This window comes from Salmo trutta, chromosome 16, assembly GCF_901001165.1.
Source record: "Salmo trutta chromosome 16, fSalTru1.1, whole genome shotgun sequence".
Taxonomy (NCBI): Eukaryota; Metazoa; Chordata; class Actinopteri; order Salmoniformes; family Salmonidae; genus Salmo; species Salmo trutta.
Window position 1 is genome coordinate 9886299 of NC_042972.1, and position 72089 is coordinate 9958387.

The 72089-nt window shown below is 42.0% G+C and overlaps 3 protein-coding genes across 10 annotated transcripts; all 3 read right to left on the reverse strand.

The window, feature by feature from the left end:
* Window positions 1-447: 447 nt before the first annotated feature.
* On the reverse strand, window positions 448-29658 carry LOC115150053 (glutaminase liver isoform, mitochondrial). 5 transcript variants are annotated; one of them, XM_029692948.1, is made up of 18 exons: window positions 29119-29657; window positions 28791-28887; window positions 26247-26368; window positions 21119-21248; window positions 20811-20890; window positions 18754-18917; window positions 17083-17141; window positions 15523-15555; window positions 15340-15398; window positions 15173-15239; window positions 14911-14961; window positions 14407-14583; window positions 8258-8389; window positions 6541-6633; window positions 6173-6234; window positions 5565-5641; window positions 4255-4318; window positions 448-4024 (listed from the first exon to the last, which is right to left on the reverse strand). In XM_029692948.1, the coding sequence occupies exons 1-18, from the start codon at window positions 29334-29336 to the stop codon at window positions 3862-3864; spliced, it is 1848 nt and encodes a 615-aa protein (XP_029548808.1). In that variant the 5' UTR covers window positions 29337-29657; the 3' UTR covers window positions 448-3861. The 5 variants fall into 5 exon arrangements, 4 of the variants coding, with proteins under 4 accessions (XP_029548808.1, XP_029548809.1, XP_029548810.1 ...); XM_029692949.1 differs by having other exon boundaries at window positions 28787-28887; XR_003867041.1 differs by lacking the exon at window positions 448-4024 and having other exon boundaries at window positions 4257-4318; window positions 5565-5661; window positions 29119-29658.
* Window positions 29659-32439: 2781 nt separating this feature from the next.
* On the reverse strand, window positions 32440-39296 carry LOC115150055 (retinol dehydrogenase 7). 4 transcript variants are annotated; one of them, XM_029692953.1, is made up of 7 exons: window positions 39182-39296; window positions 35881-35959; window positions 35611-35646; window positions 35089-35414; window positions 34354-34612; window positions 33903-34066; window positions 32440-33110 (listed from the first exon to the last, which is right to left on the reverse strand). In XM_029692953.1, exons 2-7 carry the CDS (start codon window positions 35910-35912, stop codon window positions 32890-32892), a joined length of 1038 nt encoding a protein of 345 aa, XP_029548813.1. In that variant the 5' UTR covers window positions 35913-35959; window positions 39182-39296; the 3' UTR covers window positions 32440-32889. The 4 variants fall into 4 exon arrangements, with proteins under 4 accessions (XP_029548813.1, XP_029548814.1, XP_029548815.1 ...); XM_029692954.1 differs by lacking the exon at window positions 39182-39296 and having other exon boundaries at window positions 35089-35411; window positions 35881-36118; XM_029692955.1 differs by lacking the exons at window positions 35611-35646; window positions 39182-39296 and having other exon boundaries at window positions 35881-36117.
* Window positions 39297-43942: 4646 nt separating this feature from the next.
* On the reverse strand, window positions 43943-54064 carry LOC115150056 (biogenesis of lysosome-related organelles complex 1 subunit 1). Its single transcript, XM_029692957.1, has 4 exons — window positions 53870-54064; window positions 52564-52636; window positions 51500-51632; window positions 43943-45493 (listed from the first exon to the last, which is right to left on the reverse strand). Exons 1-4 carry the CDS (start codon window positions 53928-53930, stop codon window positions 45383-45385), a joined length of 378 nt encoding a protein of 125 aa, XP_029548817.1. The 5' UTR covers window positions 53931-54064; the 3' UTR covers window positions 43943-45382.
* Between the last annotated feature and the right edge of the window lie 18025 nt (window positions 54065-72089).

A 72089-nucleotide genomic window follows, 5' to 3' on the forward strand; every position in this document is an offset into this window, starting at 1 on the left:
ACAATTTCAAACTTTGCTACATAAAGACCGAATCGAGCCGGTCGGTCACATATATATATAATTCCTGTAAGAATGTAGCACATGCCCTGCCCTTTTAGTGTCTGTGTTCCAATAAGAATTTCCATGTTTAAAGTGCCACCATTAGGTAAAAGATCTGTGAAATTTGTTTTTTACATTTTGTAACAGTTATTGGTGACATATTCTATATCACACCTTTCAAATCTCTTATTCCCCAACATGGGGACAATTGGGGGGACCCCCAACCCAAGAATTTGTTTTGGTAAATTTCAGCATTTTTGGGGCCTGCTGCATCTTGGGCTCTGTAGTATTCACATTGTTTCTGACTCATTTCTTAACTTTCTAACAGTACTAAGTATGAGTTTGTAGGACTTATAGTTTTGAAAGCTAAATTTACTTTATGAGGGTAGTATGCAATATTATGCATTGTTGAGAAAATGCCACCAGAGGGGGTCAGAGTTTTAATCGATCATCTCTTTCCTAAGACATGTAAATAATCATGACATAAAAATCCCACCAGTGAATTCAAGTGATGAAGAACAAGTTAAAACATACCACACAGTGTTGCAAAAGAATCAGGCATTAGGAAATACACTTTCTTATTTACATGTAAGCAATACAGTATTTACACAAAGTCCAATTCAATGTTTGCACATGTGCTAGAGTTCACATCAGAGGAATGCTGTAAGTCACAGTTTTCCCTCATATCTCAACGTTCCTCATTGGTTAACTACATTTATTGGTACGTGTTACATCCATGGACGTAGATCTCCAATAATGTACATAAAGGATAAAGTTATATAAAGGAAGGCACAGACTTGTAGACATGTTCTCTTTAGAAATATGTAACTAAATATGAACAAACTCCAGCTACGTCCCAATGTCCATTCTAGCACACTGTAAATGAACCCCTAAAAACGAGTACCAGATCACAATGTCTGCTCAATATTTGGGCTCGTTTTTTTTGTTTTATGATCTTTCAAACCTCAATGTATATTTGACAGTTTAGTGTGACTTATTTTGACAGCAGTTTATTTTTTGTGCCTTCTCTGATACAAGGTCAAAGGGTATATGGGTATATGAGAAAGGAAAATAACTTTTTGTGAAGGTTGTTCAAGTATGCAAGGAAACAACGCCAAACTTAGCACCTAGCTGGAAAGAGAGCAAGGTATTTCATGTTTTTAAATATTGGATATGTGTTGTAACTGATGTTCTGAAGTCTGCTAGCAATATGACGTTATTAGCTGTAGCCTAGCTCCACTGTTTGTGCTGACTAATAGATTAGTTAATCTCGCGCCACATTAGTAAGCAATTAGCACGTAATCGACTATTTGGGGTAGACATTCTCATGCATATTGATGCATATTGATGTATGTATGTAATGTAAAGTTGTGTAAAAGTGTATTGTTTGTGGACTGTATTGTAAGAGCATTTTTGGTTTGTTTCTCCATCAGCTCTTACGGTGTGTTTATGGAAATGGCACAGCATTAAACTTTCATGAACCATCAGTTTGAGAGTTGACCATTCATTCTGCTGCGGATGCTACACACACACACACACACACACACACACACACACACACACACACAGACACCACTGAGAATGCATGCCCAATACATTGCTTCACTCCGAGTGATGGATATTGCAACAGAGCCTCAGGTACTCAAATGAGGCCAAACACATGACTGAAACAAGTCACCATGACATCTGGTTTGTTTCTCCATCAGCTCTTACGGTGTGTTTATGGAAATGGCACAGCATTAAACTTTCATGAACCATCAGTTTGAGAGTTGACCATTCATTCTGCTGCGGATGCTACACACACACACACACACACACACACACACACACACACACACACCACTGAGAATGCATGCCCAATACATTGCTTCACTCCGAGTGATGGATATTGCAACAGAGCCTCAGGTACTCAAATGAGGCCAAACACATGACTGAAACAAGTCACCATGACATCTGAACTCCTTCATTACTGGGTCTGTTGTGCCCTTGCAGCACAACCTCAGCTAATGTATCAACAACGTGCTAATGTTCACCAATACACAGCAAAGCCAAAGATACTGGCAAGCTGTATTAGGGCATTTCATGATGCCCTTAAAAAAGGTATAGTATAGATCAGTTGTGGGTTGTGAAAGAGACGTATATGAATTGGCAAAAGATCCCAGAACGGTCTGCTATCGTGTGAACTTCCGGTCATACCAAACTTGTTATTCCTTGATGCCACAAAAAGACTGGTACCCAGCAGTGTTAATTTTGGCATCTATTTTAGATTTAGTTTGTCTTTTGACTAAAATGGCTTTTAATCTTGGTCACATTTTAGTCATTTTATCCTTCTTAGTTTAAGATTATCAGTCTAAATTCTGGACAATTTGTCTGGTTTTAGTCACCGTCATTTTAGTCAAGGCATTTCCCATTAAATAATTAATATTTAAGCTACCCCTAACTTCCACCATGTGCATATTCTGTGAATCAATTGAAAAGGGGTGAATCTGAGCTTTCCAACAATGCCAGAATTATTGCTGTACTCCTGATATTCAGTAAATAGCAGTAGTATTTCCTATCGGGTAAAAATGAACTGTAACTCGCATTTCCGGAACGCGAGAGTGGAAACACAGATGAATATCAGCGCAAATGGCAAAATATAGCTTTGGAAGTGATCAAAGCAAAAATGGGCAGTTTGAACATTGGTTCTTAACAGAATAGAGGTTAGCTACAATTTAGAAGTTTCCTGCCTGCGCATCAGTTCAAAAGAGAGACGATTGAAGTGACCGCCGGGAGCCGTGTATGTTGGAAAGGCGGGCAGGGCTATAATAAGCTCAAGTAGCCTGCGCACATGAAAGACCTTCATTCTGTCAGAGAGTCGATTGCTTTAAAGGCATGCATGCTTCTGATTGGACAAAACAGACCAGAAGGAGCGTCATGTCAAATCGAATTACCATTAGTCTCAGGTGAACTTCTCATCTTGTCTTCTCATCTCTCCTGTTCCTGGCAGGCCACCTGGAAAGCGTCAACTAAAATGACAAACTATTTGTGAGGTGTTGGTTTTTCCCTGGGCATCTCGTTTTCTAGTCATAGTTTTAGTAAGGAAAAATAAGTTGTTGACTAATATTTTTCGTTATTGTTGACAAAATGAACTCTGCTAAGTTCATAATAGTTAGAATCAGTATATGTATCGGAATGAAGCCCAACAATTGTTACAAGTCTTATCTCTGACTGAATGAGAAGAGAAAATACTGCATACAAGATAGGGGACTCTGTCCCAATAATCTCTCCTTCCTCTCAAAGTGTGCACTTGTTCACTTCCCTTCACTGATATTAAAGGTAATGACTGGTATAAGAAACTAGCCCATGCCTCCATTAATTCAACTATTTTAGATTTGTGGGAAGTAGTGAACGAGTGTACACTTCAGGAGAAATGAGACATTATTGGGACGTACCCAGAGAAAGTCCTGATGGGAGGAATAACACTAAGTCTGCATCCCAAATAGCACCCTATTCCCTATACACACACTACTAACCAAAAGTAGTGCACTAAAGGTCTATAGGAAATAGAATGCCACTTGGGACACACATATTTGCAACAGAAATTAAAATGAATGTTTTTCTTTTTTTATTGGACAACTTGAGGAAGTCTCCATGTTTCAATCTGTTTTCTTCTGTTTGGGGACTAATAAATGGATCCTGATGGTCCTGGGCCCATTTATCAAGGTGGGGTGTTGATCTACAATCACTGTTCTCCCCTTCTATAATCATCTGTTTCATTACTCAAAATTGATCTTAGATCAGCTCTCCTAATGGGAGACGCTTGATACATATGGCCCATGATCACACCATGCCTTCTACAGTCTCTAGTTTGGGGGCTATGGGTATGGTATCAGCCACTGGTAGTCTCTCCTGTTCCTGGCAGGCCGCCTGGTAATCCTGTAGGACCTTCACCACGGCACCGTGGCCAAACTGCATGGCATCATCCAGGGGAATGTTGCCCCACCTGGAGTGAGGTGGTAGAGATGAGACAGAAGCTAGATGAAGCATGTCAGCAGTTATTCAGAAATAACTACCTCTCAATAAAGACAATGGCCACAGAGGACCGAATCAGATGGAGAAATAAGACATGAGAGGCTGGGAAAAGAGTAGCTAAGGGATGTTGTTAGGTTGGAGGAAATGTCAATAGAGATTGCTATAGATGGATGGAGGATGAATGAATGAATACTACCGTACCGGTCTTTCACAAAGGGGTTCACTTTGCAGGCGTCTGTTAGGAACCGTACCACATCCACATGGCCTGAGGACAAAGCACAAAAGAGGTATCTTAGCCCGGTAACACTTGCTAAGAGGCACACATACATAATTCCTTATGATACACAACACTTCTACTGCATTATAACACTTGCTAGAAGGTGTAATAACAACTCATAAGTATCTATAACATCACTATGAAGCATTATAAGACATTTTATTTTATTTAACCTTTATTTTATCAGGGAATCATACAGATGAGCCCTGAATTACATAAAAGACAGAAAACACAAACATCAATATAAATACAAAATGCAAACAGAAAGAAAGAAAGAAAAACACGGTCATAAAAAAAAAAAACATTCATCAGTAATAAGGTCCTCAATCAGCTGTCTGAATTACCCTAGAGGCACCAGAACATCACATTCATCAGTAATAAGGTCCTCAATCAGCTGTCTGAATGACCCTAGAGGCACCAGCACATCACATTCATCAGTAATAAGGTCCTCAATCAGCTGTCTGAATGACCCTAGAGGCACCAGCACATCACATTCATCAGTAATAAGGTCCTCAATCAGCTGTCTGAATGACCCTAGAGGCACCAGCACATCACATTCATCAGTAATAAGGTCCTCAATCAGCTGTCTGAATGACCCTAGAGGCACCAGCACATCACATTCATCAGTAATAAGGTCCTCAATCAGCTGTCTGAATGACCCTAGAGGCACCAGCACATCACATTCATCAGTAATAAGGTCCTCAATCAGCTGTCTGAATGACCCTAGAGGCACCAGCACATCACATTCATCAGTAATAAGGTCCTCAATCAGCTGTCTGAATTACCCTAGAGGCACCAGAACATCACATTCATCAGTAATAAGGTCCTCAATCAGCTGTCTGAATTACCCTAGAGGCACCAGAACATCACATTCATCAGTAATAAGGTCCTCAATCAGCTGTCTGAATTACCCTAGAGGCACCAGAACATCACATTAATCAGTAATAAGGTCCTCAATCAGCTGTCTGATTTACCCTAGAGGCACCAGAACATCACATTCATCAGTAATAAGGTCCTCAATCAGCTGTCTGAATGACCCTAGAGGCACCAGAACATCACATTAATCAGTAATAAGGTCCTCAATCAGCTGTCTGATTTACCCTAGAGGCACCAGAACATCACATTCATCAGTAATAAGGACCTCAATCAGCTGTCTGAATGACCCTAGAGGCACCAGCACATCACATTGAAGAACATTTTGAAGAGCCAATGCCACCAGTGGAGAGAAACTCACCCTCACCAGCAGCCACGTGTAGCGCGGTCCTAGAGTCATAGTCCTTCAGCTCCATGTCCATCAATGACAGAGCAAACCTCAGAGGATAGGAGACAAGCTATATTCTACATAGTATTCCTAATTTCAAAGAGTTACTGTGAAGGATTAGTAGCTAGGAGAGAGAGTGACATCAAGAGTTACTGTGAAGGATTAGTAGTTAGGAGAGAGAGTGACATCAAGAGTTACTGTGAAGGATTAGTAGTTAGGAGAGAGAGTGACGTCAATAGTTACTGTGAAGGATTAGTAGTTAGGAGAGAGAGTGACATCAAGAGTTACTGTGAAGGATTAGTAGTTAGGAGAGAGAGTGACATCAAGAGTTACTGTGAAGGATTAGTAGTTAGGAGAGAGAGTGACGTCAATAGTTACTGTGAAGGATTAGTAGTTAGGAGAGAGAGTGACATCAAGAGTTACTGTGAAGGATTAGTAGTTAGGAGAGAGAGTGACATCAAGAGTTACTGTGAAGGATTAGTAGCTAGGAGAGAGAGTGACATCTACAGCATGTGACTTCATGGTGAAACTAAGTAAAACATAAACCCTCCTTCTGACGACTCCTTGATTTGGTATTTTACCTTCTGAGGGCTGACACATCTCCACTGTAGGCTGCAAACATCAGGCTCACCACAGACTTGTTCTACAGATATAGCAGAGATAAATACACCTTAGACTGGACGGGACACCGGGAGACAACACCGCCCCCATGTCAGTCATAGTGTTCATCATAACAAGAGCAAACTTCAACCTCAATTCATGTTCTAGCAAATATGTTCAATTGTTGGTATGTTACCTGTTAGATTACTTGTTAGATATTACTGCACTGTCGGAACTAGAAGCACAAGCATTTCGCTACACTCGCAATAACATCTGCTTACCATGTGTATGTGACCAATAAAATTTGATTAGATTTCATAAAACGCTCATAACTCTCAAAATCCCTTACCCTATCATCCCCGTCCTGCCTTCGAGGGTCCTGCTTCTTGACCAAGTGTCTCAGGTTGTCATAGTTGTGGAAGTTAAACGAAGACACCAGCTCCTGCAAGACCAAGACAGAAAAAGCAGATAGTTATGGGGAAGTGAAAACATGATACATGTTGCATGTGGTTAACGCTATTTAACCTGTCTGGGCTAGGGGGCAGTATTTTCATGGCAGGATGAAAAACGTACCCAATTTAAACAGGTTACTACTCTGGCCCAGAAACTAGAATATGCATATTTGGATTTGGATAGAAAACACTTGAATGGTGTCTGTGAGTATAACAGAACTCATACGGCAGGCAAAAACCTGAGAAAAATCCAAGCAGGAAGTGAAAAGTCTGAGAATTGTAGTTCTTCTTTTGATTCTCTATCGAAGCTCCAGTGTCTGTGGGGTGACGTTGCACTTCCTAAGGCTTCCAATGGCTGTCTAAAGCCTTCAGAAAGTGGTTTGAGCATTTTCTTGTCACTGGGCAGAGTATAGGAGCTCAGTAACTGAGTGGTCTGCCTGGCAACAAAGGGATTGGATATGCTCGGACCCGCGAGTGCGCCCCTCCTTTTTCTTCTTGAGTGAATATGCTATTGTCCGGTTGGAATATTATCGCAATTTTACGTTAAAAAAATACCATAAAGATTGATTTTAAACAGCGTTTGACATGCTTCTAAGTACGGTAATGAAACATTTTGACTTTTCGTCTCTCATTCCGCGCTCGCGTGTTATGCCTTTGGATAAGTGATCTGTACGCACGAACAAAACGGAGGTATTTGTACATAAATATGGATTATTTCGAACAAAAACAACATTTCTTGTGGAAGTAGCAGTCCTGGGAGTGCATTCTGACGAAGATCAGCAAAGGTAAGAGCATATTTCTAATACTAATTCTGAGTTTAGGTTGCCCCGAACTTGGCGGGTGTCTGAATAGCTCACCGTGATGGCTGAGCTATGTACTCAGAATATTGAAAAATGTGCTTTCTCCGTAAAGCTATTTTAAAATCTGACACAGTGGTTGCATCCAGGGGCAGTCTATCTATAATTCTTTAAATAAATGTTATATATTTTGTCAACGTTTATGATGAGTATTTTTGTAAATTGATGTGCACATTCACCGGCCGTTTTGGTGGGAATACATTTTCTGAACATCACGCGCCAATGTAAAATTCTGTTTTTGGATATAAATATGAACTTTATCGAACAAAACATACATGTATTGTGTAACATAATGTCCTAGGAGTGTCATCTGATGAAGATCGTCAAAGGTTAGTGCTTCATTTAGCTGTGTTTTGGGTTTTATTGACACATGTCCTTGCTTGGAAAATGGCTGTGTGATTATTTTTGTCTATGTACTCTCCTAACATAATCTAATGTTTTGCTTTCGCTGTAAAGCCTATTTGAAATCGGACAATGTGGTTAGATTAACGAGAAGTTTATCTTTAAAATGGTGTAAAATAGTTGTATGTTTGAGAAAGTTGAATTATGACATTGTTGTTTTTGAATTTTCTTCCCTGATATTTCACTGGCTGTGTCCCGCAGGTGGGACCTAGCCCATAGAAGTTAAAGAATACCTATATGAGGACTTCATAACACATTCAAAAAACATTCATACGGAGTACACAAGCATTTCTCACTCTGTACATGCAAGTGCTCACTCTGTACAAGTAATTCAGTCATGTGTGAAATGGGTTACCTGGCAGAAGTGTATTCCCCGGACACTGTTTCCAACCCTGTCTAACGGAGGAGACCAACACATCACTCCCATGACGTTGGGAACCACCAAGAGAACTGCTCCTGACACCCCAGACTTAGCAGGCAAGCCCACCTGGGAGAGAAGCATACAGGGGCCATACAGGTTATGATAAAAGTGTCCGTTAAATCATCCAACTAAAGAAAAAGAAAGGTGGCCTTCATTTGGCAAACAGATGTTTAAAAGGTTTACTCGACTATTAATACATGGTATTTAAAACAGTTTACTAAATTACTAATACAGATACAGTGTATTCAGGAAGTATTCAGATCCCTTCACTTTTCCCACATTTTGTTATGTTACAGCCTAAAATGGATACAAAATAAAAAAATGTCCTCAATTTACACTCAATACCCCATAATGACATCGCAAAATAAGGTTTTTAGACATTTCTGCAAATGTATTAAAAATAAAAAACAGATACCTTATTTATATAGGTATTCAGAACGTTTGCTATGAGACTAGAATTTGAGATCAGGTGCGTCCTGTTTCCATTGATCATCCTTGAGATGTTTCTACAACTTAATTGGAGCCCAACTGTGGTAAATTCAATTGATTGGACATGATTTGGAAAGGTACACACCTGTCTATATAAGGTCCCACAGTTGACAGTGCATGTCAGAGCAAAAACCAAGCCATGAGGTCGAAGGAATTGTCCGTAGAGCTCTGAGTCAGGATTGTGTCGAGGCACAGATCAGCAGAATGGTACCAAAAAATGTCTGCAGTATTGAAGGTCCCCAAGAACACAGTGGACTCAATCATTCTTAAATGGAAGAAGTTTGGAACCACCAAGACTCTTCCTAGAGTTGGCCACCTGGCCAAACTGAGCAAGAAAGTGACCAAGAACGCGATGGTCACTCTGACAGAACTCCAGAGTTCCTCTGTGGAGATGGGAGAACCTTCCAGAAGGACAACCATCTCTGCAGCACTCCACCATTCAGGCTTTTATGTTAGTGGCCAGACGAATGCTTGTAGCGTCATACCAAAGAAAACTCAGGGCTGTAATCGCTGCCAAAGATGCTTCAACAAAGTACTGAGTAAAGGTGTCTGAATACTATGGTTGCCGAAAAGCCCTGGAATTTGGGGAATTTTGCTTAAATCCATTAAAAAAGTTAGTTTATAACAGTGAACCTTTTTGTATGGATACACAAGGCAATTCTAAGTCTTGTGGCATATTTTGGTTAAACTATCCCCAATTCAATGGAATTGCAAACCTCTGCATGCACAGTGCATTCTTCCATCACATGTACAGCTGATTTTCAAGATCTTGCACAGTAATGAGATGCTATTGAGTCCACACTACTACACTGTCTGAGCCAGGGACTACATGCTTTCTGGTAAGTTTTGATTACTATACTGGATGGGGTGAATATATTTTAAATGACACAAATTTTTTTAACTAGTAAATAGTAGCCTATAGCAAAGTGTGTTTAAATCATTTCTAACTTGTTAACAATTTCTGCTAGTTAGTTTTTGCTACCATGTGCATTTTAGCTTGCTTGAGCCTGCTAACTGAGGAGTGTTAATTCACCTGTTTCCATACATGTTTAATTTTAAAACATTTATCTTACAAAGGAGTTCTTTAATCTAACTGCTTAACTATTTATCTGTACATGGAATAGTATTTTTTATGTTTTTTTACTTATCTTTACATGAAAATGTCACGGGCACTATGTGATGTGTGGAGACATTTCACTGCAGCTAATGTAGAAGGAAAAGCTGTGTACATTTGCAAATACTGTGCCAAATCTTATGTGAAGAATATAAACAAAAATGCAGAATCATATGGTCAAGTGCATAAAGTTCCCTCAGCGCTCACAACAAGCAACCCCTGACAAAAGTCCCTCTACTTCTATTCGAGGTGAAAATGATGAATCAGACACCTTATCGATAGCAACAGCTCATGGTCTTCCTGGAATCAGAAGTTTTTTTTGACTCAATGGAGAAACGTAGTCAGAGAAATGCTGATGAATGTCTTGCTCGAGCTGTGTATGCAACTGGTTCACCTCTGATGCTCACAAGCAATGTGTATTGGAAGAGATTTCTGAATGTTCTTCACCCAGCATACACCCCTCCAACCAGTCATGCTTTATCTACTCATTTGCTGGATGCAGAGTTCAACAGAGTTTAAGTGGAGGTCTAGCAAATCATAGAGAAAGCAGACTGTATTGCAATCATCTCTGATGGGTGGTTGAATGTTCTTGGGCAAGAAATAATTAATTACATCATCTCCACCCCTCAACCAGTATTCTACAAGAGCACAGACACAAGGCACAACAGACACACCGGTCTCTACATTGCAGATGAGCTGAAGGCAGTCATTGAACTTGGACCACAGAAGTTATTTGCACTGGTGACAAACAATGCTGCGGACATGAACGCTGCTTGGTCTAAAGTGGAGGAGTCCTAACCTCACATCACACCCATTGGCTGTGCTGCTCATGCATTGAATCTGCTCCTCAAGGACATCATGGCATTGAAAACAATGGAGAGCCAAGGAAATGGTTAGGTATGTGAAGGGTCATCAAGTTATAGCAGCAATCTACCTCACCAAGCAAAGTGAGAAGAATAAGAGCACCACATTGAAGCTGCCCAGCAACACCTATTGGGGTGGTGTTGTCATCATGTTTAACAGTCTCCTGGAGGGGAAGGAGTCTCTCCAAGAAATGACCATATCACAGTCTGCCGATATGGACTGCCCGATCAAGAGGATCCTCTTGGATTATGTATTTTGAGAGAGAGTGGTAAGCAGCCTGAAACTGCCGTAGCCATTGCACGGATTGAGGGAGACAATGCCATCCTGTCTGATGTTCAGACTCTGCTTGCAGATGTAAGAGAAGAAATCCGTACTGCCCTGCTCACTTCACTGTTGCTCCAAGCCGTGGAAACTGCAGTTCTGAAATACATCAAGAAGGATGAAGACTTCTGCCTGAAGCCCATACACGCCGCAGCATACATGTTGGACCCCAAGTATGCTGGCAAGAGCATCCTGTCTGGTGCAGAGATCAACAAGGCCTATGGTGTCATCACTACCATGTCTCGCCACCTTGGCTTGGATGAGGGCAAGGTTCTTGGCGGTCTGGCGAAGTACACTTCCAAGCAAGGGCTTTGGGATGGAGATGCAATATGGCAGTCGTGCCAACATATCTCATCAGCCACCTGGTGGAAGGGACTTTGTGGATCTGAGGCTGTTTCCCCTGTTGCCTCCATCATCCTCCAAATCCCACCAACATCAGCTGCCTCAGAGCGCAACTGGTCCTTGTTTGGGCACACACACACCAAAGCACGCAACAGGCTGACCAATACAAGGGTTGAAAAATTGGTGGCCATCCTCAACAAGGTTGGAAAATGACAGTGAAGATGAGGCCTCAGAGTCTGATGTTCAAGATGTGGACATTGAGGAGGTCCAGGGAGAAGACATGGAAGCCTGAGAAGAAGACAACCAAGGCTTTAGTTTCTAGACTATCATTTTACAGATGTATGTTGAAAACGTTTTTGGGAGATGAGATGGATCATTGGGGATCATTCAATATTCCCTTTCTTTTGTTGTTCAGTGAAATCATCCCATGTGAAGAGTCAAGTCATTTAATTAAAGTTAAATTTGTAACTAAATCATTTATTTCTTTTTTTCTATTGGAAGGATTTAATAATTTGCAATTATGTCTACTTGTGATAAGGTAAAATTATTATGTTTCTGTCTCCATATGATATGGTAAACATATCCAATGCAAAAAACATCTACATTTAAATGGTATTAATATTTATTTCCGTTAATTCCCATATATTCCCGTTAATTCCCATATATTCCCGTTAATTCCCACGGAAAGTTTCCACCTCTGTATATACCCCAAAATGTGCAACCCTACTGAATACTTACGTATATGTGATCTTTTCGTTTTTTCTTTGTCATTATGGGATATTGTGCGAAGATTGATGAGGGAAAAAAAATCTAAAATGTTATAGTAATGCTGTAACGTAACAAAAAGTGAAGGGGTCTGAATACTTTCAAATGCACCATACATAGGTGGTTACATACCTTTCCCTACTATATCATATTACTACTGTATAACTACTATAAGACTACTGTTTAACTACTATATGACTACTGTATAACTACTATAAGACTACTGTTTAACTACTATATGACTACTGTATAACTACTATAAGACTACTGTTTAACTACTATATGACTACTGTATAACTACTATAAGACTACTGTTTAACTACTATATGACTACTGTATAACTACTATAAGACTACTGTTTAACTACTATATGACTACTGTATAACTACTATAAGACTACTGTTTAACTACTATATGACTACTGTATAACTACTCTGACTACTGTATTACTACTTCATCTATAAGTCTTTGCTAGGTAAAGCCCCGCCTTATCTCAGCTCACCATAGCAGCACCCACCCATAGCATGCTCTCCAGCAGGTATATTTCACTGGTCACCCCCAAAGCCAATTACTCTTTGGCTGCCTTTCCTTCCAGTTCTCTGCTGCCAATGACTGGAACGAACTGCAAAAATCACTGAAGCTGGAGACTCATATCTCCCTCACTAGCTTTAAGCAATCAGCTGTCAGAATAGCTTACAGATCATTGCACCTGTACATAGCCCATCCAACTACCTCATCCCCATGTAATTTTGTTGTTGTTGCTCCTTTGCACCCCAGTATCTCTACTTGCACATTCATCTTCTGCACATCTATCACTCTAGTGTTTAATTGCTAAATTGTAATTATTTCGAAACTCTGGCCTATTTATTGCCTTACCTCCCTAAACTTACCTCATTTGCACAGACTGTATATAGACTTTTCTATTGTCTTATTGACTGTACGTTTGTTTATTCCATGTGTAACCCTGTGTTGTTGTTTGTGTCGCACTGCTTTGCTTTATCTTGGCCAGGTCACAGTTGTAAATGAGAACTTGTCCTCAACTGGCCAACCTGGTTACTGTTTAACTACTATATGACTACTGTTTAACTACTATTTAACAATTATATGACTACTATTTGACTGTTGTATAACTACTGTGACTGTATAACTACTTTATGACTACTATATAACTACTTTATGACTACCATATAACTACTTTAAAACTACTTTGACTACTATATAACTACTTTAAAACTACTTCATGACAACTTTATAACTATTTTAAAACTACTTTGACTACTTTATGACTACTATATAACTACTTTGACTACTATATAACTACTTTATGACTACTATATAACTACTTTGACTACTATATAACTACTTTATGACTACTATATAACTACTTTATGACTACTATATAACTACTGTATAACTACTTCATGACTACTGTATAACTACTATATAAGTACTTTATGACTACTATATAACTACTTATGACTACTTTAAAACCACTGTATAACTACTACATAACTACTATATAAGTACTTTATGACTACTATATAAGTACTTTATGACTACTATATAACTACTGTATAACTACTGTATGACTACTATATTACTACTGTATAACTACTATATTACTACTGTATAACTACTATATAAGTACTTTATCACTACTATATAAGTACTTTATAACTACTGTATGACTACTGTATGACTACTGTATGACTACTGTATTACTACTATATAACTACTATATTATTATTATATTACTACTGTATAACTACTATATCTCTACTGTATAACTACTGTATTACTACTGTATGACTACTGTATTACTACTGTATAACTACTATATAACTACTGTATAACTACTGTATAACTACTGTATAACAACTATATTACTACTGTATAACTACTGTATAACAACTATATTACTACTGTATAACTACTGTATAGCTACTATATTACTACTGTATAACTACAGTATGACTACTATATAACTACTGTATAACTACTATATAACTACTGTATAACTACTGTATAACTACTGTATAACTCCAGTATGACTACTGTATAACTACTGTATAACTACAGTATGACTACAGTATAACTACAGTATAACTACTATATTACTACTGTATAACTACTGTATAACTACTGTATAACTACTGTTTGACTATAGTATGACTACAGTATGACTTACATGGAAGGCCATCTGTCCAGAGAAGTCATACATGCCGCAAGAGTGCATTAGACTCAGGGTGTTCCTTACAGCCTCGGCACTCAGGACGCGCTCGCCGGTGATTGGGCAGATCCCCCCGTGGGCCAGCGTGGCCGCCATGACACTTCCAGACTCACAAGTCACCTCTATGGAACACAGCTGAAAGGAAATCATTTATTTACTAAAACAATGATATAGAGAGAAACATGTAGGCTCCGTTTCCCAGACACATATTAAGCCTAGTACTGAATTAAGAAGTCTATGGAGAACCTCCATTGAAATAACTTTTTTTAGTCGAGGACTAAGCCTAATTTATGTCTGGGAAACCGCATCAGTGTCTGTGACTCATATCCACTGCAAGTAAATAGGGTAATGCTTTATGATAACGTCCAGTCACAAATCAGCATAATGACGCATTACCAGAAATAGCAAAACCACATACACTATCACACTGTGATAAAGTTTATCCGAGGAAGTGTAGTTTACCTGGAAATAGAAGTCTAGCGCGTCAATCATTTCTGCCCCAGTGGGAAAACACTGCAGATGGAAATCAGTTCCTATGATCAATATTTCATACAGGTACAGAATATCTCAAACATTAATATCACATAACCATCACACAGTGAGTGATCAATATCTTTCTGGTGCATAAAACTCCTAACCTGAGTAGTAGCTAGAAAGTTATCAGGAGGTGTGTCCCAGAACTACTGTAATTAAAATGTTCCCGTCGCCACTGTCCCTCACTGACCTTCTTCTCTTTGAGGTAGTATCCAATTGCAAAATTTCTGTCGCCTGTTTCTTTTTCAGACTGGAACCTGAGACACAGAGAGACAAAGAAAGTCAACAACATCAATAATATACCAAACAGAGAGAATAACTCTGCTTTCGAAAATGAAGACATTAGCTAAAACTCACGTGGCATTGCTGAACCCCACGTACTCTCGACCGGCCATCTTCTTGATAAAATCCATCATCTGAGGAGAGAGGATGACAGACATGCTATAGTAATGTACTGAAATGTAACGTATCATGTTGCATTGTATATGACTATGTTTGAATGATACTGAATGATAACACACATTAAGTCTATCTACTTACATAGTCAAACTTCTCTGCCTTATTTGAACCGGGCTGGTGACACACAGAAAACAGACAGAAAGAACAGTCGTGTCAACGATAGGTCACCACATCAAATGCCTTTCAGTAGTCAACCACAGGTTGGTGATGTTCTACAGGGCTTCAGGACTCAGAAGGCTATACACACTTTAACAGTATGAACGATCACACATCTTCAAGTCCTAATATCTACTCCTGTACAAGGTGACAAAAACAAGCAGTTCTCACAGTAGACGGTCTCCTAATAAAGACACTGGATATTACAGGAACTCTGTAGTACAGCTGCAATAGTTCACCCGTTCCAAAGCAACAGCACCTGGTCTGAAACAGGTGTATCACGGACCCAGAATTGAGAGGTTAAAGGTGGATTTGGTTCAGAATACATTTTTTAAGGGGGCTACTTTATATAAATTATAGAGCATAGCCGTGATGGCCCAAGTGACCCCAAATGTCCAGTATTGGGGTATAAATAAGAATGTTTGCGTCACAAAGACGCATTACCCACAGTAGTAGTTTTATTTAAGTATATCTATTAAATGAAAGATTAATTCTGAACAGATAGGCAAAAATCCAGACTTAAACCCTCCTGTTATTCCTTCAGGCTAACTTCCACCTGGAGCCCCCTTTGCCTGGGGCCCCCGCTGTCTTTATAACAGTTATATATAACTATATATCAGTTAAACTCACCTACTCTGTCTATGTACCTTCCCCTCTCTCTGCCTGAGATAACAACATACACGTACCACCTCTCCAAAGTGCCCCGTTAATTGGTTAAACTGATGGTCCCACCGGTCCCCGGGTCCCTCCCCCAGCACGGTGTGAGGGTGACAGGAGAGCAGTAAAGCTGGCAGAACCAGGGTCAACACTACTGACTACCCTACTGACTACCCTACTGACTACACTACTGTACATGTGACTACTATCTACCTTACGTGCCAGATAGGCCGTGTGTGTTTAGAGCTGCATGTTTCAACGGGACAAAGCCAAACCTACGTCAGCTTTGGGTCAAAGATTTACAGATGACCTGGATCTTGGTTTTGTTGTGTACATTTGCTTGTCAAACACTGAGTGGATTTAGCAATCAATGACAGTGATGAATATCACTGATGCATCATTGAGAGTGGATGTTCTAAGGGACTATTTAAAGTCAGACAGGATATACTCACAGCATGTACAGGGTGGTCTGTCTAGTTACAGGATATACTCACAGCATGTACAGGGTGGTCTGTCTAGTTACAGGATATACTCACACCATGTACAGGGTGGTCTGTCTAGTTACAGGATATACTCACACCATGTACAGGGTGGTCTGTCTAGTTACAGGATATACTCACACCATGTACAGGGTGGTCTGTCTAGTTACACCATATACTCACACCATGTACAGGGTGGTCTGTCTAGTTACAGGATATACTCACACCATGTATAAGGTGGTCTGTCTAGTTACAGGATATACTCACACCATGAATAAGGTGGTCTGTCTAGTTACAGGATATACTCACACCATGTATAGTGTAGTCTGTAGACTGTCTGTGTAGTTACCTTGATAAGAGAGCTTATCACAATGGCTCCAGCATTCACCATGGGGTTGTGGGGTTTGTCTAGGTACACAAAACACAAGTTGGTTATTATCAGAGTTAAAACAGAGTACATTGTGGTCACAGAAGTAGAATGATGCTTTACTATTTGGAGACTAAGTCTTTCTTCGAGAGCTGACATCACGTCCACTTGGTAGAAAGTAGAAGATTCTATCAACCTGAACTCGCGTGGTCTTAACTTGTACTGAAATCAAATCATATTTGTCCACCAAACTAACAAAACACCCTCAAGACAGTAATGTCCAGTCGTGGACAAAAGTTTTGAAATGACACAAATATACATTTTCACAAAGTTTGCTGCTTCAGTGTCTTTAGATATTTTGGTCAGATGATACTATGGAATACTGACGTTTAATTACAAGCATTTCATAGGTGTAAAAGTCTTATTGACAAATACATGAAGTTGATGCAAAGAGTCAATATTTGCAGTTTACATTTACATTTAAGTCATTTAGCAGACGCTCTTATCCAGAGCAACTTACAAATTGGTGCATTCACCTTATGATATCCAGTGGAACAACCACTTTACAATAGTGCATCTAAATCTTTTTTTGGGGGGGGGTTAGAAGGATTACTTTATCCTATCCCAGGTATTCCTTAAAGAGGTGGGGTTTCAGGTGTCTCCGGAAGGTGGTGATTGACTCTGCTGTCCTGGCGTCGTGAGGGAGCTTGTTCCACCATTGGGGTGCCAGAGCAGCGAACAGTTTTGACTGGGCTGAGCGGGAACTGTGCTTCCTCAGAGGTAGGGAGGCGAGCAGGCCAGAGGTGGATGAACGCAGTGCCCTTGTTTGGGTGTAGGGCCTGATCAGAGCCTGAAGGTACGGAGGTGCCGTTCCCCTCACAGCTCCGTAGGCAAGCACCATGGACTTGTAGCGGATGCGAGCTTCAACTGGAAGCCAGTGGAGAGAGCGGAGGAGCGGGGTGACGTGAGAGAACTTGAACACCAGACGGGCTGCGGCGTTCTGGATGAGTTGTAGGGGTTTAATGCCACAGGCAGGGAGCCCAGCCAACAGCGAGTTGCAGTAATCCAGACGGGAGATGACAAGTGCCTGGACTAGGACCTGCGCCGCTTCCTGTGTGAGGCAGGGTCGTACTCTGCGAATGTTGTAGAGCATGAACCTATAGGATCGGGTCACCGCCTTGATGTTAGTGAAGCCCTTTTTGTGCAAAGCAATGATGACGGCACGTGTTTCCTTACAGGTAACCATGTTTGACAGAGGAAGAACAATGATTCCAAGCACCACCCTCCTTTTGAAGCTTCCAGTCTGTTATTCGAACTCAATCAGCATGACAGAGTGATCTCCAGCCTTGTCCTCGTCAACACTCACACCTGTGTTAACGAGAGAATCACTGACATAATGTCAGCTGGTCCTTTTGTGGCAGGGCTGAAATGCAGTGGAAATGTTTTTTTGGGATTCAGTTAATTTGCATGGCAAAGAGGGGCTTTGCAATTAATTGCAATTCATCTGATCACTCTTCATAACATTCTGGAGTATATGCAAATTGCCATCATACAAACTGAGGCAGCAGACTTTGTGAAAATTAATATTTGTGTCATTCTCAAAACTTTTGGCCACAACTGTACAGCAACAGGAGCAACCGTTCCCTTACCCACCTTCCTCATCCAGGTAGAGCATGTTGAATTTGAGTCCACTGGGCTCCATCCCCACATAGCGGTGTACCTTCTCTGTCCCAGCCTCGTGGATGGCCACAGCATACTCCAGAGGCTTTACACACGACTGGAGACAGAAAGGCTGCTTAGTGTCCCCTACTGAGTGTCTGGGGGGAGAAGAGGGAGAGACAGAGGGCAGGAAAAGGCCATTAGCAAAGAGGAAATAAAGGAAGGAAGAAAGAGAGAGAGGACCAGAGAAACAGAGGAAGAGAGAGAGAGAGAGAGAGAGAGGACCAGAGGAAGAGAGAGAGAGAGAGGACCAGAGGAAGAGAGAGAGAGAGAGAGAGGACCAGAAGAAGAAAGAGAGAGAGAGAGGGGACCAGAGGAAGAGAGAGAGAGAGAGGACCAGAGGAAGAGAGAGAGAGGACCAGAGGAAGAGAGAGAGAGAGAGGACCAGAAGAAGAAAGAGAGAGAGAGAGGGGACCAGAGGAAGAGAGAGAGAGAGAGAGAGAGAGAGAGAGAGAGGACCAGAGGAAAAGAGAGAGAGAGAGAGAGAGGACCAGAGGAAAAGAGAGAGAGAGAGAGAGCGAGAGAGAGAGAGAGGACCAGAAGAAGAAAGAGAGAGCGAGAGAGAGAGAGAGAGGACCAGAAGAAGAAAGCGAGAGGACCAGAAGAGAGAGAGAGTGAGGACCAGAGGAAAAGAGAGAGAGAGAGAGAGGACCAGAGGGAGAGAGAGAGAGAGGACCAGAGGAAAAGAGAGAGAGAGAGAGAGAGGACCAGAGGAAAAGAGAGAGAGAGAGAGAGGACCAGAGGAAAAGAGAGAGAGAGAGAGAGCGAGAGAGAGAGTGAGAGGACCAGAGGAAAAGAGAGAGAGAGAGCGAGAGAGAGAGAGAGGACCAGAAGAAGAAAGCGAGAGGACCAGAAGAGAAAGAGAGAGAGAGAGAGGACCAAAGGAAGAGAGAGAGAGAGAGGACCAAAGGAAGAGAGAGAGAGAGAGGACCAGAAGAAGAAAGCGAGAGGACCAGAGGAAAAGGTGTCAGTAGTATGAGTCACTATTTCACATTCAGTTATCATCCAGCTATATAGACACACAGGGAGGTTGTACCCTCCTCTGTCCGTCCACAGGGAGGTTGTACCTACCTCTGTCCGTCCACAGGGAGGTTGTACCTACCTCTGTCCGTCCACTGTACACAGGGAGGTTGTACCCACCTCTGTCCGTCCACAGGGAGGTTGTACCCACCTCTGTCCGTCCACAGGGAGGTTGTACCTACCTCTGTCCGTCCACTGTACACAGGGAGGTTGTACCCACCTCTGTCCGTCCACAGGGAGGTTGTACCCACCTCTGTCCGTCCACAGGGAGGTTGTACCTACCTCTGTCCGTCCACTGTACACAGGGAGGTTGTACCCACCTCTGTCCGTCCACAGGGAGGTTGTACCCACCTCTGTCCGTCCACAGGGAGGTTGTACCTTCCTCTGTCCGTCCACAGGGAGGTTGTACCCACCTCTGTCCGTCCACAGGGAGGTTGTACCCACCTCTGTCCGTCCACAGGGAGGTTGTACCCACCTCTGTCCGTCCACAGGGAGGTTGTACCTTCCTCTGTCCGTCCACAGGGAGGTTGTACCCACCTCTGTCCGTCCACAGGGAGGTTGTACCCACCTCTGTCCGTCCACAGGGAGGTTGTACCCACCTCTGTCCGTCCACAGGGAGGTTGTACCCACCTCTGTCCGTCCACAGGGAGGTTGTACCCACCTCTGTCCGTCCACAGGGAGGTTGTACCCACCTCTGTCCGTCCACAGGGAGGTTGTACCCACCTCTGTCCGTCCACAGGGAGGTTGTACCCACCTCTGTCCGTCCACAGGGAGGTTGTACCCACCTCTGTCCGTCCACAGGGAGGTTGTACCCACCTCTGTCCGTCCACAGGGAGGTTGTACCCACCTCTGTCCGTCCACAGGGAGGTTGTACCCACCTCTGTCCGTCCACAGGGAGGTTGTACCTACCTCTGTCCGTCCACAGGGAGGTTGTACCTACCTCTGTCCGTCCACAGGGAGGTTGTACCTACCTCTGTCCGTCCACTGTACACAGGGACACCCCCCAGAGATCAGGACTGAACTTGGCCAGGTGAGGAATGTAGACTGCTACCTGGAACCAGGAAGTACAGACATCAGAACTACCAGAACCATATCACATGTAGATAATATTCCACACTTCAAATGTTTTATTTGAGTACATGCCATAGAACAACAGACACACGTTGACGGAAAGCATATCAGAGAAAAAGAAAGTAAGAGGACAGACGCCAAAAAAGAGAGATAGTGAGCGACAGATGGAGAAGAGTGACATATGAAAGGTGGAAACAAATGTACTTACATGTCCGTTGTGGTTTTTCTGAACGGTGTTGTAGATTTGATCTATTTTTGAAACAAAGGAATCAAACTCCGGGATGATGAACTTCTTTCTGAAGGCCTGGATCAGAAGCACTATGCTCCCACCTACACACCTGAGGGTTGGTACAACAAACAACACAGTATTAGATCATGAATACAGAAACCCTGTCATTGAACAAGTTCTGGAGCATTCTATAAATTCTAGAAATCTAGTTCTGTGAATGAGCTTTGAACTTTTCCCAGAAGTTTGCTTTGAAGTGGTGACACTGACACTGCTTGTGACTGTAATATGACCTCTGACCTTTTTCTCTGTTGTTTGCCGGCTAGACTTGGTGCTGATAAGTGGTTTGAATTGTTGTGGAAAATAGGGTTCAGCGGAGCTATGTGAGAATGTAAACTCCATTCTCTGTGACACACATGGCTAATGATACTCCTTATGTATCCTATTAACAGCCTGACACATTTTTTAAAATGTTTTACTGTCACATACATCGGATAGATGCAGTGAAATGTGTTGTTTTACAGGGTCAGCCTGCGCCCTAAGAGCAAATAAGGGTTAAGTGCTTTGCTCATGGGCACATTGACAGATTGTCAGCTCGGGTATTCAAACCAGCAATCTTTTGGTTTCTAGACCAACGCTCTAACTGCTAGGCTACCTGCCGCCCGATGCACTCTATATTATTTCCTACCCCAACCTATGTCGCACTTGAAAACAAACACATATGATAAGCCTATAACTTTGTTTAACCTCCATTTACAGTGGCAAGAAAAAGTATGTGAACCTTTTGGAATTACCTGGATTTCTGCATAAATTGGTCATAAAATTTGATCTGATCTTCATCTAAGTCACAACAATAGACAAATACAGTCTGCTTAAACAAATAACACACAGAAATGATATGTTTTTCATGTCTTTATTGAACACACCGCGTGAACATTCACAGTGCAGGGTGGAAAAAGTATGTGAACCCTTGGATTTAATAACTGGTTGACCCTCCTTTGGCAGCAATAACCTCAACCAAACGTTTACTGTAGTAGCGGATCAGACCTGTACAACGGTCAGGAGGAATTTTAGACCATTCCTCTTTACAAAACTGTTTCAGTTCAGCAATATTCTTGGGATGTCTGGTGTGAACCGCTCTCGAGGTCATGCAGAATCTCAATCGGGTTGAGGTCAGGACTCTGACTGGGCCACTCCAGAAGGTGTATTTTCTTCTGTTGAAGCCATTTTGTTGTTGATTTACTTCTGTGTTTTGGGTCGTTGTCCTGTTGCGTCACCCAACTTCTGTTGAGCTTCATTTGGCGGACAGATAGCCTTACATTCTCCTGCAAAATGTCTTGATAAACTTGGGAATTCATTTTTCTGTCAATGATAGCAAGCTGTTCTGGCCCTGAGGCAGCAAAGCAGCCCCAAAACATGATGCTCCCTCCACCATACTTTACAGTTGGGATGAGGTTTTGATGTTGGTGTGCTGTGCCTTTTTTTCTCCACACAAAGTGTTGTATGTTCCTTCCAAACAACTCAACTTTAGTTTAATCTGTCCACAGAATATTTTGCCAGGAGCGCTATGGTAGGGACAGCAGTGGCTTCTTCCGTGGTGTCCTCCCATGAACACCATTCTTGTTTTACATATCGTAGACTCGTCAACAGAGATGTTAGCATGTTCCAGATATTTCTGTAAGTCTTTAGCTGACACGCTAGGATTCTTCTTAACCTCATTTAACTTTCTGCACTGTGCTCTTGCAGCCATCTTTGCAGGACGGCCACTCCTAGGGAGAGTAGCAACAGTGCTGAACTTTCTCCAATTATAGACAATTTGTCTTACCGTGGACAGATGAACATCAAGGCTTTTAGAGATACTTTTGTAACCCTTTCCAGCTTTATGCAAGTCAACAATTCTTAATCTTAGGTCTTCTGAGATCTATTTTGTTCGAGGCATGGTTCACATCAGGCAATGCTTCTTGTGAATAGCAAACTCAAATTTTGTGAGTGTTTTTTATAGGGCAGGGCAGCTCGAACCAACATCTCCAATCTCGTCTCATTGATTGGACTCCAGGTTAGTTGACTCCTGACTCCAATTGGCTAATGACTTCTCCAAAAGCTTAGGGGTTAACATACTTTTTCCAACCTACACTGTGAATGTTTAAATTCTGTATTCAATATGGACAAGAAAAATACAATAATTTGTGTGTTATTATTTAAGCACACGGTTTATGTCTATTGTTGCGACTTAGATGAAGATCAGAAATCCAGGTAATTCCAAAGGGTTCACATACTTTTTCTTGCCACTGTATGTGTACACTCTTAGAAAAAAGGTGCTATCTAGAACTAAAAAGGGTTATTTGGTTGTCCCCATAGCAGAACCCTTTGAAGAACCCTTTTTGGTTCTAGGTAAAACCCTTTTGAGTTCTATGTATAACCCTTTCCACTGAGGGTTCTACCTGGAACCGAAAAGGGTTCTACCGAGAACCAAAAAGGGTTCTACCGAGAACCAAAAAGTTTTCTCCTATGGGGACAGACAAAGAACCTTTTTGGAACCCTTTTTTCTAAGAGTGTCGACTACCGTGCAGATATAAGGAACACTGGTTTTCCCCACTAGATCAAGATGCCTGGACTGTCAAAGTCCACTTTAGATGTCAATCATTCACTCTTTAACTGGATTGTAATGAAAGGACATGCATAGCCATAGCTGACACACAAAGCTGTAACAGGTCAACTGATTAAGGGTTACATTTAATTCCAATCAAAATGTACTTTGTGTGTGTGTGTGTGTGTGTGTGTGTGTGTGTGTGTGTGTGTGTGGCCCCAAGGACCAAGACAGCTGGCACCTATAAATCTGAGTCGTACTTTTTCTCTTTAGCCCACACAAGACTACCCGTATCCACCCTCAGCCCACTGTCCCTCAGCCCACTGCCCCTCAGCCCACTGTCCCTCAGCCCTCAGTGGACTGAGAGCACATATACTGTTGCCTCTAGCTAACTCTTAAAATGACTTGAAGAGTAAATGCCAGAGAGAGGAGCCATGTGTGTTTGAGTGAATGAGTGAATGAGTGAGTGAGTGAGTGAGTGAGTGAGTGAGTGAGTGAGTGAGTGAGTGAGTGAGTGAGTGAGAAAGAGATTGTTGTGAGGTCTGGAGTCCGCTCACCAACCAAGAAATCACAAAATGGGAAAACACCAAATTGAGACTCTGAATGCAGAATTCTGCAAAAATATCCTCAGTGTACAACGTAAAACACCAAATAATGCATACGAAGAGCCGTTAAATTCTACAACCACCTAAAAGGAAGCGATTTGCAAACCTTCCATAACAAAGCCATCACCTACAGAGAGATGAACCTAGAGAAGAGTCCCCTAAGCAAGCTGGTCCTGGGGCTCTGTTCACAAACACAAACACACACTACCAAGCCCCTGGACAGCAACACAATTCGACCCAATCAAATTATGAGAAAACATAAGGAAAGCTTTGACTATGTACAGACTCAGTGAGCACAGCCTTGCTATTGAGAAAGGACGATAAATGCAGTCCTGGCTCTCAAGAGAAGACAGACTATTTGCACACTGCCCACAAAATGAGGTGGAAACTGAGCTGCACTTCCTAACCTTCTGCCAAATGTATGACCATATTAGAGACACATATTTCCCTCAGATTACACAGACCCACAAAGAATTTGAAAACAAACCCAATTTTGATAAACTCCCATATCTACTGGGTGAAATACCAGTGTGCCATCACAGCAGCAAGATTTGTGACCTGTTTCCACAAGAAAAGGGCAACCAGTGAAGAACAAACACCATTGTAAATACAACCCATATTTATGTTTATTTATTTTCCCTTTTGTACATCATTACAACACTGTATATATACATAATATGACATTTGAAATGTCTTTATTCTTTTGGAACTTCTGTGATGTTTACTGTTAATTTTTATTTAACTTTTGTTTATTGTTTATTTAACTTCTGTATATTATCTACTTCACTTGCTTTGGCAACGTTAACATCATGCCAATAAAGCCCTTAATTCAATTTAGAGTGAGTGAGTGAGTGAGTGAGTGAGTGAGTGAGTGAGTGAGTGAGTGAGTGAGAGAGAGAGAGAGAGAGAGAGAGAGAGAGAGAGAGAGAGAGAGAATAGAGTAAGCCTACAACAAACTCTGGGTTAATAATGTGGAATGCTGAAGGGGTCAGGGTATTAATAGACTCACTCTAACATGGCACCTGGCAGTAAGAGGAGATGGAAATGTGATGACTGTGTGTGACAGAGGCAAAGAGGGCTAGAAAGGTGGAGAGGGTAGAGAGGTGGAGAGGGGTAGAGGTGGAGAGGGGTAGAGAGGGGTAGAGAGAGGTGGAGAGGGGTAGAGAGGTGGAGAGGGGTAGAGAGGTAGAGGTGGAGAGGGGTAGAGGTGGAGAGAGGTAGAGAGGTGGAGAGAGGTGGAGAGAGGTAGAGAGGGGTAGAGAGGTGGAGAGAGGTAGAGAGGTGGAGAGAGGTAGAGGTGGAGAGGGGTAGAGAGGGGTAGAGAGGTGGAGAGGGGTAGAGAGGGGTAGAGAGGTGGAGAGAGGTAGAGAGGGGTAGAGAGGTGGAGAGAGGTAGAGAGGTGGAGAGAGGTAGAGGTGGAGAGGGGTAGAGAGGGGTAGAGAGGTGGAGAGGGGTAGAGAGGGGTAGAGAGGTGGAGAGAGGTAGAGAGGGGTACAGAGAGGTGGAGAGAGGTAGAGGGGGGCGAGAGGGGCGGACAGGGGTAGAGAAAGCTATAGAGGGGTAGAAGGGGATGGAGAGAGGTAGAAGGGGTAGAGAGGTAGAGGGGTAGAGAGGTAGAGGGGTAGAGAGAGGTAGAGATGGCTCTAGAAGCAGGTCCCAAATCCCCCCACCCCCCACCCTTGGACCTACCCTTGGACCTACCCTTGGACCTACCCTTGGACCTACCCTTGGACCTACCCTTGGTTTATGCAGACCAGCTGTAAGCAATATGGTGGAAGCTCCAACAATGCACTGCTTGTACCTATCCAGACCCTTCAGATCTGCAAACATCGAGGGGTTAAGGACAAGGGGGGGGGGGGGGTTATGGAGAAATTTGGGAACGTCTAAATCCAACAAGGAGACAAGCTAGGCGACTCACTTGTGGAAGAGTTCCCGGTCCATCATGACGTCATGAAAGGATTCCGATACGGAGCGTTGCAGCTTGTCCATACAGTCCTTCAGTCGCGGGTCGGACACATTAAGACCAGTCCTCTTGAGGGCCTGATCAAATCAAACTTTATTTAAAGTGCATATAAAGTCACAAGACATGTTAAAATAAAAACAATACAATGAAGTGGTTCAAATAAACAAAAGGCGATAAAATAATTTATTCATCTAACAACACAAAGGTTTGGTTGGGGAGAAAGGAATGATGTTATCAGCGAAACCATACTGCAGTTTTATTTACAGTGTACTGTAAATCATTCTGCCTCGTCATGTCGAGTCCACGTCTCACAAAGTTATTAATACTGTTATGCGAAGAACTTGGATGTGAACAAAATGTATATGAACTAACTTTAACTCATCTTGAGGCCCACTGACATACACGAATCTTGTTGCAAGTTGAGTAACTGATACCCTTTTTTGTCCAAGCTGGACTGAAGCTGGTTTGGGTACGCTTTCAGTCACTTGTTGCAAGTGTTTTGATTGAAACAGTGCAGTAGTGCTGGTGCAATATAAAACACAGATCAATTCAGAGCTTTAACTATCATTGACATCTTCTACAATTGATTCTTTCATTTAACAAGTTCGTTTTTAGAGGGATAATTTCATTACATGTTGAAATACAAAAAACCCCATGTTATTGTTGCATGATGACACAAACTCATCTAGTCTGTCTAGTCTCTGCAGGGTAACTTTACAACCTAATCTAGTCTCTCTAGTCTCTGCAGGGTAATCTTTACAACCTAATCTAGTCTCTGCAGGGTCATCTTTACAACCCAATCCAGTCTGTCTAGTCTATGCAGGGTAATCTTTACAACCCAATCCAGTCTGTCTAGTCTATGCAGGGTAATCTTTACAACCTAATCCAGTCTGTCTAGTCTCTGCAGGGTAATCTTTACAACCTAATCCAGTCTGTCTAGTCTCTGCAGGGTAATCTTCACAAACCAATCCAGTCTGTCTAGTCTCTGCAAGGTAATCTTCACAAACCAATCCAGTCTGTCTAGTCTCTGCAAGGTAATCTTCACAAACTAATCTAGTCTGTCTAGTCTCTGCAGGGTAATCTTCACAAACTAATCTAGTCTGTCTAGTCTCTGCAAGGTAATCTTCACAAACCAATCCAGTCTGTCTAGTCTCTGCAAGGTAATCTTCACAAACCAATCCAGTCTGTCTAGTCTCTGCAAGGTAATCTTCACAAACTAATCTAGTCTGTCTAGTCTCTGCAGGGTAATCTTTACAACCTATTTCTAGTCTCTCTGGTCTCTGCAGGGTAATCTTTACAACCTAATCTAGACTGTCTAGTCTCTGCAGGGTAATCTTTAGACTGAAATGTTGTGATCTTCACCATACACATTCCTTCCTTCATCAGGCTTGGAGGCATGGACACTATTTCATTCAAATAACATAATGAAATGGCCATGTTCCATGATACACCTTATTGTTTCAAGAGTCGATTCACTCAATTGTTGTTATTTATTGATTTAACCTATATGGATATATCTATAACCTACTATAGGGACTACAGTACATTGGCCTGTGTTGACACCTATATTGGGAAAGTATGCTATGCAGAATATTATTTTTCTCCTGATAGTTGCACTGTCTGTGTCAAACACTGCAATTCAATTTGCAATGAACACCATGTCAGCTTGCACAAGAGATGTACTCGATGTACGCCTCACTTGTTGCACGTCTTCCCTTGTTCATAATTACCATATTCCTCATAATTACCCTACCTCCTCATAATTACCATATTCCTCATAATTACCATATTCCTCATAATTACCCTACCTCCTCATAATTACCTGACTTCCTCTCTAGCTCATTACTATATTCCTCCTAATTACCCTACTTCCTCCCTTCCTCCTAATTACCCTACTTCCTCCCATTTACCCTACTTCCTCCCATTTACCCTACTTCCTCCCATTTACCCTACTTCCTCCCATTTACCCATTTACCCTACTTCCTCCCATTTACCCTACTTCCTCCATTCCTCATAATGACCCTACTTCCTCTCTAGCACATAATTACCCTACTTCCTCAAAGTAAAGAAAGTTGGTATTGCCACAGTGGCAGTTTGATGGCCCCAAGTCTCCAATAACCCTTGCACTCAGCATACCTGGAGTAAGTATAGCTCAAATGGTGGAAAGACGAAGTTTGAGTGAGAGCAGAATTACATTAAGTCTCATAGATCATCTCGTGACAGATTTTGTATCTTTATTTGCAAATAAATGTCTGTTCTTCAGTGTGTGTGTGTGTGTGTGTGTGTGTGTGTGTGTGTGTGTGTGTGTGTGTGTGTGTGAGGGAGGGAGAGCAAGACAGAGGGAGCGAGAGAGCAAGAATGTGCTTTTGTGTTTGTGGCTGTATGTCTACATGGAGAGAGAGTTTGTTGTCAAAGAGGGTTGTGTGACAGAGTAACCTATTTAATTTACAACATACTCTTCTTTCCTGTATAGGTTTACTGATGTGTGTACTTACTCACAGAGATAAAGTGTGAGACGGGGACTTGTTTCTGACCCTCTGTGATGGTGTAGAAGAGCATATCTTCTACCTCTGAGAAGAGACCCTTCCCACTGCTCCTACATATACACACAGTGAAGAGGGAAATCGTCAGCTTTAAACAACACAGACATACACAACTTAATTGGCTATTTATATAGAGTAATGGATGATTGAGGAGAATGGAGACAAGCATTGCTTTGGATATACAATAACATATGTGATTCACGCACGCACACAGTAAATTAATATCTGCCAATCAATTTATAACACAAATGAACTGTCTGAACTGGACCAATAAAAACACTCACAGTTTGGAAAGCACGTGGTCCATGTCTGAGGTTGTGGTGCTGCGGTGCTGATCTGTTGAGCTTGTGTTGAAATATTGTGCCGGTTGAATTTTAACATTACGACGACAACACGGTAATAAACCGTTATAACAAACCTTTTTGAAAACTATTTTAGTCGTGTCTTTCAAGGTTTCAACAGCTGCTGCGTTGGTCACCCGTAATATTTTCAAACAGTGCATGGTTAATACTAACTTTACAAAAATAAAAGCATTCAAGGAAAATAACTGCCTTCGGGATACCTTTTCGTTATTTCCGTTACTTTCTCCACTATTTACCCTTAGTCTGATAGTATTTCCGTTACTTTCGCCACTATTTTACCCTCAGTTTTGGTTAACCGACTCGTTTTCACGTTGGAAACTTGTCATGAGAGCACAAGCAGAAAACCCCGCCGATGACGTCGCAGTGTATATATAGCCAGGTCATTATCAACATGACGTTACAATACCGGTGCAGAGCTGCGTTCAACTTGGCTGCTGGGGAGCAAGGAAACCCCCCAGCTGCGCTAAAACCATTGACAACTACAGTGCCCTTTTCAAAGGATTGTTAAATAAATGTTTATAACTATTTGGGTTTTAATAATATCACCTTGAAGAGCATAGTCAGAACTACATATTTCCGATTATTATTCCACATTTAGCTCTATCATCTGAGTTATACAGCAAATAACTGCATGGTTTTCATGATCCGTAAACTTCAACTTTTCCATTTGGCATGTAACGCTAAGCAAACAATATGTGTAATTCATCTCCCTTCATCGGATATTAGGCTTTCAGAAAGAGTAGTCCTCTTCCTGCTGAAGTTGTCAGTCGGACTACTGTCATCACCACTACAGTATATGGAAAGCAAATCAAACAATATCTGGATATAGCCATCTAGTTTATACCCTGAAAGTTAACTAGCCATATTGACGGGATCTGTTATTAGCTAGCTAACTAGCTAACTAAATTAGACGCGGTCCATCAGTCAATGTAGCCTATCATGTATGTCTGCAGCAATTCTTAAATGCTACTAAAATCAGTGTTGAAAAGGGTGAAATGTTAGGTGACTTCGCCAGGCAGGTTGATTGTATAATCAGTACATTAGGTCGACTTGTCACTGTTTAGTCGACTAGTTTCTACCGCTAGCTAGCAAACACATTATCAGCTAACTGTAACATCGGCAAATGCTGATCATGTAACTGATAAAGAGCTAAATGTGTTATTTGTTTTGCATGGAATACTCAAGACATGTGTAGTTCTGACTACGCTCTTAATAAAGAGGTGATATTACTACAAAACAAATAGTTAACATGCATTTAACAATCCCTTGAAAGCGGCACGCAGTTGCCATTGGTTTTAGTGGAGCAGCGAGTCCCTTTTCCCCCCAGCAGGCAAATCCAACGCTCTGCACCTGTTCACCAAACCGCGTTGCAGACACAAATGTACGCTGGTTATGTGCTGTTTGTTATTTTTGAACGATTCCTTTAACTGAATCGAGAGTCATGAATCATTTCTTTCCGAGTCGTTCGTTGGACCTGCTGACCGCAGTGACTACAGCAGGATTATAATACACTCTCTGGCTCATGGCTCCTGACTTGCTCCGGACCAACAACTGTACAATAGATCAAGTTCCACTGCAGACAGCAATAATATCATAGAGAAGACAAATACATGTTTACAACTGGTAATTGATCGCATGGTACAATAATAAATTATGGACACAGCTTTGTAGAACCAAAAACATATCGTCTCTGCATTCTTTTGACATTACTGAGTCAAATGAACGAAATGAGTCAGTCAGAAGATTCGTTCTTTTTACTGAACGAGTCGAAAAGATCTGAGTTATTAAAAAACTTCCCATTACTAATTTACACGTACATGTTATTCACTCATTTCATCCAAACTGCTCGCAAGACGGACAATACGTCGTCCGTATTGACAGCCGCTAAAGTATCACTGAGGAAGAGAGAGGCCCCACTCAGCGGAAAATATGTCCTTCTCCGGCAGGTGGCGGTTTCCCGTCGTTTCGCCCACTAAGCGAGGACTTTTTCTATGGAGGTCAATGAGTGTCGAATTTGGTCATTCAAAAAAACATATTTGGTACTTGAGGTATATTTAAGCCAATATCAAATCAAATGTATTTCTAAAGCCCTTCTTACATCAGCTGATATCTCAAAGTGCTGTACAGAAACCCAGACTAAAACCCCAAACAGCAAGCAATTCAGATGTAGAAGCACGGTGGCTAGGAAAAACTCCCTAGAAAGGCCAAAACCTAGGAAGAAACCTAGAGAGGAACCAGGCTATGAGGGGTGGCCAGTCCTCTTCTGGCTGTGCCGGGTGGAGATTATAACACAACATGGCCTAGATGTTCAAATGTTCATAGATGACCAGCAGGGTCAAATAATAATAATCACAGTGGTTGTCGAGGGTGCAACAGGTCAGCACCTCAGGAGTAAATGTCAGTTGGCTTTTCATAGCCGATCATTGAGAGTATCTCTACCGCTCCTGCTGTCTCTAGAGAGTTGAAAACAGCAGGTCTGTAGAAGTTTCGTAATGCTTAAGTCGTTACGAGTTCACTAATATAAGTAGGACAACTTCTCTCTCCATTGAAGACAGGCGGTTGTCATCACCAACCCTCATCGAATATTCAAAAATGGATTACAATAATCAGATGTATGCACCAATCCAAAGAAAGGATAGGCGGCAGCGAGACAGCCCGCCATGACACTTTGTGGACAACGACTCCCATTGTTAGGGCGGAGAGACGTGTATCTTGTAAGTATATCAATAAACTTTAGTTCTATTTTAGATGCTTGATGAGCTGCAGGTCCTGCCTCTCCCATCTACTAATTGGTTTGTAGGACATACTATTCCATGTGGGTGATTGGAAGATGAACGAGGTACACACTCCAGTTCAGTCAGCACAGTGACCAATGGGAAAGTACTGTACAATCAAGCTTGAAGACATGGCATATTCTAGCAGATGACAAACACAAAATTTGATGCCAAATATACAATATATTCAAATACTCAAGTATCTGCATCATGTAACCATTAACCAACATAAATGTCACTTTGTTTATAACGGACCGATTTAGGCAGAGGCTACAGAGCAGAGCTGTATGATGAACTGTTTGGTTAAATTGTAAGTCGCTCTGGATAAGAGCGTCTGCTAAATGACGTAAATGTACCGTAATGTAAATGTAAATCAACAGACCAATATGGTTCCGATAGGTTATGTTTTGAAATACTTTGACCAACTCACAGTAGGGAGAAATCCTAACAGTCTGACAAGTAGACAATGAGCTTTGAAAATCATGAATTGGTCTCATTTTATTATTTGTGTTCATATAATGGACATCAGTTCTTTCAATAATAACAGCCTTATCGAACGATGAGTATGTTCAAACTGCTTGTTGTAGGTAATAAAGCTTTTGCCTGTAAAGTTAAAAATATTGCTTGAAATTAGGGCAACCATAAATAATGATGACAAAAAGGCACAGTAGGTTCCCAAACATAACTATTAAAATATTCCATGTTGTTTTCTTTCATAACTCTAGGATATAATCTAGCTTCAAAACACCGACAGAAGGCTTGTAAAGAAATGCATTGAATGAAGTTTTCCTGGTAAAGTTATGATGTGTAGGCTACTCTACATTCTGTAAGTTTAAACTCAAAACAATATACTGTTTTTTATTGTATTGCATTATGTATTGTACTACATTGTATAAAATTAACTATTTTAAATGCAACTCTACACACTCTTAGCAGGACGTGGCATCACCAGTTTCAGCCCAATATCGATGACACAGGATGGCATGTAAGAGAGGGGGATCCATCCAAACTTGGCGTCCCAGCCAGCACTGTAGCGGGTTCGGGGGTAGGAAGACACCAAGGCATGTTCCATGCAGTTAGTCACTTTACTCAGGTCAGAGTCACAAGATGCATTCATGATCAACCGTTGGATCTGGATGTCTGGATCAGTTGGGGGGAAAAAGAGGATATTGTTAAAACTGTTAAGAATTTGTACGGCCAATGGGAGGACTACAGAGGAGAGAGAAGCGAGAAGAGCAGAGGAGAAAGGAACGGGAAAGAGGAGAGGGGTTGAAGCCAGACACCAATTGGATGTTAAGCTGGCTGTAGCATGATAGCCAGGATGGTCATACTACGTATAGTCTTCAGACAAATGTCAATGGGATTTTATACTAATGAGATTTAGCAGAAAATTCCATTGACACTTAAACAAGATTAGAGGTTTCAACCAGGGGTTGGAACTAATTATTTTCCAATCGTTTCGTTCTGAACAGAACTATAATTTTTTTCATGCCATTCCACTGTTCCGACCAGCAAAATAAAGTTCTGAACCAGTCCAAACCCCCAAAAAGTTAGTTTATATTGTTCTTTTCCGTTCCTTTTAAAAACCTCCTGAAATCATGAAGTTTTTTTTACATTTAGCTTGACATTACATTCAAATATAACCACCCCCCAAATTATTATTATCAAAGAACATTAACTGGTTCCCACACTTTTAAATAATTGTTCTGTTCCATAACAGTATATAGATAACTTTCGTCCCCAGTTCTGATTTTGTTCCTCCCCCAAAAATGAGGTACTGTTACCTGAACCGGTTCCAACCCCTGGTTTTAACCCTGTGTGTGAAGGACAGGACCGTGGTTTATTCCAACGTCTCATCCGGCAGATGACTTTCTGCTGCTGCTACTACTACTGCTGCTACTACCACCACTAACCACTGCTACTGCTACTTACACTTATCCAGGTACTTGTCTCCATAGCTGGCCTTTACTTCAGGTGTGAGCTGGTTCCACAGGCGATGCAGCTCTCTCTCAATGGGGTCCAGACTGGTAACCGCTGTCTTAAAGAAACCTGGTTCAATGATGCACACCTTGATCCCAAAGTAGTGGATATCCCTCCTTTGGAAAATGTAGACATCAAAGCTAGGTTGGCATACATTCTCTAAAAACACTATGTTGCTCTTTAACATTGTATAATAATGTATTTTTGAATATTGTAGCTCAGTGAAATACAGTAGATTAAAGCGGACTATTAGAGTCTAAGAAAGGTAAATACCACAATACGGGTTTGGTTTGGTTGAATTGAGCTTCGTGACGACTACTATAGATATGTTGTTGTGATAGTACCTGGAAGATTAGCCCGCATTGTGGGCTTACAAAGATCCAAACAAACTATAGTAGCCTACCTGAGGCAGTCTGAGAAGGACTCCACAGCGAACTTGGAGATGCAGTATCCCCCACCGTTAGCCGCCACCCTACCCAGCACCGAGGCCACGTTGACAATCCTCCCCTGGGCCTGTTTGATGAGGGGCAGGAAGGTGAGGGTCATCTCTATCACCCCCATCATGTTGACCTTCAGGGTACTGGTATAGTCCTCCAACCTCATCCACTCTGAGGGACCCATGGGCAGGGAGCGTCCCGCGTTGTTCACGATACCCCACAGTCCTGGGAGAGGGGGAGAGAATTATTAAGATATTATTTAGTCAGAAATGTTTTCAGATTTGGATTCACTGTGTATTTCAAGTCAAATGCATCTGTTTTATTTGACACAACTGCTGTTTGAGTCATGGTTACATCTAGGGCCCCTCTGACCAGACCAGGATAAGTTACAGCTAGGGCCTCTCTGACCAGGATAGGTTACAGCTAGGGCCCCTCTGACCAGACCAGGATAGGTTACAGCTAGGGCCCCTCTGACCAGACCAGGATAGGTTACAGCTAGGGCCCCTTTGACCAGACCAGGATAGGTTACAGCTAGGGCCCCTCTGACCAGACCAGGATAGGCTACAGCTAGGGCCTCTCTGACCAGGATAGGCTACAGCTAGGGCCCCTCTGACCAGACCAGGATAAGTTACAGCTAGGAAACAGAGTTTTACTAGTCAGGAATATAGGTAATACAAACCCCACTCCAAATGGTTTCTCACCATTATCTCCAACCTCCTGCTTGGTGTACTCCATAGCTTTCTGTATACTGGCGGTGCTCGTCACGTCTAGGAGAACCGTCTTCAGGTACGGCCCAGTCGCCCTCTTCAGATCATCAGCACCTTTCTCTGTCAGACACCCAGCTATCACCCTGAACCCCCGCCGGTCCAGCCTCTTACAGAGCAAGTTCCCAAAGCCAGAGTCACACCCCGTCACAAACACATACTTCTCCTTGATGTTCTCTACTTCCAGACTGTCTCTGTACAGCCAGCCTAGCGTCCACAGAACCACGAAGGTACCCACGCCGTACAGCCATAGATTATCCCTGCTGGGGAAGAGGAGAGCACAGTGAGAGGTTGTAGGGTGAAATATGATGTTGATATTTATTTTTTGCCCGATGTCATGTTTTTCTTTAGCATCACACCGGGCAAAGACCTTACGTTAACATCAAATCAACATCTACGTTTGGTTGGTATTTGATTGGGTTGTCAAAAAACATGAAATCCACTTGAAGCCAACCAAACCTTGAAGTCCCTGAATCGTTGGTTTGTGCTTGAAATCTAGGTTGAAATGAGACAGAAAACTGTATGATGATGGCTTTTTTTTTTTGCAAATGCAAAAAATGGATGTTCAACATCAGTTATGTTGAAATATGACATTGATAGAATTTCATGGAAATATTTAGACATTCTTATGACATTGATTGAAAAGTGAGTGGGTGTTTTCATGCGGGTTTACATAGGCTTATTTCCAAAAGAACATCCTAGGAGTTAAATGGAATGAATAAATCTTACCCTAAATACTGGTACACAGAATCAATATCCATGATGAGGTCCGGGAGAGGATTTTATGGAGGTGTAGAAAAATTAATCCCTGCAGGAAGTGTTAGGAAATAACACACATTACAAAATGTTGTCAACGCTACCTGAGCAAGTCGTTCAGTCAAACCTGTCACTGTAATCTACACGTCCTCCTGTAACATTGTATGCCGATCAGCTCCTATATTTCTTGTGCTTACAAACAGGTTTGTTTGCCTTTTTTGGATTCTCCATGACGTTGCGGCGCCCTTGTTGTGTCCCAAATGGCACCCTATACAGTGCACTACTGTTGACCAGGGCCCATATGACTCTGGCCAAAACTATTGCACTATATAGGGAATAGGGTGCAATTTGGGACACGAACGAGGTCGGGGGGTGGGGTGCCTCAACATCATGGAGAATCCAAAAAAGGCAAACAAACCTGTGGAACACTGACATTATCTCAAATGTTATCAGTGAACTGACACTTGGCTAAAGTTTTATTTTTCATAATGACAGCAGAAAACTTTACAAATAATCATAAAATCTTTCTGATGGAAAAAGGGGTACATTTTTATCATTATATCCTTCAAAGAAAATGGACTAAAACCCAAACATCCAGTGAAATCGCCCGAAATAGTAATTCAGTGGAATCTGGAATACACTTTACCGGATGGCCTATTTTGACAAGGATCAGTTGAATCTGACATCTTAAAACACGTGTTTTTGGGCTTTCCAGTGAGGTATTTTAAGAACGATATGCATAATATGGGGAGTTGTTTTCTTCAGAGCACATGAGAAGTCTTGGGATAAGGCTCTTATAGATCTTATGAAACAAAGAGGCACTGGAACGAGGATAGGGGTTTAAGGCAGGGCTTTGATTGTTTTGTAGCAAAAACCCATTGCCTCTCTTCAAGCTATTTAAGCCTCTCAAAACCTATTAGCCTCCCAGCAGACTTATTAAGCCTTGGGTGGAATAGATTGGGACATCCTGGGATCACACGGAAGAAAGGGACATTCTGTATGTAAGCAAGGTGCACGGCGGACCAAGGAGGATTTTGGGGGTACAGTCACACAAACACACCAATAAGAACAACTGTAGGAGGGGATATTGCCTGGTACACCTGTAACTACAGTATGTTAGCCATAAAATCACTCATTAAAATGTACATCACATAGGCCGACCGATTTCAATTACCACATCTCTGATATGTGATGGCGAGGGGACAGTATCTAGTGTGATGGCGAGGGGACAGTATCTAGTGTGATGGCGAGGGGACAGTATCTAGTGTGATGGCGAGGGGACAGTATCTAGTGTGATGGCGAGGGGACAGTAACTAGTGTGATGGCGAGGGGACAGTATCTAGTGTGATGGCGAGGGGACAGTATCTAGTGTGATGGCGAGGGGACAGTATCTAGTGTGATGGCGAGGGGACAGTATCTAGTGTGATGGCGAGGGGACAGTATCTAGTGTGATGGCGAGGGGACAGTATCTAGTGTGATGGCGAGGGGACAGTATCTAGTGTGATGGCGAGGGGACAGTAACTAGTGTGATGGCGAGGGGACAGTATCTAGTGTGATGGCGAGGGGACAGTAACTAGTTTGCACCTCTTTGTTTTAAGGGGGGGGGAATAAAGGACTTAAAATTCTACATTTTAGTAATTTAGCAGACATTCATATCCAGAGCGACTTACAATTAGTGAATTAATCGTAACATAGGTGAGACAACATATCACAATCGTAGCAAGTACATTTCTTCCCTCAAAGTATTTATCAGCAATGTAATTGCATGGTCTTTTTGGTCTCGTCTCCTGTGCTGTGAGTACCTTCCCATTTACACCAAGCACCTTCCCATTTACACACACACCAAGCCCCTCCCATTTACACACACACCAACCCCTCCCCCTGCCACTCACACCAAGCCCCTCCCCCTGCTACTCACACCAAGCCCCTCCCCCTGCCACTCACAACAACGATGAGAGATCACATCTTCCTCTCTGACAAATGGTTTCAACTCGCTATTTACATTTGAGGTTTGGTCCAACAGAATCGGTCATATGGACAACAAGACACATTGAGACATTATTGTACTGTAATAGAGAAGTTAATCTTTCTACCGATACCCTTTTTATATCTCAACTCCTCAAATTGAGCGCAGAGCAGACACTACTAAAATGGGAGTATCAATGAACATTGATTCTGGAAAAGTAATGTTAAGTTTGTCGCCCTCGGCATTGAGGTACCACGTACCGCAAGCAGCATTTTAGCCAAAGACTGTTATACTAGCTTGTCTAGTCTGTGTTTTTATAAATGAGCAAAAAGCATAAAACAAAATTATACAAGGAATTGACTTGTTCTCATTCTGAGAATAAAGGTAGGCCACTTGATTTCAACAATTGACAAAGTGGACAGGCTACCATGCAGTTCAAACAGTTGGAGACAGACAGAAGGGTGTGTTCATAACAATTCAACTGTTCTACCTTGTTAGCTAGCAGATAGATCCAGGTCGGATAATAAAGATTAGCTGGCTACTCACTAGCACGTGGGCTTGTGCTTGAGATGATTGTTTAGGAGACCTTTTCTATATAACGCCTGCTTTAAGAAGTTAGTCATTATTAGCGTATGTGCATTATGCATGGTTCTGGTTGTATTTGTAACAAAAAGGTTATTTTCATAAACAGTCTTGAAAGTCAGATCTGTGATTATTGCAACAACAAAAAAAGGTTTAAAACTATTTGTAATTATTAGTAGGTCTTATGGTTGTGGAAGGCTTATATTTAGCCTATGTATAAATTTGACAAACCCTGAATTCATTAGATTATTGCTGTTTGAAAAGCAGTGTATTTGACCTTTAATTGTACAACAAAGCTTATTTAGAGAAAGCTTAACAACAAAAAATGAAGATAAGAACTTTTAGGCCATATCGCCAAGCCACATGACAAAGCTGAGCATATGAAACTGTCCTTATTTACTCTGGTCCTTCATGGTCCTTTCCCCTCTGGATAATAACATTTGCAAATCAGTGCAAAGGCTTAGTAAGCCCGGTCCATTTAGAACTTAACATTTATATAAATAATTCAATAATAATATATTACAATGGACTACATGTCATGCACCAGAACCAGCTATGCCGCCCTGTACATATCTAACAATACTTTAAAGTTTGAAGGATTGGTTAGCACTTTACATGAATCACTTCAAAAATGCATTCAATGTATTCAGTTTTAATTATCTGATGATTATCTTAGAAATAAAACTGCCAACTTACCTTTTCCCTGAAATGAAAATGCCAACCTACCTGTTATCAGTGGTTTACTGTAGGCTCAGCTACCTCCTCTTCTCTCTCCCTCTCTGACAGTAACAGTTTGGTCCCTGGAGCCTGTGTTCTGTCACTGTGTGTGACTGGCAGAGAAAGGGCTTTATTCCTGTAGTTTATCCTATAAGACAATCTGCAAACTGTGTGTAAACATGGACTGTGTGTGTGTGTGTGTGTGTGTGTGTATTGGGAATAAAGGTAGGTGGGGAGGAGGAATTATGGGCCCAGTAACTGCAATACATTCAGAGCCCAGTAACTGCAATACATTCAGGGTCCAGTAACTACAATACATTCAGGGCCCAGTAACTACAATACATTCAGGGCCCAGTAACTACAATACATTCAGGGCCCAGTAACTACAATACATTAAGGGACCAGTAAATTCTGACATACATTTATGTGATTTAAAAGAAAAAAAATGATCAGTTGATGTCAAGACCAATCCATGGAAAATGTATATCTACCACTAGACTGTCATTATGTAGCTTGTCAGTATGTACCATAGCCCAATTGAGAGCATCCGGTCAGGCTGTATCACCGCCTGGTACGGCAACAGAACCGTCCGCAACCTCATTGCTCTCCAGAGGGTGGTGTGGTCAGCCCAACTGCCTGTCCTCCAGGACATCTACAACACCCGGTGTCACAGGAAGGCCAAGAAGATCATCAAGGACCACAGCCACCCGAGCCACGGCCTGTTCACCCCGCTAACATTTAGAAGGCGGAGACAATACAGGTGCATCAAGGCTGTGAATGAGAGACTGCTTCCATCTCCAGGCCATCAGACTGTTAAATAGTCACTAGTAGCCTTAGTCACTGTTCTAGCAGGCTACCACCCGGTACTCTACCCTGCACCAGACTGCTGCCATATGTACATAGTCATTGAACATTGGTCACTTTCATAATGTTTACATACTGTTTTACCCACTTCATATGCATTTACTGTATTCTAGTCATGGCTCATCCTATATAACTACTGCTGTATACACCTTTTTAATTCATATACTGTCTTTACACACTACAGGCTGATCCAACTTTGATGTAATGTCCTTAAAACAAGTCAAAATGAGGCTCAGTAGTGTGTGTGGCCTCCACGTGCCTGTATGACCTCCATACAACGCCTGGGCATGCTCCTGATGAGGTGGCGGATGGTCTCCTGAGGGATCTCCTCCCAGACCTGGACTAAAGCTTCCGCCAACTCCTGGGCAGTCTGTGGTGCAACGTGGCGTTGGTGGATGGAGCGAGACATGATGTCCCAGATGTGCTCAATTGGACTCAGGTCTGGGGAACGGGCGGGCCAGTCCATAGCATCAATGCCTTCCTCTTGCAGGAACTGCTGACACACTCCAGCCACATGAGGTCTAGCATTGTCTTGCATTAGGAGGGCCCCAGGGCCAACCGCACCAGCATATGGTCTCACAAGGGGTCTGAGGATCTCATCTCGGTACCTAATGGCAGTCAGGCTACCTCTGGCGAGCACATGGAGGGCTGTGCGGCCCCCCAAAGGAATGCCACCCCACACCATGACTGACCCACCGCCAAACCGGTCATGCTGGAGGATGTTGCAGGCAGCAGAACGTTCTCCACGGCGTCTCCAGACTCTGTCACGTGCTCAGTGTGAACCTGCTTTCATCTGTGAAGAGCACAGGGCGCCAGTGGCGAATTTGCCAATCTTGGTGTTCTCTGGCAAATGCCAAACGTCCTGCACGGTGTTGGGCTGTAAGCACAACCCCCACCTGTGGACGTCGGGCCCTCATACCACCCTCATGGAGTCTGTTTCTGACCGTTTGAGCAAACACATGCACATTTGTGGCCTGCTGGAGGTCATTTTGCAGGGCTCTGGCAGTGCGCCTCCTGCTCCTCCTTGCACAAAGGCGGAGGTAGCGGTCCTGCTGCTGGGTTGTTGCCCTCCTACGGCCTCCTCCACGTCTCCTGATGTACTGGCCTGTCTCCTGGTAGCGCCTCCATGCTCTGGACACTACGCTGACAGACACAGCAAACCTTCTTGCCACAGCTCGCATTGATGTGGCATCCTGGATGAGCTTCACTACCTGAGCCACTTGTGTGGGTTGTAGACTCCGTCTCATGCTACCACTAGAGTGAAAGCACCGCCAGCATTCAAAAGTGACCAAAACATCAGCCAGGAAGCATAGGAACTGAGAAGTAGTCTGTGGTCCCCACCTGCAGAACCACTCCTTTATTGGGGGTGTCTTGCTAATTGCCTATAATTTCCACCTGTTGTCTATTCCATTTGCACAAAAGCATGTGAAATTTATTGTCAATCAGTGTTGCTTCCTAAGTGGACAGTTTGATTTCACAGAAGTGTGATTGACTTGGAGTTACATTGTGTTGTTTAAGTGCTCCCTTTATTTTTTTGAGCAGTGTATATCCTGAACAAAAATATAAATGCAACATCCAGAAATGTCAAAGATTTTACTTACAGTTCATACAAGGAAATCATGCAATTGAAATAAATAAATTAGGCCCTAACCTAATACAGATAACCTATGGATTTCACATGACTAGGAATACAGAAACGCATCTTCAGATACCTTTAAAAAAAAGTAGGGGCGTGGATCAGAAAACCAGTCAGTATCTGTTGTGACCACCATTCGGCTGTTGATTGTGGCTTGTGGAATGTCGTCCCACTCCTCTTCAATGGCTGTGCGAAGTTGCTGGATATTGGCGGAAACTAGAACACGCTGTCGTACACGTCGATCAAGAGCATCCCAAATGTGCTCAATGGGTGACATGTCTGGTGAGTATGCAGGCCATGAAAGAACTGGGACATTTTCAGCTTCCAGGAATTTTGTACAGATCCTCGCGACACAGGGTCATGCATTATCATGCTGAAACACGAGGTTATGGCGGCAGATGAATGGCACGACAATGGGCCTCAGGATCTCGTTACGGTATCTCTGTGCATTCAAATTTGCATTTTATCAATGGCATTGTGTTCGTTGTCCGTAGCTTACGCCTGCCCATACCATAACCCCACCACTCTGTTCACAACGTTGACATCAGCAAACCGCTCGCACATGCGACGCCATACACGTGGTGTGCGGTTGTGAGGCCGGTTGAACATACTGCCAAATTCCCTAAAACAACGTTTGAGACGGTTTATGGTTTAGAAATGAACATTCAATTCTCTGGCAACAGCTCTGGTGGACATTCCTGCAGTTAGCATGCCAATTGCACGTTCCCTCAAAACATCTGTGGCGTTGTGTGGTGTGACAAAACTCTGGAAAAAGTTAGTTGGGCTCATCACCTAAGGTTGAGATTCTTGTTGTATTTTAGATTCATTTGTGCATTGCAACAACACAAACGTCATGTTGTCAGAATTTAGGAAAGAGAATGATTACCAAACAAGAATGTGATTGAGCTCCAATGCCTTGTGACGCAACATTACGTTGATTTACTCTGTTCTGTAGCTGGATTAACTGGTATCTTTCTATCGTTGCTTTACTCTGTTCTGTAGCTGGATTAACTGGTATCTTTCTATCGTTGCTTTACTCTGTTCTGTAGCTGGATTAACTGGTATCTTTCTATCGTTGCTTTACTCTGTTCTGTAGCTGGATTAACTGGTATCTTTCCATCGTTGCTTTACTCTGTTCTGTAGCTGGATTAACTGGTATCTTTCTATCGTTGCTTTACTCTGTTCTGTAGCTGGATTAACTGGTATCTTTCTATCGTTGCTTTACTCTGTTCTGTAGCTGGATTAACTGGTATCTTTCTATCGTTGCTTTACTCTGTTCTGTAGCTGGATTAACTGGTATCTTTCTATCGTTGCTTTACTCTGTTCTGTAGCTGGATTAACTGGTATCTTTCTATCGTTGCTTTACTCTGTTCTGTAGCTGGATTAACTGGTATCTTTCTATCGTTGCTTTACTCTGTTCTGTAGCTGGATTAACTGTTATCTTTCTATCGTTGCTTTACTCTGTTCTGTAGCTGGATTAACTGGTATCTTTCTATCGTTGATTTACTTTGTTCTGTAGCTGGATTAACTGGTATCCTTCCATCGTTGCTTTACTCTGTTCTGTAGCTGGATTAACTGGTATCTTTCTATCGTTGCTTTACTCTGTTCTGTAGCTGGAATCTTTCTATCGTTGCTTTACTCTGTTCTGTAGCTGGATTAACTGGTATCTTTCTATCGTTGCTTTACTTTGTTCTGTAGCTGGATTAACTGGTATCTTTCTATCGTTGCTTTACTTTGTTCTGTAGCTGGATTAACTGGTATCCTTCCATCGTTGATTTACTTTGTTCTGTAGCTGGATTAACTGGTATCTTTCTATCGTTGCTTTACTCTGTTCTGTAGCTGGATTAACTGGTATCTTTCTATCGTTGCTTTACTTTGTTCTGTAGCTGGATTAACTGGTATCCTTCCATCGTTGATTTACTTTGTTCTGTAGCTGGATTAACTGGATTCCACCACCCAACAATAATACAAATGCCCGAGTTTGTCCGCCATTACTTGATGTCTTCATTCAAGTAAAGAGAAGCATCACAACAAAACAAAAGTTAAGAGACAAGTATTTTTCCTCTTGTGGACAAGACATATAGCCTAGTCCCCCAGATCGATTTGTGGGTTTACCAACTCCATTGCCGTCAATGTGTTTAGACATGACAATGAGTTGGCATGATAGCGTAAAACAGACAAACTCAGGCTACAAGACATACAGTAGATGAGAATTATTAATTGAAGAGGGACATACATGATCCAAAATGTTTTCAAGGAGCAAGAGACTGTTGATGTTACCGTCGCATTTATTACACAGGTAGAGGGAGCTAGCCTTACTAACCCAGGCTGACATCAATGAGTACGGTTATGTGAACATAGTCCAATTAATATAATAATAATAATAATATGATTTTAAATGTTTACACGCTTTACAAGAAGAACGATTTCCCTCAGAAAATCCTGTTAACATGGACACATCTGAAATCAGGCTACCTGATGGGACTTTGATAAATGCAGGAAATCGCCAATCAAAAGAAACGTTCTCCCACTGCCACCATGTTATTTTTGGGGAGCCTATTTTAGTCAGAGTTCGGATATATAAAAGTTTGTATGTGAAAACTATTTCTAAGATGCATACTTTCAGTTTTTTACGAACTTCACTCACGTATATTCGAAGGATATTTGTGCTGCTGGTTCTGGCACATGCGCAGCTCAAACAGACTGCTGGAACACTGATTAAGATTCTTACATGTCTTAATCATTTGAAAGATTGGTTTTCTGCGCAGATGTTTAAAATCGGCATACGCTTACTTTGATTATGACCGTATGCAGATTAAGATAAGCAGAGTAAATGACTACTGCATAATCTGCATACTGCCACAATCCATTTAATATTGGGTTATTAGTGTGCATGTAAACTTACTCAAAGATGAATATTCATTCAGGAATTCTGCAGCAACCAGGGTAGGTAGTTTTAGTCAGACAGAGAGAAGCAGGTACTAGTCAGTCTCTTTCTAAACAGGAGACTGGCTCTTGTAATTACAAGCCAATAAATCCAATTTACCCACGCCACTTTTACACAAACGGGCCTCTTTTGTTCCACGCTTAGCTAGCTGTCCTGTTCATCCTCCATGGGAATAGGGAAATGGAATAACTTTAGAGAGACTAGCACCCCAATCTGAACTATTCATCTTCGCAGGAGCAGAGCGTAAAAAATTGATTGGTTAGATATGCTTTGTCTTGTTCTCCCACACTGATTGACCCATTGGGGAAATAATGTTTGTGTCAATGGCTAAATCATTATTATTAGGAGTGTTGCTAAATTCACATGGACCATATGTGAGGTTGTGGCCCATTACTACACATAGTAGGAGGACAGTTAGATATTTCCACCACAAGGTTATTATATGTGGTATAGACCTTAAACAATTCAAGTGTTGTTAACAAAACAACATTGCCGATGGGACTTAGATGCTCTGATCAATAAGGTTTATTTGTCCATAGACATACTTACTGTAACACAATGTGTCACTCATGAACAGTGGACAAGCCTTAAAGCCGTAGTCATGTCTGAACCCATGTATCGTCCTTTGAGATATTTGGCTTATCGGGATTTGGGGTCCAGAATCGTGGTATCCGCTGTGAATCCACCCCCTCTTTCACAGTGAGAGTGTTCAGCTACTAATGCTAGCAGCAGTCCATCAGTTCTGGGTTTAGGTTCAGAGTGTCTATGAAGAGGCTGATGTGAGTTGTCCCTTGTGTACGTACTCCAGAGCTGTGGCGATGGTTCTCATATCCATCTCAATACTGCGAGCCCAGTTCTCCACATCACCAATTTCCTGGTCAAGAAAAAGATAAAAGGATAAGGGCCAATACTAAAGATACAATGGGAAGGGTTAGAACTAAACATGAATAAGTAACCTGCAAAGATAAGATTACAAATGCATAACTGTTTGTTATTCTGGTAATGACCAGGGTCCAGTTTCTCAAAAGTATCTTATGGCTAGTTAATCTTAGAACCATAAGATCAACTAGAATCTAATTTTATTCATCACTTGCTTCGTAAACAACAGGTGTTGTCATTTAAGGCTCTAGATAGCAGGAAACAGCAGTTACAAAAACACTCAAATCCCAGAGTCCCCCACATGGATTGAACAATATTTGCACATTATTCTTTCTAAAGTTCTTGAAGTTCTGTCAAGTTGGTTGTTGATCATAGCTAGACAGCCATTTTCAAGTCTTACCATAGATTTTCAAGCCAATTTAAGTCAAAACTGTAACTAGGCCACTCGGGAACTTTCAATGTCTTCTTGGTAAGCAACTCCAGTGTAGATTTGGCCTTGTGTTTTAGGTAATTGTCCTGCTGAAAGGTGAATGTGTCTCCCAGTGTCTGTTGGAAAGCAGACAACCAATTTTTCTCTAGGGATTTTCCAGTGCTTAGCTCTATTCCGTTTCTTTTTATCCCCCCAAGTATCTTTACATTTTGAGTACTTTTTCCACCACTGGTATAGAGGTCCTGAATGGCAGGATGCTTGGCCCCAGTGATGTACCGGGCTGTACGCACTACCCTCTGTAGCGTCTTACGGTCGGATGCCGAGCAGTTGCCATACCAGGCGGTGATGCAACCGGTCAGGATGCTCTCGATGGTGCAGCTGTAGAACTTTTGAGGATCTGGGGACCCATGCCAAATCTTTTCAGTCTCCTGAGGGGGAAAAGGTGTTGTCGTGCCCTCTTCACGACTGTCTTGTTTTGTCTTGTTTGGACCGAGATGGTTTGTTGGTGATGTGGACACCAAGGAACTTGAAACTCACGACCGGCTCCACTACAGCCCCGTCGATGTGAATGGGGGCGCGTTCGGCCCTCCTTTTCCTGTAGTCCACGATCAGCTCCTTTGTCTTTAATTATTGTTGAGGGAGAGGTTGTGTTCCTGGCACCACACTGCCAGGTCTCTGACCTCCCTATAGGCTATCTTATCGTTGTCGGTGATCAGGCCTACCACTGTTGTGTCGTCAGCAAACTTAATGATGGTGTTGGAGTGGTGCTTGGCCACGCAGTCGTGGGTGAACAGGGAGTACAGGAAGGGACTAAGGAGAGGTGTTGTTGCATACCCTTAGCACCTGGAGGCAGCCCGTCAGGAAGTCCAGGATCCAGTTGCAGAGGGAGGTGTTTAGTCCCTGGGTCCTTAGATTAGTGATGAGCTTTGTGGGCACTATGGTGTTGAACACTGAGCTTTGGTCAATGAACAGCACTCTCACATAGGTGTTCCTTTTGTCCAGGTGAGAAAGGGCATTGTGGAGTGCAATAGAGATTGCATCATCTGTGGATCTGTTGGGAGGGTATGCACATTGGAATGGTCTAGGGTTTCCGGGATGATGGTGTTGACGTGAGCCATGACCAGCCTTTCAAAGCACTTCATGGCTACCGACGTGAGTGCTACGGGGCAGTAGTCATTTAGGCAGGTTACCTTCGCTTTCTTGGGCACAGGGACTATGGTGGTCTGCTTAAAACATGTAGGTATTACAGACTCGGTCAGGGAGAGGTTGAAAATGTCAGTGAAGACACTTGCTAGTTGGTCCTCGCATGCTCTAACTACATGTCCTGGGAATCCTTATGAATGTTGACCTGTTTAAAAGGTCTTGCTCATATCGGCTACGGAGAGAGTGATCATACAGTCATCCAGAACAGCTAGTGCTCTCATGCATGCTTCAGTGTTGTTTGCCTTGAAGCAAGCATGAAAGGCATATTGCCCATCTGAGGGCATAGCGTGATTTTTTATAGCGTCCAGTTCCCTGAAAGCAGCAGGTCTAGCCTTTAGCGCTGTGCAGATGTTGCCTGTCATCCATGGCTTCTGGTTGGGATATGTACGTGGGGACGACATGGTCAATGCACTTATTGATGAAGTCGGTGACTGAGGTGGTATACTCCTGAATCCCGGAACATATTCCAGTCTGTGCTAGCAAAACAGTACTGTAGCGCATGCTGCGTCATCTGACCACTTCCGTATTGAGCGAGTCACTGGTACTCCCTGCTTTAGTTTTTGCTTGTAAGCAGGAATCAGGAGGATAGAATTATGGTCAGATTTGCCAAATAGAGGGTGAGGGAGAGCTTTGTATGCATCTCTGTGTGTGGAGTAAAGGTGGTCTAGAGTTTTTTCCCCCTCTGGTTGCATGTGACATGCTGGTAGAAATGAGGTAAAACGGATTTAAGTTTCCCTGCATGAAAGTCCCCGGCTACTAGGAGAGGCGCTTCTGGAAAAGCATTTTCAAGTTTGCTTATGGCCATATACAGCTTGTTGAGTGTGGTCTTAGTGCCAGCATCAGTTTGTTGTGGTAAATAAACAGCTACTAAAAATATAGATGAAAACTTTCTTGGTAGATAGTGTGATCTACAGCTTATCATGAGGTACGCTACCTCAGGCAAGCAATACCTTGAGACTTCCTCAAATTTAGACATTGCGCACCAGCTGTAATTGACAAATAGACACACACCAGTTTGAGGTGAGTAATCGCTGTTCTGATAACCAAAAGCTCTTTTCGGTCATAAGAGACAAAATAAGTTACAAACAATGCAAAAAAAAAAATAATTCAATAAATACCTAAATAGCGCAATTGGTCAAGAGCTCGTAAAACGGCAGCCATCCCCTCCGGCGCCATTTTCATGTAGAGATGTGGTTGAATCTGTGTTTGAAATTCACTGAGGGACCTTACAGATAATTGTTTGTCCATGCAACTTATTATGTGACTGGTTAAACTATTTTTTAGGCTTGCCAGAACAAAAGGGTTTGAATACTTATTGACTAAAGACATTTCAGCATTTTTTATTACATTTGTAAAAACTTTGAAAAACATAATTCCACTTTGACATTCTGGGGTATTGTGTAGGGCAGTGATTTTATCCATTTTAAATTCAGGCTGTAACAACAAAATGTGGAAAAAGTCAACGGGGGTAAATACTTTCTGAAGGCACTGTATATCTAAATACAGTATACAGTGCATTCGGAAAGTATTGCTTTTGTTACGTTACAGCCTTATTCTAAAATGAATTAAATTCATTTCTTTTTCCTCAATCTACACACAATACCACAATAATAACAAATCAAAACCAGGTTGCAAATGTATTATTTCTAAAAACCTGTTTGCACTTTGTCATTATAGGGTATTGTGTGTAGATTGAGGATTTTTTATTTTTTTTTAATACATTTTAGAATAAGGCTGTAATGTAACAAAATGTGGAAAAGGGGAACGGGTCTGAATAATTCCCGACTGCACTGTGTCTATGGTAATAACATCTTCCTGCCACAAGGGGGTGGTACTGTCAACTTTATGAATGAGCACCAGACATGGAGGTTCATCTCATTGTCAGAATGTCCTGAAAGTCATCCTCTTGACAAAGCAGAAAATGAGCTATGACTGAGATGACTCAGAGATATTTTGACGGGAATAAAGCATCGCTCCCCCTCTCCCTGACCAAGCCAAGGTCCCTTAGGCTAGTGACACCTTATTTTCTCAGTTTGCAGTATATGACAAGGATAATGCACCAGCTTCTCAGGACATTGTAGAAGGCCAGAGAGAAGGAATGTTGTGTTTGATGTTCAACAACAAGGATTTGGATATCCTTCATACCTCAGTTACCTCCACTATGCTAACAAAGACACAGCACAGAGATTGTCTTACAGCTGAGAAAGAGTGGTCTTGGTAGAACAGTAGCTATCTGAGTCACAGATATATATTGATGTGCTTGAGGCCTACTGTAATTGTATATATTTTTTTATTTAACCTCTTTTTAAAACAGGCAAGTAAATTTAAAATCAAATTATTATTTCCAATGACAGCCTGGTAAAAGGCCTCTGTTGTGACAGTGGATAGGAATAAAATATAATATATAAAACCTTTGGCCACGACACATACATACATACATACATACATACATACATACATACATACATACATACATACATACATACATACATACATACATACACACACACGGCCAGATGTTTTAAGAATGACACAAATATTAATTTTCACAAAGTCTGCTGCCTCAGTTTGTATGATGGCAATTTGAATATACTCCAGAATGTTATGAAAAGTGATCAGATGAATTGCAATTAATTGCAACGTCCCTCTTTGCCATGCAAATGAACTGAATTACAAAAAAACATTCCCACTGCATTTCAGCCCTGCCACAAAAGGACCAGCTGACATCATGTCAGTGATTCTCTCGTTAACACAGGTGTGAGTGTTGACAAGGTTGGCGATCACTCTGTCATGCTGATTGAGTTTGAATAACACACTGGAAGCTTCAAAAGGAGGGTGGTGCTTGGAATCATTGTTCTTCCTCTGTCAAACATGGTTACCTGCAAGGAAACACGTACCGTCATCATTGCTTTGCACAAAAAGGGCTTCACAGGCAAGGATATTGCTGCCAGTAAGATTGCACCTAAATCAACCATTTATCGGATCATCAAGAACTTCAAGGAGAGCGGTTAAATTGTTGTGAAGAAGGCTTCAGGGCATCCAAGAAAGTCCAGCAAGTGCCAGGACTTTCTCCTAAAGTTGATTCAGCTGCGGGATCGGGGCACCACCAGTACAGAGCTTGCTCAGGAATGGCAGCAGGCAGGTGTGAGTGCATCTGCACACACAGTGAGGCAAAGACTTTTGGAGGATGGCCTGGTGTCAAGAAGGGCAGCAAAGAAGCCACTTCTCTCCAGGAAAAACATCAGGGACAGACTGATATTCTGCAAAAGGTACAGGGATTGGACTGCTGAGGACTGGGGTAAAGTCATTTTCTCTGATGAATCCCCTTTCCGATTGCTTGGGGCATCCGGAAAAAAGCTTGCCAGGAGAAGACAAGGTGAGCGTTACCATCAGTCCTGTATCATGCCAACAGTAAAACATCCTGAGACCATTCATGTGTGGGGTTGCTTCTCAGCCAAGGGAGTGGGCTCACTCACAATTTTGCCTAAGAACACAGTCATGAATAAAGAATGGTACCAACACATCCTCCGAGAGCAACTTCTCCCAACCACCCAGGAACAGTTTGGTGACGAACAATGCCTTTTCCAGCATGATGGAGCACCTTGCCATAAGGCAAAAGTGATAACTAAGTGGCTCGGGGAACAAAACATCGATATTTTGGGTCCATGGCCAGGAAACTCCCCAGACCTTAATCCCATTGAGAACTTGTGGTCAATCCTCAAGAGGCGGGTAGACAAACAAAAGCCCACAAATTCTGACAAACTCCAAGCATTGATTATGCAAGAATGGGCTGCCATCAGTCAGGATGTGGCCCAGAAGTTAATTGACAGCATGCCAGGGTGGATTGCAGAGGTCTTGAAAAAGAAGGGTCAACACTGCAAATATTGACTCTTTGCATCAACTTCATGTAATTGTCAATAAAAGCCTTTGACATGTATGAAATGCTTGTAATTATGCTTCAGTATTCCATAGTAACATCTGACAAAAATATCTAAAGACACTGAATCAGCAAACTTTGTGGAAATTAATATTTGTGTCATTCTCAAAACTTTTGGCCACGACTGTACACACACACACACACCACACACACCACACACACACACACCCTTGGCTAAAATGCTTTTGACAGAGCTCATGATACATCAAAAAAGGAGTGGAACTGTTCAATCTAACTTCTGTCTCTAGGGATAGTAAAGATACTTTGTTTTGGTCATAGAAGGAAAATACCCCATACCACTTCTCCTGACATCTTTTAAAACACTCAAAAAACATGTGGTCTGCCACCACTCACCAAAATATTTAGAGATGCTGGTTCCTAATCTAAGACCATATATGGTTGACTGTGTGTGTGTGTGTGTGTGTGTGTACCTTCAGGGCCTGGTTGAAGCCTTCCACCATACTAATCCACTGGCCAGTCTGCTTGGAGAACTGGCCGGCCTGCACCTGTAACGTCTTCACCTCATGGTCCAGCTTCCTCTGGTTCACATACGCCTTGGCCACCCTGGAATTAAACACACAGTAAGTGGAAGATGAGTAGGGCTATAACATGTATAGCACATGTTAAAACAATGTTACTTACAATAAGACGTTATAACACAATATAGATGTGTATAACAACGGTATCAGCCACAAGAGTTCGGAGATGATCAGAAAACGAATGCAAAGTTTGGCACAAGAATGGAAGCTAACTAAGTTCCATTATTCAAAAGAAGGTTGATCTGATTACATCTTATGGGCAAAGGCATTCTATTTGATATTGGAAACTGAAGGGAAAGTAGACTGACAGTTCCTGAAAAAGTGTAAAATTATGTCCTTATGAACTCCTTAATGTTAAATGTCAAAGAGAGAGAAATGTTGCTACACTTGACTTTATCCTCTTTTTGTTTACTGCAATAGAATGTAGCGGCACAACAATGGTGGTCACGTCTAACTGTTGCTCACTAAGATGCTTTTCTTGGGTTTGGCCCTTATGTAGTTGTCATAACGATTCTATATTACCAGTGTACATTGTGCTGTGGAGTCACATGCCATCATTGATTAACACAGTGATTGAAGGCTAAGCACACAAACAGGGGGTAGTTTCTCCAACACAGATTATGCCTAGGCCTGGACTGAAAAACCCAACTCACTTGAGAATCTCCATTAAAAATGCTTTTTAGTCCAGGATGAATTTTAATCTGTGTCTGGGACAGTGCCCCACAGGGTTCAATTTGCAGGCATTATTCAATAATAACATGCTATAATAAGTCAAGGCTACTCAAACAGAAGACGGTAGCTAAACATTTTCAATGCAGGTTACAACAAATGTCTAATATGTCACGTGTCAAGCCATTTGAGCTGAATTGGCTGAGTTGAACAGCAGAATGACTTGAACCAATAGGACATAGAATGGGTCACATAAAACAGGTAAGTTACAAACAGGGCATACATACCCCACATTGAGGTGGTCCACCAAGGCTTCTGTTAGACAGGTGGCAGCAGTAATTGCCTCTCGTCTACGTCCCTCTGTGCAGGGAAAAAGAAAACAGCTGTCATGTCATGGGTGAATGGAATTGGCCTACGCTGGAGATGGCAGCATGAGCAGCTAGCTTGTTAGTCATCAAGTCAAGAAGAAGCAAGAAGCTAGCTATCTGATTTCTGAGGCTACTTAGTTATACGCTAGCTAGCTCTGGGCATCAGTGTGAGTTCCTCTACTAACACAGAACTTGATACAATTTGTTGTTGTCGTTGCATGATGGGACCATAGTTAAGGGCCGTCCACACCAAGGATGATAACTGTTTTATTGTTATAATCTAATTCAAGTTAACAGGTGCATTCATACTACAACGATAACTACAAAAAGAGTGGAGAACGAGAGCCATCGTTTTGGATCACTTTCAGAGTGATTTTTTCCCCCCCTGTCCCTCCAATGAAATCAAAAACGCGTTTGATTAAAGTGTTCTTAGTTCTAGGTGTGTGAGGCTGCTTGGAGGAGAGGAGCGCACAGTAAACTTGCCTGGGTAACTAGACATGTGAGCATATTGTTGGCAACATTAATTCTACAGCTAACCTATTCCTATTTAGGGCATACATACCCCCGAGTATAATGGATGTATATTATAATGCAGCATATTGGATTCTCAACTGCAGTTAAAACCCAAAGATGTGTGTGTATTGTTGTGAATTGTTAGATACTACTGCACTGTTGGAGCTAGGAACACAATCATTTCGCTACAACTGCAATAACATCTAAATATGTATATGTAACCAATACAATTTGATTTGGAAGGAAGTAAGAAGTCACTATGACAACTAACACACCCGGAAGCACTGAATGGTCTGCGTTACCACCGTATTCATAGGCCTACAGCGAGCAGGTGTAGGCTCCTGTATAACAATACACTCTCCTCTAGTGTGGATGCTTGCCAACGTTTTATAGTTATGTATAATATATCGATATAGTTAGTTATCGACCTTGGTGTGAATGGCCCTTTACTAGTTAAAATAAGCTACATGCAGTTAATCACGGAATTCACAATTTACTGGTCTCATCTCATGCATTTCCAACAGTTGTCTGCCTTTGTGCCAGTCTAGGTTCAGGATAACAAGTAACGTTAACTTAACTAGAACAAGCTTAACGTTGCTGCTCACAAATTAGCTAGCTAACAGTTAGCTATATTTAGTAGTATTGTTTTAGCATAACTATCGCTAGCTAATCAGACAACTTCAGTTTCGCACGATACCGTCTGTCCTCTCACCTTGAAGTTCTTTTCGTTCGTTCTGCTTCGATTGGTGCTCCTTTAATAAACGAGAAAGCATTTTTACTTTGTTGTTCGTTCAGTTGAATGTTTTAATCCGAGATATTTTAATTTAGCAAGCTATCAGAACTCAAAGCTGTTGTCACGAGACCGCCAAATGCGGAAGAGACTTGTACCACGTGATCTTCTTCGTCCTCTTTTTTAAAACTTTTTTTAAAATGTAACCTTTATTTAACTAAGAACAAATGCTTATTTACAATGATGACCTACCAGATGGCCTCCTGCGTGGATTTGAGCTGGGATTAAAAATACATTATAAAAATATAGGACAAAACACACATCACGACAAGGGAGACAACAACATAGCAAGGCAGCAACACAACACGACAGCAACATGTTAGCAACACAACATGGCAGCAGCACAAAACAGGGTACAAACAACAGCACAAAGGGCAAGAAGGTAGAGACAACAATACATCACGCAAAGCAGCCAAAACTGTCAGTAAGAGTGTCCATGATTGAGTCTTTGAATGAAGAGATTGAGATAAAATTGTCCAGTTTGAGTGTTTGTTGCAGCTCGTTCCAGTCACTAGCTGCAGCGAACTGAAAAGACGAGCAACCCAGGGGTGTGTGTGCTTTGGGGACCTTTAACAGAATATGACTGGCAGAACGGGTGTTGTATGTGGAGGATGAGGGCTGCAGTAGATACAGTATCTCAGATGGGGGGAGTGAGATTTAAATTAGCTTGGGTGCTTGAAGGCCGTTGTTAGGTCCTCGGATCAACACTACTCTTCTGCCAGAGGGTCCAGTGGTGCACTCCGAGAGACGCTCTGGATTTACAGAGCGCTCTTTGACACTCCAGATTGAATTTACAAACACACCCGAAATCGTCAAATGTCTAGCTAGTCATTTGTTATGCTAACAAGCTAGCAAGAGGTTGAATAGCAACAGCAACAACTTCCGGCAGGCGAAGCGCTAGTACACTCAACTGAAAGGATACCGTTCGTTCACAGTATACTAAAATGAACTAATAGTATATAGTAGGTAGTATATACTCATTAAGTATGTAGTATACAGTTTGTTAGTATGGGTATTTGAACACAGCTATAGTGAATTGTACAAACACTTCAAATGAAGTATGTGTTTGGTTTAGACTTACCTTGGTGTGACATTTTGATATCCATGTAATTATCTCTCGGACAAGGTCAGTTTCATCAATGTATTTGCCTCAATTTACAAAAAAATTTGAAATAATTAACAACAGAAAAGACTGCAGCAAGACTACAAATTCAGCAGGAAGCTGCAGCACCACATTTCTAACTGACAATGTCATCTACCATTCACCAGCGCGATCAGAGACCTGTCCCCAATCCATGATGTATCCATGTGCTGTATTGACATGAATGGAATAAAGTGTTGAACCTCTTCAGTCCCCTTTCTCAGTTTTAGCTACAGTAGCCACTGACTACACTTTAGCTAGCTAGTTCGCAGAGCAGTAGATCAAAAAATCATTTTGTATTACTTAGCTTTCAATTGTTTGTACAGTATGTCGACTTTGGTGTCTATTTCAGACCTTATGGCATTTTTCAAGGATGAGCATAAGAGCATTAAAAGGGGGGGAGACCACTCTCAGTCCGGCCATGTTGAGAAGTGCAGCTATAGTGAGGGGCAACTTACCAGTTTGGTCAAGGCCAGCATGAGGGATAATGTTTATCCTGTGTCGGGGAGTGTAGCTATTAGGTTAAATTTGAGCATCTTAGCAAAACAATGTGTTCTATACAGCTGTCAACATTCTACAAGGAAAGAGCTACTTAATTAATCAATTATATAAACATTAACTAGATTACCCAGGATACCAGACATAGATGAGTGATAACTCAGTTCTAGAATGTTATCATTGATGAGAATGAATCAAAACATCTATTGACATTCAGATTTGACTTTGTTTAGGCATCCAGACTGTATTGTAGTTGCATGACCAGAGACAGGCACAGTATTTATTTGGAGTGGTACATTCAGTCTTGATTTATAGGATCCTTTCCACTATATGATATGTCAAGTGATAAAATCCCAAGTTATCAATTAAAAGTTTATGGAAAAACTGCACTTGTCCTCATGAAAATGACAGTTTATTAATATTATACAGCTGTAATGTCATCAATCAAATCAAACTTTATTTATATAGCACATTTTTTACAACAAATGCATTTGAAGGTCTTCAAAGTCAGGCATTGAAAGGCATGTGTCACTTAACATCCTTCCTCTTGGCTGGTCTCTATAGGTGACCAAGGGATTCTCTCTGCCACATGCAAATGCCTCCATGGAGCTCATCAGTGTAGCCATGCAGCCTATTTTGGCCATTCACAATATCGTCCGTACGGATGTGGAATGTGATTGGAGGAAGCCAGCCGTGGCCCAACCAGGTGCAGTCAATGGAGGACCTGTATTTGGCTGAAGACTACAACCCTCTATCTCCGAGGCAGGTTCAGTGGAATGGCATGTCTCTGTAACAGGGTTGGTTATGTTTCCACTTGCCTCTAAAGAAATGTGTACTTAATGTTCAAGCATTCGTATTGGTTGGTTCAACTGATGACAATAAGGTGTGTTGTGATTGGCCCCGCTTGCAGATAGGGGGAGATCGCGAACGTCAGGTCTTCCCAGTATGAAAATGTGATGCAAGGGATTTTGCCATCGACAGCCATCAGAATCATTAAGCCCTGCACAACTACCGTGCTGTTTCCCATTTAACAACAGGAATAAATGATGCTCAACTGGGACCACTGGCTGATGTGATTTATTAGGAGAAAACACAACGCAAGGAGAGTACGATATACATCTGTTACATCTCCTTGAACCTGAGCCAGAACAACCACTACCCTCCCTGTCATCCTTGTCTGTACCGGCATTGTTAAAAACAAGCGCACCTGGGGCATGCAGACATCCTGCCTGGCTTGTTCGCTGTCAGTGGAGCAGCAGGAGGCTATACGGCAGGCAAGTTGGACAGCGCATCAAACCCAACTGGCACACTATGAGAGGGAGGTTGACGACCAATAATTATGGAGCAGTGGTTAGGGTGTGTTACTCCGTCGCTGCTAAATAGGGTCCTCAGATCAGTTATTGTCTGTAAAGTGGGGGACAGATAACGAAGAGGGCATCAAGGCATTTCAAATGGCTACAGGGATGGATGTTCAGGAATCAAGGCTTTGGGTCACGGGATCTGGAGTGGTGGAGGTCAAGTGTCCCTATGTTGAATTCAAAGTATTTCTATTTCTTAATGCCTCCATGAAGACCATCTTTACTGGCACCAGGTCCAAGGTCAGCTCCACATCACTGGAAGGGACAGTTGCTACTTCATTGTGTGGACTCATACTGCTCCTCATGTGAGTATCTGTTTTCAGGGAAGACAATGGTCCAAGAATATTCCACATAGTTCATACACACACACGCACACATGCTAGGCTCCCAGAATAGGTTATATTACATACAAGTTATGCTCAAAGAAGCAAACTAAAGTAACGTTGTTAACTTTATCATGGGCACAGTGGGAAATCGTATCTGTGATGTTCAAATATCGATGTGCTTTAGTCTCCACAACTGGACATTTGCTCTCGGATCACACTGGCACAGGATGTTCATGCCCCAGATTGCCTGAGGGACTGGAAAACTGCTGTTGGACTGGAAAACAAAGAGACATTATGTTGGAAGTCCCACCCAGTTTTCTACATTAAAATGATGGCAGCCAGAGAGGAAGAGGCGAAGCGAGAGGGATAACTCAGCCCAAAAGCTGTCTACTCCAGCAGGTGGTGTTTTCTATTTTTTTGCTTACCAAACAAGGAGTTTTTGTACGGAGGTCAAATTTGGTCAACAAACTCAATTTAACGGCTTATTTGCTACGTGAGGTTTACTTGATTGAATAGAAATGTTGTAATGTTTAGGTTGTTACGAGCGTAGGCCTACTGATATAAGGAGAAAAAATACTTTATATCAGAGTTGTGCCTGTTAGTGCTCTCCAGCATCATTGGGACGTCCCGTCCCGTCCCTACCCTGCCTATAACCTTGACCATTTTACATTTCAACGGGCTAGGGACGTCCCAAGGATCCCGGATAGCAAGGACTGTTGTGGTTGTTCACATTCGTATCTGCACTCATTGGCAGAATGGCCCCACCTGATCTTTTCTTCTCCCGACTGCCTTCAATTAATTAATTAATTTATTTACTTTTTACCACTTTTTCTCCCCAATTGGTAGTTATAGTCTTGTCCCATAGCTGAAACTCCCGTACAGATTCGGGAGAGCCAAAGGTCGAGAACCATGCGTCCTCCGAAACATGACACACTGCTCGCTTAACCCGGAATCCAGCCGCACCAATGTGTCCGAGGAAACACCGTACAACTGGCGACTGAAGTTAGCATGCATGTGCCAGGCCCACCCTAGGAGTCATTAGAGCGCAATGGGACAAGGACATCCCGGCCGGCCAAACCCTCCCCTAACCCGGACGACGCTGGGCCAATTGTGCACCATCTCATTGGTCTCCCAGTCACAGCCGGTTGTAGCACAGCATGGGATCGAACCCGGGTCTGTAGTGACGCCTCAAGCACTGCGATGCAGTGCCTTAGAACGCTGCACCAGTCGGGAGGCCCTGTCTTCCATTTTTTGAAGATATTTCTTTTCATTGTTCATTGGCAATATAATGGAACGTCTGTGTGGAAGCCCTCAATGGCGCTGCCCATGCTAATACAGCCGTTTTGGCCGCTAGAGGTCTCTATCATTCTTTATGATTTAGCCCAAAACCTTTTGAATTAATTGTTTGTGTGCTCTGACTGGTAGCAGGTATGATGGAGAATGCACCTCCACCTATAAAATGGGGGTTTCCACTCGTTACCACAGACACAAGTCAAAAGTGGTTATGTGGTAAACATTTCTGAAAACTAAAATTAGCTTTTTGGTCTTAATTTAAGGTTAGGCATAAGGTTAACAGTGTGGTTAAGGTTAACGTTAGGTTTCAAATCAGATTTTAAGAAGATAAATTGTAGATATAGTCAGGGTTTATGACTTTGTGGCTGTGGTAACTAAACTAGTGACGACCTGTAAATCTGCAGAGAGAAAGGAAAGAAACATGGCAGGGACGAAACTACTGTTGTCTCCAAGTTCATCCAGACCCACTGTAGCCTTCAAACCTTGCTCTTATTTGGACTAATAATACACTGCCGTCCTCTGCTCACGCCAGCCTACTTACTCGTGGTAATGAGATATTTTTATACAGGTAACTCTGCCAACGCCCTTGATTAGAATTGCCAACCACTGAGACTGTCAGAGGCTGTGTTCAAAACAGTTCTACCTCATTATGATAGCGACTTGCCTACCATTCATTTTCAAAAACCTCCAATAGTGTTGTAAAGATTCAATTTATTGCAAGAACCAACTTGATTGTAAAGAAATCACATGTTTCATTCAAGGGTCACCATGACTGGGACACCACCCAGTCACAATACCACAATGTGCTTATCTGTAATCCTATTCACATACAGCCCCCATACTCAACTTGTCACGCCCTGATCTGTTTCACCTGTCTTTGTGCTTGTCTCCACCCCCCTCCAGGTGTCGCCCATCTTCCCCACTTATCCCCTGGGTATTTATACATGTGTTTTCTGTCTGTCTTGTTCAAGCCTACCAGTGGTTTTTGTGTCTCAGCGCCTACCTTTTTGAGTTTCTTTTTTCTCGCCCTCCTGGTTTTGACCATTGCCTGACCTGACTCCGAGCCCACCTGTCTGACCACTCTGCTTGACCCTGAGCCTGCCTGCAATCCTGTACCTTTGCTCCTACCCCTGCCTGCCTTGATGTGTCGTTTGCCTGCCCCTGTTGTTACAATAAACATTGTTACTTCACACAGTCTGTACTTGGGTCTTACCTTCATTCTTGATGCAACTGGCAGAACGGCATAAGAACGCACATAATATGTGCCAAAATGTGTAGAATTGCAGGAAATGTGCTTTAAAACGTCAAAATGTTCTCTCTGCCAACAAGAGGGATTCGAACAGTTGGGGATTGCAAGTATCCCTGATATACAAGAACCACCTCCTCCCCCTTCTCTCTCCTGTCTCAACCATTAGTATTAATCAATACAGTGATATTGCTGACTGCAGCAGCAGTGGTGGGGATAAAGAGGGGAACCGGAAAAAATGACCCTGGCTTTAAGTACTGTCTACCATCTAAAATAAGCTTTCTCCTTGAAGTGAGTGTGGCCTAGACTGCTAATGAGTTCTTGTGTTGTTGGGTGACGGTGTCTCTCTCTCTCTCACACACACACACACACACACACACACACACACACACACACACACACACACACACACACACACACACACACACACACACACACACACACACACACACACACACACGATGTCCCTGCAGATCTGACTGATAGCTCTATAGTCTCTTGTCTGTGTACACCTCGGCCAGCCATCAACTATTGTTCATCCTCTACCACCCCTACTGTGCTTTGTTCACACATTCTGGGCTCTGAGCCTAAGCTGCCAAGATATTTTCTAAATGTTCTCAAGCCCACTGACTTGCAATTCCTTCCATCTCTTTCAGCGTCTTTTGGAGTTTAAGAAAGGTTACCATTTTTTTTTTAAAAAGTCATGAACATTCAAAATCATGTTTTTCATAAAATTGAATGATATTGTTGCTTCTACATTGATAAAGTATTATCATAAAGTTACTGGGCCCCTCCCCCATGTCAAACACTTGGATTCAGGAGGCGGGATTATTAAGGGGATACAACAATGGTAACATGATATTCTCTTACCTAATTTAAATAAGTACCGCCTTGTAACCAACATCGGACAAGGTATGTTTGCAAAGGGGCAGGGTTGATATAGCTAGATAGCTACTCTACTGGTGCCACATTTTGACTGTATGGAGTCAGCATATATGACTCAAAGTTTACACTATTCATCTATGGCAAAGATATGTATATGTTTCCCCTTTCATCTGTGTCTGGTGTTAGCTAGTTAATGGCTAGCTAGATTTTCAGCCAGCATTGAACAAAAGGAGGGAAAGTGTCGTTCAAAACTCTGATGCAGTTGTCAACACATCCGTCCGCTGCTGTGAACCTCATCACAAGAGACATTCCAAAACGAAGATGCATAAAAAAATATATATATATAAAAAAATGACATTATTGATGCAATTTTAATGTTGTTTGAGTTGCTTGGTGTATCACAAAATTTGCTTTTGATTATTTTACTGCAACACTGCTCACTGCATCCAAGTTGCTTGACATAGGCTTTTCAAGAGCTGTCAGTCAAGGCGAGTTCATGAATGTAAGCTCCCTGCCCACCTGTCTTTTCAAACTTCCTGGTAGTTAGCCTTCAGAGAATTTATAGCATTTCTATCCCCAAAGTATTATGGCAGATATTTTAGTCACTCAAAAGGCTATTTTACATGGGAATCACAATGACTGTTCGGGACTTTTTTAAAGGATGGAGTTTTTGTCCATTATTGTTTTTATATACAGTATGAGCTATGTAAATCGATATATGCCCAAAACAGGGATAATGGAATATTGGAATACTGTATATTTTATTTAAAGGCATTCACACTACATGTGGTTTATTTACACCATTACAGCTGTTTGACAGCTGAAAGGAAACACCAGGCCAATGTCTTGATGCCAGGACTCCCAGATTGGTTCCTTCATGTTTTCTGTAATAACAGATAAATCATTAATAATAACTAGAATAGAACATTTATTGAAAGAAATATGGTGTGCTTGGTAGTCTTGAAGTACAGTATTTATGGTTGTGAAATAGTACTAGTAGTAGTGATGGCAGTATAGTAATGGTAGTAATAATAATGGTAGTAACAGGGTTTTCATAGGCTTTGTTTGTTTAAGTTACCTATTTTGGGGTGGTTTATACTGTAGGTGTGGAGATATTATGGTGGGTATGTATAGTAGGCTAGAGTGAGTACTATATCATCATAGAATAAGCCATAAAATGTGTTTTTAAGCTCTCAATACATTTTAGTTTGAACGTTTTGTGGCAGTGGTTTTGGTTTGGAATGTGAAGCCTGCATTCTGTCATTGAAATGAATGGGGATACAACAAGCTGTCTAGTTTATGAAGTAGGAATGGTAGCAAAAGGCTGTGTTGAAGTCATCTAAGTTGAGTCAGTCTGCACATGTCAACATTGGGTTGGTGTTTGTAGCTGAAACGGATCAAGAACAGTGGTGAATACACATTTTGCGTTGAAGTCTAAATAGCTTTTATGCAAATATAAAACAGTTATAATTCAAAATGTACCAACAGCATCAACAATCTTTTGACAAGCAATCTACATCGAGTCAGTCTGTCAATGATGGTTAGGTGTTGATTGCATAAACGGTGTAAGAGCAGTGGCAAATGCAAATACTTCCCATTGAAGCCTATGGAGATTTTATGAACATTTAAAATGGTTATAGTTCCAGAAGTATAATATGTATCAAAAAACCTTTGACAAGCACACTATTCCAGACCGGTCTGCTGTTCTAAAGTTTGAGTGGCGTTTTTGTCCTCAACAGGATCAGTGGGTCCCCCGCGGGATGGTTGAGCTAATGTAGGCTAATGCGATTAGCATTTGGTTGCACGTAACAAGAAAATTTCCCAGGACATAGACATTTCTGATATTGTCAGAAAGCTTAAATTCTTGTTAATCTAAGTGCACTGTACAATTTACAGTAGCTATTACAGTGAGCACAGTTACACAGTAACTTGAAAAGTTATTAATAAACCAATTAGGCACATTTGGGCAGTCTTGGTACAAATGTTTGAACAGAAACACAATGGTTCATTGGATCAGTCTAAAACTTTGCACATGTACTGCTGCCATCTAGTGGCCAAAATCGAAATTGCGCCTGGGCTGGAATAATACATTATGGCCTTTCTCTTGCATTTCAAAGATGATGGTACAAAAAAGAACGCATGGTTTTTCTTTGTATTATCTTTTACCAGATCTAATGTGTTATATTCTCCTACATTCATTTCACATTTCCACAAACTTCAAAGTGTTTCCTTTCAAATTATATCAAGAATATGCATATCCTTGCTTCAGGTCCTAAGCTACAGGCAGTCAGATTTGGGTATGTCATTTTAGGCGAAAATGGAAAAAAGGGGCGGATCCTTAAGAGAACACAAAATGTATTCTAAATGTCCACCAGTCAGGTTTCAGACCAGGTCATAGCACCATCTCTGCTACTTCTTTGGTTTAAAATGTTGTCCTTAATTGTTTGTATGAGAAGAAACTAAGAAGAAGAAAGAGAAGAGACTGTGCGGAAAGAGACTGTGCGGCCCTTTTTATTGACTTGTCTAAAGCCTTCGACACTGTGGATCACTCATTACTTATTCAGAGGCATTCATCAATTTACCTGGACCAAGCTGCATTTAAGGACAGAACGGAGTTTCTATTTACTGATGCTGTTAAATTAGGTTTTCTGGTTCTTTTCAGTATTTACATGAACAATATTGGTTTATCTGTAAAATAAAACTATATACTGTCACCTGTATGCAGATGACAGGGATGTATTTTATTTCCCCCACAGCTGACCAGGCTGTGTCAGAGCTTCAATCTGCCTTTATTACCCTACAGAAAGCCTTTGTTCAACTGAAATTGGTACTTAATGCAGGTAAAACCAAGTATATGTCATTTTCCAAATCATGTAAAGTTGTATTTGATGATTTATGCATACTCACTTTGGGATGGTCCCCGCTTACAAATATCTGGCCATCTGGATTGATGAAAAAACTATCTTTAAAAAAAGCATGTTTGTTAAAAAATGTAGAATTCAAATACACTTCTTCTATAGGAACAGGTTAATTAAATAGCAGAAAACAAATCATTCACTCAACATTCATTACAGTTATTGATTATGGTAATATCATCTATAACCCTGGAGATATCTTCTGTTTCACTATACATGTCCATTAATATGTTATTAAAATATCATATGTGTCATTACAATTTAGAGAAAATACGAGTGTTTCTGCATCTCACCAGTAGAAACGGCCAGCTACATTTCCTGGTTGTAATCAAATCACAATATCCACAATTCATAGTAATTTCAGAACGTAGTACCGTCCCATAGAGGTGTATCCAGTTGATGTGAGAGATATCAAAATGTCTGTGTTTGTAGCCAGCACTTTCAACCAGAAGATTTCGAAACGGAACTGAAGTATGAACTGATGGGGTTGCCATGTCGTCCAACGTTGAAAAGTGATGCTATTCCATTTTCCTCTTCACTTATGTCACGCCCTGACCATAGTGAGCCCTTGGTTCTCTATGGTGTAGTAGGTCAGGGCGTGACTAGGGGGTGATCTAGTATGTCTATTTCTATGTTGGTGCTAATATGGTTCCAATTAGAGGCAGCTGTTTATCGTTGCCTCTGATTGGGGATCATATTTAGGTAGCTATTTCCCCACCTGTGTTTTGTTGGATATTGATTGATTGTTAGTGTGTTGGGGCACTACGTCATCATGGTCTTTGAAAGTGGTGTTATTTTGATAGTTTCACTTAAATAAATACAGTGGTGAGAACAAGTATTTGATACACTGCCGATTTTTCAGGTTTTCCTACTTACAAAGCATGTAGAGGTCTGTAATTTCTATCATAGGTATACTTCAACTGTGAGAGACGGAATCTAAAACAAAAATCCAGAAAATCACATTGTATGACTTTTAAGTAATTAATTTGCATTTTATTACATGACATAAGTATTTGATCACCTACCAACCAGTAAGAATTCTGTCTCTCACAGACCTGTCACAGACCTTTTTCTTTAAGAAGCCCTCCTGTTCTCCACTCATTACCTGTATTAACTGCACCTGTTTGAACTTGTTACCTGTATAAAAGACACCTGTCCACACACTCAATCAAACAGACTCCAACCTCTCCACAATGGCCAAGACCAGAGAGCTGTGTAAGGACATCAGGGTTAAAATGGTAGACCTGCACAAGACTGGGATGGGCTACAGGACAATAGGCAAGCAGCTTGGTGAGAAGGCAACAACTGTTGGCGCAATTATTAGAAAATGGAAGAAGTTCAAGATGACAGTCAATCACCCTCGGTCTGGGGCTCCATGCAAGATCTCACCTCGTGGGGCATCAATGATCATGAGGAAGGTGAGGGATCAGCCCAGAACTACATGGCAGGACCTGGTCAATGACATGAAGAGAGCTGGGACCACAGTCTCAAAGAAAACCATTAGTAACACACTACACCGTCATGGATTAAAATCCTGCAGCGCACGCAAGGTCCCCCTGCTCAAGCCAGCGCAAGTCCAGGCCTGTCTGAAGTTTGCCAATGACCATCTGGATGATCCAGAGGAGGAATGGGAGAAGGTCATGTGATCTGATGAGACAAAAATAGAGCTTTTTGGTCTAAATTCCACTCGCCGTGTTTGTAGGAAGAAGAAGGATGAGTACAACCCCAAGAACACCATCCCAACCATGAAGCATGGAGGTGGAAACATCATTCTTTGGGGATGCTTTTCTGCAAAGGGGACAGGACGGCTACACCATATTGAGGGGAGGATGGATGGGGCCATGTATCGCGAGATCTTGGCCAACAACCTCCTTCCCTCAGTAAGAGCATTGAAGATGGGTCGTGGCTGGGTCTTCCAGCATGACAACGACCCGAAACACACAGCCAGGGCAACTAAGGAGTGGCTCCGTAAGAAGCATCTCAAGGTCCTGGAGTGGCCTAGCCAGTCTCCAGACCTGAACCCAATAGAAAATCTTTGGAGGGAGCTGAAAGTCCGTATTGCCCAGCGACAGCCCCGAAACCTGAAGGATCTGGAGAAGGTCTGTATGGAGGAGTGGGCCAAAATCCCTGCTGCAGTGTGTGCAAACCTGGTCAAGAACTACAGGAAATGTATGATCTCTGTAATTGCAAACAAAGGTTTCTGTACCAAATATTAAGTTCTGCTTTTCTGATGTATCATAGAATGTGATTTTCTGGATTTTTGTTTTAGATTCCGTCTCTCACAGTTGAAGTGTACCTATGATAAAAATTACAGACCTCTACATGCTTTGTAAGTAGGAAAACCTGCAAAATCAGCAGTGTATCAAATACTTGTTCTCCCCACTGTATGTGGAACTATACTCATGCTGCGCCTTGGTCCGATCATTTTCAAGAACGTGACAACTTAAAAGAGGAAGGTAGCCGATCAGCCAACATCAGAGCAGCAGAAAACAAGTCAAGCTGAGGTAACGTAGCTAGCGTTACCTAGCTACTGAACTATGTTTGTTTATCTAGGGTTTCATAATACACTGGCTAGACATTCCAAATCATATCAATGTAATTAGCCAACTGCTATCTGGCGATGTGATTTGTAACTTTGCAAGTTAACATTAGCTTCGTTAGGTTACGTTAACTAACCGTTAGCTAGCTAGCTAAATAACTACAGTTGATGCTAAAGTGGCTATGTGTTCTATTTAGAGTCCGATCCCATCAACATCTGCAAAGGCATCAACATCAAGCTCAGCACCAGGAACTAGTGTAAGTCACCTAAATTACTAAAATAAACAATCTTTCCATGACTCTTTGATGAGTAAATAAATATACTGGTGTTTGGCATAAACATGGTCTGTCTTGTTGTCATGGTTGGTGTGTTTACAAGTGGGCTACAACTTCTGCTGGAGTTTTCTCTGTATTGTAGAGGCTTAGTTGATTGTTCATGCAAGGCTTTTAGTCTAAATTGGAGAAAAGGAGGTATTTAGTAAAGGAAGGGCGGATGGCGTCGGTGAAAGACTGATGTCTGTTGGCAGTGGGTAGTGTGTGAAGGTTAGTATGCATGATCTAATGACATGAGGGGCTGGGTGGATATAGTACCTTGTTTGAGTGTGTATTGATGGGGACAAAGTAGTAAAATGTTGTCTTATCACTGACTACTGTGTGCCCTACAGACTAATCCTTCTGTCGATGCCCAGCTTTAGTAGTACAGAGCCTGTACACCCATTGGATGAAAGCTTTCAGCCTGGAATAAGCTGAAGCTCAACATCATCTGACTTTGAAAATAGCCAGGAGAGTGAAAGGTATTTATGAAAGCACAATACACTTTTGAGAAAACAAAATCACCAATACACTACACTGTCTATCAGAGAAGTGCCCCTCAAACTTTTCACACCCTTGCAGTCAGGGGCTCTTAAACCTATTCACTCTATTGTTGGCAGTGCTTGTCTACTCAACAGCACAACTGTAGCTCATACACGACAATACAAAACTAGACTGTCTACAAGTCAAGCTGCCCCAACTTTTCACATCTTTGCTAATAGCCCATCTCAATGCCCCTTATTGACTCTGAGTGTAATAAAACACATACCAGTCTACTGTACCCTTTTTGTTTATAAAGGACCATGGTTTATTGCATGGTTACATATCTTCATGATCAGTCTTCATGTTTTACACATCCTTGTGATTAGTCTTCATGTCTTTCCAGGGGACTTGCAGTACAAACAAATCTTCTGCAAGAGGTCGAAGCAGTGGGTGGTGAAAATGGCCCTGGAGGGGATGGCTGCCATTTTACGGGCTCCTAACCAACTGCTATTTTGTTAGTTTTTTCACTTTGTTTTTAACTTATTTTGTACATATTGTTGCTGCTACCGTCTCTTATGACCGAAAAGAGCTTCATGACATCAAAACATCGATTACTCAACTCGAACTGGACAACATTTTTTACTTGAATTAGTCTGACGCAAAGGATATACTGCTTTCTCGAGACCAGGCCTAAATCCTTGTCATTCGCGTGAAGAAAATAGATACAGGGGCGGAGGTCAGGGTGTGTTGTGAGAATTTGTCGGTGAGTGGGTGAACTGCCACTACCATCCGTCCTATTGGCCAACGTGCAATCACTGGAGAATAAACTGGATGATCTATGATCAAGACTATCCTACCAACTGGACATTAAAAACTGTAATATCTTATGTTTCATGTCGTGGCTGAACAATGACATGGATAATATAGAGCTGGCTGGGTTTTCCGTGCATCGGCAGGACAGAGCAGCTATGTCTGGTAAGACGAGGGGCGTGGTGTCTATTTGTCAATAACAGCTGGGGTGCAATGTCTAATATTAAAGAAGTCTTGAGGTATTGCTCAGCCAAAGTAGAGTACCTCATAATAAGCTGTAGACCACACTACCAAGGGATAGTCTATATTATTCGTAGCCGTCTATTTACCACCACAAACCGATGCTGGCACTAAGACCACACTCAACGAGCTGTATAAGGCCATAAGCAAACAAGAAAATGCTTCCAGAAGAGGCGCTCCTAGTGGCCGGAGACTTTAATTCAGGCAAACTTAAATCCATTTTACCTCATTTCTACCAGCATGTTACATGTGCAACCAGAGGGAAAAAAAACTCTAGACCACGTTTCTCCACAGACCTATACAAGCTCTCACTTGCTCTCCATTTGGCAAATCTGACCATAATTCTATCCTTCTGATTCCTGCTTACAAGCAAAAACTAAAGCAGGAAGTACCAGTGACTCGTTCAATACAGAAACGGTCAGATGACGCGGATGCTACGCTACAGGACTGTTTTGTTAGCATAGACTGGAATATGTTCCGCGATTCATCCAATGGCATTGAGTACACCACCTCAGTCACCGGCTTCATCAATTATTGCCTCGATGACGTCGTCCCCACAGTGACTGGACGTACATATCCCAACCAGAAACCATGGATTACAGGCAACATCTGCACCAAGCTAAAGGCTGAGCTGCCTCTTTCAAGGAGCAGGACACTAATCCGGACGCTTATAAGAAATCCCACAATGTCCTCAGACAAACCATCAAACAGGCAAAGAGTCAATACAGGACGAAGATTGAATCCTACTACACCAGCTCTTACGCTCGTCAGATGTGGCAGGGCTTGCAAACTATTACGGACTACAAGGGAAACACAACCACGCACTTCCCAGTGACGTGAGCCTACCAGACAAGCTAAATACATTTTATGCTCACTCCGAGGCAAGCAACACTGAAGCATGTATGAGAGCACCAGCTATTCCGGAGGACTGTGTGATCACGCTCCCCGTAGCCGATTTGAGCAAGACCTTTAAAGATTCAAAAGGCACTCGCACATCTGAGCAGTCTTGTTGCAGGTGCATGGCAACAATTAAAGCAATTAAAACAGGATGAAAGAAACCGCACACTGCTCTTGATAGTATCACTGGTATTTAATAAGCTTACGTATCGGCCCAACGGCCTTCGTCAGAGCTTTTGTGAATTTTCTAAAACAGCACCTCTATGTAGACCTAGCCCCACCCACATCCGTTCCACATATGGAAAGGAGTTGGAGGCTAAGGAAAAATAAAAAAGTGCTACCAAACATAACAATATGCATTTCACAAATATTACAAGTGTATAGACAAGACGCACGACCTAGCAAGACCTTTAAACAAGTCAACATTCACAATGATTACCATTGAGAGCATCCTGACCAGTTGCATCACTGGCTGTGATGTTAACTGCTCGGCATCCAACTGTAAGGCTTAACAGAGGGTAGTGCGTACGGCCCAGCACATCACTGGGACAAGCTTCCTGATTTCCAGGACCTATATACTAGGCTGTGTCAGAGGAAGCCCCAAAAAATGGTTGGAGTCTCCAGTCACCCAAGTCATAGACTGTTCTCTCTGCAACCGCACTGCAAGCAGTACCAGAGCGCCAAGTTTAGATCCAAAAGGCTCCTTAACAGCTTCTACCCCCCAAGCCATAAGACTGCTGAACAATTAATCAAATGGCCACCCGGACTATTTACATGGACACCCCACCCTTTGTTTATACACTACTGCTACTCACTGTTTATTATCTATCCATAGTCACTTTAACTCTTAACTCTATTTCTTGAACTGATTGTTGGTTAAGGACTTGTAGGTAAGCATTTCACGGTAAGGTGTACAGCTGTTGTATTCGGCGCATGTGAAAATGAAATTTGAAGAAAGTGTACGAGAAGCTGGTTCACCTGGCTGTGGAGTGCAGAAAGGACCAGCCGCTTGTCTGCAAGGAGCCAGAATCACAGCTCCCTAAACCCAATATCCCTGCCAACATCCCCACAGCGCCTAAACCAGCTGCCATTACCCAACACAAGAGGTTCACCAGCTGAAGAACATTATGGATCCTGCCTGGAACATTCAACCAACACAACGTCCATATTCAATTAGACTGATGTTGTAGTATAATATAGAATGCCTAGTATGCTCACAACTGAATTGTGGTATAGATTTTGCTAGTTGTTGTAAATAGAGTATGTATATAATGATGTTTTATATCACAAGTGACTAAATGATTCCAGCTGCATCAGAAACCAATAAAGTGTTGACATCTTGATCAATTCATTGTGATATTCAAGACATGTACTTGTCACACACTGATCTGTTTCACCTGTCTTTGTGCTTGTCTCCACCTCCCTCCAGGTGTTGCCCATCTTCCCCGTTATCCCCAATGTATTTATACCTGTGTTCTCTGTTTGTCTGTTGCCAGTTCGTTTTGTTATAAAAGCTATAGCTATAAAAGCCTACCAGCATTTTTCCCGTGCTCCTGTTTTTCTCTAGTTCCTGTTTTCTAGTTTTCCTGGTTTTGACCATTCTGCCTGCAATGACCCTAAGCCTGCCTGCCGTTCTGTATCTTTCGGACTCTGCTCTGGATTACTGACCTCTGCCTGACCTGACCCTAGGCCTGCCTGCTGTCCTGTACCTTGACCCCACTGCTCTGGATTATCGACCCCTGCCTGCCTTGACCTGTCGTTTGCCTGCCCCTGTTGTTGCAATAAACATTGACACTTAAACACAGTCTGCACTTGGTCTTACCTGAAACCTGATAAAGGGAATACTTGCATATGGTGTGCTTTGGTGGTACAGTGAGGTGTTCAGAGTGACTTTGATACAAAGGGTGTTTGTTGTTATGGGACCTTTCACAACTTCTCTTGAGAGTCATCAACTTCTTTGTATCCAAGCGGTATTGTCTGTGAGAGAAAGACAAAAATGCTATTATACATTCATGGGCAATAGTTGTGTACTGTCTGTATTCCTACTGTAGCAGCATGGTCTTCTAGAATGAGACATCTCACAGACACGTTAGCTAGCTAGCGACAACACAAAGGTATAGTTGCTTCAAGACCAATATGAGACAACTCATAGACCCGTTAGCTAGCTAGCGACAACACAAAGGTATAGTTACTTCGAGATTATGAGTCATAAAGCCAACGTCATTCCTTTACTCTCCGCCATTGTCATCAATATATTTACCCAGTTTTGCTCCTAATGAGAGGCACTGAGGCTAGCTAGGCTAGTTAGCTATAAAGTTAGATTACAGTACATTTTAGGTATAGCAAACAACACAGCTAGCTAGCTAAACTTGGCTATCTTGGCTTGTAGTGGTACGAGCAAGCCCCATTATGGCCGAATCAATCACTAAATTGTACTGTACTGAACAACACTGCCTCGGTTAAAAGAGGGCTTATATTGCTAGCTAGCTACCGACAGCAAAACAACTTACTTGTTTGTAATTTACCCTCCAGAGTCCTGTTTCGTCATCCAGCTCTTCTTGAAAAGAGGAATCATTAGAAACAGCCATTGCTAATTATTTAGCAGTCTCGGATAGACAGTGCACAGTAACATAGCTCCTGTGAACCTGTAAACTAGCACCGCCCCCATTTTGAAAAGTGGGAACAAGGATTTAGGACTCCTGTTGGGCTGTCGTCTTTTCAAAGCCAGGGAAACTTAATATCCTGCAATGCCCTAGCAGATAGAAACATCGTTGAGACCAAATGTGCTGTTGAACAAGAACAAGCATTTATACACTCGCTGTTAGCATGATTGTGCAGTCGGTGAAACACAAAGGCCACAATAATTGCTACAGAAACATGATTCCATTCATTTTTAGATCAGACAACAGGCTTAATCAACCAATGACGTCATTGGTTGAACTCTCCCATTGCGAAAAATAAATAAATACAGCCACAGTATAGTACATAATTATGTTTTGAAACACCCTCTCATCAGTCATAATTATGTCTGAAACACCCTCTCATCAGTCATGATTATGTCTGAAACACCCTCTCATCAGTCATGATTATGTCTGAAACACCCTCTCATCAGTCATAATTATGTCTGAAACACCCTCTCATCACTCATAATTATGTTGGGGGACTGGAAAAACACCCCACATTTTTATTTAACGTTTATT

Coding starts and splice junctions, on each gene's coding strand:
- LOC115150053 (XM_029692948.1), bottom strand. CDS start 29,336: ATGCACTGTTTGAAAATATTACGGGTGACCAACGCAGCAGCTGTTGAA. Junction 6,235..6,540: donor GGCAGGACGGGGATGATAGG/GTAAGGGATTTT, acceptor CTATATCTGTAG/AACAAGTCTGTGGTGAGCCT. Junction 5,642..6,172: donor GATGTGTCAGCCCTCAGAAG/GTAAAATACCAA, acceptor CTATCCTCTGAG/GTTTGCTCTGTCATTGATGG.
- LOC115150055 (XM_029692953.1), bottom strand. CDS start 35,912: ATGGATATTGATTCTGTGTACCAGTATTTAGG. Junction 34,613..35,088: donor GCAGGAGGTTGGAGATAATG/GTGAGAAACCAT, acceptor CCCCTCTCCCAG/GACTGTGGGGTATCGTGAAC. Junction 34,067..34,353: donor TCCTTCTCAGACTGCCTCAG/GTAGGCTACTAT, acceptor CATTTTCCAAAG/GAGGGATATCCACTACTTTG.
- LOC115150056 (XM_029692957.1), bottom strand. CDS start 53,930: ATGCTTTCTCGTTTATTAAAGGAGCACCAATCGAAGCAGAACGAACGA. Junction 52,637..53,869: donor CGAACGAAAAGAACTTCAAG/GTGAGAGGACAG, acceptor TTCCCTGCACAG/AGGGACGTAGACGAGAGGCA. Junction 45,494..51,499: donor GCTTCAACCAGGCCCTGAAG/GTACACACACAC, acceptor TTTCTTGACCAG/GAAATTGGTGATGTGGAGAA.